A 72,089-nucleotide genomic window follows, 5' to 3' on the forward strand; every position below is an offset into this window, starting at 1 on the left:
TTTTTTTCGAAATATCTAGTAATCCATGAACTTTTTCAAAATCTGAAAGGCGCATATTTATGTCCCCACACAACTGCAATTTTTCCCCATTTAATCGACTCTTTGTAGTTTCTGAGATACCCATAGAGAATATCGTAGGAAACTCACCTGTATAGGGAAAACTTACTTAAAATGAAATCTTGGGAAACTCTACGTCTGCGCGCGTTGAGGGAAAACAAGGATGCTTAGAGATGAATTTTCCTCAAAGCATTCGATAGTCGTGGCTCAACGATAACCATTTAGTTGCACGGCGAGGTTGTCACATATGCTTTAGTATACAAATGAATGAATGATTTTATTCGAATAAAACCATTCTATAGTTGAAATCATTCATTCAGTAACCATTCGATAGTCTAATTCATTCGATAGTTCCCATCGCTAAAAAAAATTAACTACCTAAAAATAAGACTAATTACTAAAAATGAACTGACATTTACACAAATAATCGTGTTTTGTTCATAAAATGTTTAATTTTAAAGTCATTGCATATTATAATATAGTAAAATAATTAAAATTATATAAAGTTTTAAAAACCATGGCCTGCCTTTATGTATATCTAATCCCAAATTACTAAAAATTATATTTTATATTTCTATATATATCTTTCCCAGGAATATTTACTTGATTATTAACTCCAATTGGATAATAAATATCTTTTGACGTAAATTGACTTCAATTAGCTAAGAATGGTGGTACTTCTAAGCGTCTAGTTACGGTTAAGATGTTAAAAATAGCTTTTCAAATCAATTTTCTCTGCGGGACAAAAACGGTTTAGTATCTTTCTTTCCTCCCTGTATAGCCAGGAAATCTATGAGACTGTGATTGGTCTGGCTGGGAAATTGAGAAATGTATTTTCTCAGGCAGAGTTACCATGGATTATAAAATTATTAAAGTATCTTTAGATGTCTTCTTGAATTAACTAGATATAAAATAGTTAAACACATCCTTATCTTGATCAACTATCAGAGGGTTGGTAAAATGTTATACCCCGCTGGCAAGCGAACTTTTGGGTCGGTGTTTACATGTATAGGAGTGAGTCGTTATGGCGATCTAGTAAGTCGGAGTGAGCAAAAACACGAAGTATTTATTACATAACTACTTAATCTGACGCTAGATTCCATGCGCTTGGGAAAATACTCGCCTTCTGTCTTTATTCAGTACATCTTATTTTACTAAGCGTGTTGACCGTACTCTTCGTACACATGAAAACCGACACCCAAGCAGAGTTGTTAAACTACACGTAGTAATGAATAAACCACATTTACTACATGTTACAAGTAGTTTTTTAAATGTCGAGTAGTAAATGTGTAGTTTATGTAACTAATGTAGTTTTTTTAAATAACAGTGAAAACATAACTTAAAATCTTTGTTTGTTGATCAATTTAAAGAAATAAAAAACCTATATTTTGTGAATTTGTTCCTTATTATGTGATATTTTTGATACTTAGTAGTTAAAAATGGTTGGAAGACGTCGATGTCTCCATACCTTGCTCCATACCTTCTGGGAAGAGGGAAATTATGAAGTTGTGCCTTTAGATGTAAAAAATCATATATTCTCCTGGAGAATGTCTATGGAGAATTTCTCCATAAGAATTTATAGTTTATTTTGTGTTCAATGTTACTTCATATTTCATAGAAAATACACTTTTGTTGAAAAAAAATTTGTCTTTTACTGATGTTGTTTAACTTATACAAATATATAACTTCATCCTTCCATGATAAGAATTTGGCTTGATTCTTGTTTAAAGTCTAAATTGTTTATGTTTTACTATATATTTGTAGGTAGTTTTTAAGGTAGTTTTTGAAGGTAGTTTTTAAAATTTTAAAACGTAGTTAATACAAAAAACTACGCGTTGTTTTTGGCGTAGTTTTTTGCTTCATAAACTACTTAACAACCCTGGTCACCCAAGACCAGAAATGCCGACCCTTATAATAAACGAGGTGCAAGAAATTTTGATGATTTCTATCCAATAGTTTGTGTGTTTTATGTCTAGTTTCGTGTTAATGGTTAACATATTCTAGAGATATTTTCCCCTGATAGATAAATTTTATGACATCTAATAAGTGATACAGCTGACGCATATCCGGTAGATTGCGCCTGCTTAATGAAAATGTTTGAAGAGAATGTTTTGAATTTTAAAAATCGCCAAATCTATAACTATAAACTAAATCTAAACCTTTATAAACATCGTCCGTTCAAAGTAACTACCTATATCTTTGAATTTAAACAATATAATTATATTTTTATACCTACATCGTATGACCAAGAGTTTGTGTATTTATTATTCGGAATATTTCCAGAAATACGGCCTTGTATGTTTACCTTTAGACTAGCCGACAATGTTTACAGAGTTTATCTGTAGAAATTTTAATCACAACAAACATCTTCACTTGAACGAAACTGATACAGAATTAAATTAAGATTTTTATTAAATTCTTAACAGATTTAATGCCACAAACAATCGAGAGAAAAAAAAGCGGCGTCATAGTTGGCTTGGAAATAAATATCTTAGCCTTTTTTGTAATTTCCAAGCCAATTCGACGCAGTTTTTTTTAATGAAAGAAAAAAAATGCAATGATTTATTGTAATTGCTTGGGGTTTTCAAGGGTTTATCGATAGAAGTTTCTTAAAGTATTAAAAAAATTGTAGTGGATTTAGTTGAATAAGGACAGAAAAGTAGTTTAAATTAAAAAAAAAATTAATCTATTACTGTAAAAATATACAATTCTGATGGTGTTAAGGTTGGGAATTAAAAAATCTTCAAGTCTAATGAAGTTTAAACTGATTTTTATTTTAATAAAGTTGAATTTTGATATTTCTTCTTATACTCGCTTACAATCTGAATCACATATTGTTTTTCATCTTCACTTCTAGATAAAATATTAATATATTCTTCTGACAATTTAACAGCTCTTTCTGCAGTATCATTAACTACTCCCCAATTTTTACAATTTCTAAGCCTCTCATATATCCAGGATCCTTTAACCATTCCGTACTGTCTAACTGCAGGAAACTTGTATCAATATTAAACCGTGTAAAAAATTGTAACGAATTTGAATTTATGAAATAATCAATGTTTTTGTTTATAAACCATTTAAAATCATTTTTATTAAAAATAAAGCGTTTAGAAATATCGAAAAAAAAATGATTAAATTTTTCAAAAATAATCATAATTTTGTCAAAAAAATTTAGGAATTTAACGAGTGAATAACTTTTGAAGGAGTATGTATAGGAATAACTTTTTAGGAGTAGGTTTATCGAAAAATTGTAAGAGACCTTTTTTGTAGAGCTTTCAATTCTGTACAAGAATATGTGATTGTTATGGCTGCGAGAGAACAAGATCGAGAGAAAAAAATTATTTACAAAAAGTGGCAAATTTCCATGTAATTGAAATGGGAAATGAATCGTCTTTGGGGCAAGGTTTATTGTGAATACTAAGGGTTTACAATAGTCTGTTATTTTTTTTAGACAATAAACGAAAAATTTAGAGGGCGTCGTGAGAGAAATGATCAACTTTGTAAATATAACGGACACCCTAATAAATATGGAAAGAATTTTTTTAAATTGGACTTATATCACTTTCACCAATAACAGCTCAATTTATTCCAGTAATTTCGACGTTCTGAACGAAGATTTGGCGTTAAATAAAAACAAAGACGGAAGATATACACAATGGAAAAAAAGAAGAAAGCAACAAAGGTAATTGAATTAGCTGTTTTCTTTCATTTCAATTGTCGTATATGATTTGAAAATAGAATGGCAGACTCGTTTAATAATAATTGTCTTGGTAATCGTTCGTTTATTTATGTCCCGACCTCCTCAGAGAAGCGTGCTGGTGTAGTTGTTCACTTCACAAAATTTTACCGGCTAAACTTTACACCTAACTGAAGTAAGTGATTTTAATTATATCTTTTTTAAATGTAGAACACCAAACATTTATTTTATCAACTCTTCAGTATTCTTAAGTACTATAATGCTCCAGTTAATTATAAATTAAACAGATTTAAAAACGATTTATAACATATTTAACGCAGTATTATATTTTTCAAAATCTATTATAAAAATAAGATAATTTTAGTTTATATTTTTGTATCTATTTTTTAAGTTTTTTATTTTTGTTTTACTCTGGTTTAATTTTGTTACGTTTTGTTTTAAATTCTTTTGTTTGAATTTTATAAGAGGATTCGTTAATTTATTTTCATGAAAAACTATATTAAATTTAAAGAAAAAAAACACCTTTTTAGAAATTACACATTTTAATAACACGAAATTTGTGTATTAGTTGTCACACCCCTATAACTTTTTTTATTTTTTCAGATAAAAAAAAACAAGATTTGGTATGTTAGTATGGGACACAAATTAGGATTGATTGACGTATTCAATTCTTTTCGGCCACTTTTTGTTTCACCGGAAATGACTACAACTTTTGATTTTCAAATGGCGCTCTCGGTATTTTTTTACTTTATTCGATAGAAAATGACATTCTTTTTTTTTTCCATTTTCAAATGGAACGAGGGTAGCTCATTAGAATTTTTGGAAAAAACATTTTTTTACGAATAATTTGATACCACACACTTGGTATTTCGAGTCAAATTTTCGTTACGAACCACAAGTTATAATTTCAAATAAACCATATGCGAAAATGTCAAAAGTTGACATATGATGTGTCATTCAGTTCAGAGTGTTATTTTCTATCGAATAGAGTAAAAAAATACCGAGGGTGCCATTTAAAAATCAAAAGTTGTAGTCATTTCCGGTGAAACAGGAAGTGACCGAAAACAATTGAATACGTCAATCAATCCTAATTTATGTCATATACTAACATACCAAATCTCGTTTTTCAAAATGAAAAAATAAAAGAGTTATAGGGGGTGAGCCACTTTTGAGACGCACCCGGTATAGAGGGTGTTTCTTAATGACATGCTAATATTTAAGAAGGTGATTTTTGGACCAAGTAAATTTTTTTTTGAAAAAATTTCCACCCTGTATCTCAGAAATTAAGATGTTTAGGACATACAATTCATATGAAGTTTTTCTCTTAGAATATGTCCAAGAATCACGCCCTTAAATATTAGCATGTCATTAAGGAATACCCTGTATATTATTCATCTATGTAAATATAAAATAAGTTTTTAACTATGTTATTGCATTTTTATCGCTAGATCTATCTCTATCAAAATGGTGGACGCATTTTTGGGAAAAAAATATAAACTGGAATCCAGTGAAAACTTCGATGAATTTATGAAAGAGTTAGGTATGGTATTAACATATATTCTTAAATTAAATCTAAATTATAAAACAGGGCAAGTATCATACGATGGAAGAAAAAAAACGGCGTCAAAGACGGCTGTGAATGACAATCGATAATAATTTTACCGAGGTCAAGCCCTAGCGAGGTACTCTTTTTTATTTTTAATCGCGCTTACAACCAGTCTCGGCCCTAAGAAGGTCGTAATTTACTTTTATAGCGAGTAAAAATGATTTTTAATATATACAGAGATTGACCTCGTCAAAATTTTTATCGATCGTCATTCCCCAGACGTCTTTGACGCCGTTTTTCGGTAATACGATATTTCCAAAGCATAATGTTTGTATTTTGCAATCCTATATGCCAAAGTACTCAAGTTTTTCATTCTGAACATTATAAACGTTTTTAAAAGTATTTTAATATTATTTAAATTATTTTTTATCTCAATATTATTACCTTGTATTATATCTTTGATAATTTCGTTATTTTAATGTTCCTTTGCATATTAGTACTAAATTAAGTGAAGTTCATTTATCTGTCAATAAAAAGAAGACTAATTGATAGAATTTTTTGGAAATAATGACTTTTTTTTATAAATAATATCTTTTTTAACCAGTTTTTAGTCATACAAGTAATGGATAATTTTAAGTGATAAAAAAAACAATTATCTAATAGTATTAACATTTTATTCAAATTATTAATCTATGATAATTAAGACATAATTTCATTATGTAAGCTCAAAAAAAAAAAATTAAGAACTATCATGAGATGGGTTACATTTTATTATTAAAAAAATAGTTGATCTTTTTTCTATCCTGTACAGTTTAATGGACATTTTTTTCATAAATTTACGTCAACCTTATTAAAAAATTAACTGTTTTATATACAGATTTGTAATATATAATTAGAATTACTTGTTGAATATACAGGGTGTCCCTATATTCCGTGAACATAGAACTATTACATATTTTTGGAATCAAAGTCCATTGGACACGATTTACGTCTAGATAAAAGTGCCCCCTTTGTCCGTTAGAGGGCATGTCAAACTTTAAAAAAATAATCACATTTTTTCAGATATTTTAAGAAGCGTTACAAAGAAGAAGTATTACAAATTTTTATTTGACAATAAGCTTCATAAAAACTTGAAAAAATTAATAACTTCTAAATTAATTAACGTTCGTTAACGGTCGTGTTTGTTTTTGATATAAAGGTAAATTCTGTGCAATTAATTTATTTTGATTCAGAATATACGTAGTTCTTCTATGTCCACAAAATATTGGAAGTCCTTGTATGTTTTGTAGGTCTGCTTTGGAAAAATAAATTCCCCAAATTTTTTTCTCAAAAACTATACGATGTGGCGTTTTTTACAATAAATAAAAAATGTAGTAAGCACCCAAGTAGCATTTTCACGACTTGCGACCACATGTTTACTAAACACAACGTTGGATTAGTTACAAAAAATAGTTAGCTCCCTACCTTGGGTATTAAAATAAATTTAAACGTTTTTATAACGTTGTGCCGACGTTGGACTAGTACTATAGCAAAGTAGAAGCTTCTGCGACGTCGAATATACGTTGTCTTGTAACCTTTTTTGCTTAAGTAATCTTTAGGTGATTCGGACAACGTAGTTACAACGTTGGACAATATAGAGTTTTCCGACGTCAGTTTCAGGACCTATTCCAACGTTATGCAAACGTCGTCTGTTTTACTAATTCCAACGTTGTTTAGATTTCCTTGTTCTTACGTTGGTAGGACGTCGAGTCACTACCTTTTTGCAACTGTATTGAACCATAACCTTAAATCTTAAATTTTCACTTCATTGTTCTGTTCAGTCAGACAGTTCAGTGCTGTTTTTGTTTTTATAAAAAAAAATTAATTAAAATGGGACATAAGAAAGGTACATAAAAAACTAAATTTAAATATATATCGACATATATTACCGATAGTTTATCCACTCCCTCGTTTATTTAGATTATAGAGGGCGGCACAAGCTAGATTCTAGGATGACTAAATTAGGCAATCTTGCGACTAGTATACTACCTGTTAAGGCCGAACTGCGACTTTATTAGTCCAGTATGCGACTACTCGAACTACTCCATCTTAATCTCCAAAACAACAAAGTGAAAACCGCCATGTTGTTAAATAAGAAAATATTTCGTTCCTAAAATAGCAATTCCTGCTTTTTGAATCCATTAACTTGAAATATTTGACCCTAAAAAACACGCGGAAACAATTTTTTCGACTGCGAATAAATTATTTTCATTTTACTAAAAAAAAATTCAAGAAAATTTTTAAAACTTCTTTAATTTTAAGGCCCATTAGTATTTTTCAAAGTAGAAACAATACATTTATCAATAAAGTTGTTGGCGTTTAACTTTTTTGCCTTGGGTATCGAGTTACAGAGTCGGTTAAAGTGTTCCACTAATTATGATCTTCAAACATCCTCCATACTTAAATATTTTTCTTTTGTTTTCCTTCACTGTCATCTGACATATGTCTTCTAACTAAATCATAAAAATAATATTTTTACTATAATTATCCCAATTTATTATAAAACGCGACTTAGACGCCATATTAGTTTTGTATTTCTGTGAATTAGGATTTTAAACAACGTTGCAGTTTGTACTAAATTAGGCTTCTAGCCAACGTCGGTATCCAACGTCGTTTCGACCCAAAAATTATTCTCCAAACTAGTGCAGACTAGGGTTGGCACGAGGTTGTGCCGACGTTGCGCCCCGACGTTTGGTCGCGTGACACAACGTTGTCCCGACGTCCAAATGCTGCTTGGGTACTAGAAAGAAACATTTTACGAAAAGAAAATTGGTCGTCGGTTGATTTGGAAAATATTTATGTAAGATTTATGTAAGGGTGGGGGTGGTTTTCACAAGATTCTGTATTTTTTCTTGATTTTTGTGAATGTCAAATGTTAAAGCACTTATCAAAACATAAATACCCAAAATCTCATTCAAATCGGAAAAATGGTTCTTAAAATATCTGAGAAAATGTGTTTATTTTTTTAAACTTTGATGCACTCTATCGGACAAAGGAAGCACTTTTGTATAGAGGTAAAATGTGTCGTATGAACGTAGTAGTCCACGGAATATTGGGACACCCTGTATATTATCGACCTCTAGGTATTTTTGCACATTGACTGACTGTTGGACACTTGACAAAAGTAAATATTTTTCACAGTATTTGTGATAAAAGTCTTAAAGTCCATGGTTATTTTAGATATAGATAAATATCGTTAAGCAGAAACTGATAGATTTTTTTTTTTCATTTTTAACACCTCATAGTCCGTTTTATTGTATTTTATCTGTTTATAATTTTATTAGTGGTATTTAATTTATTATTTTATTATCGGGTCATTTATTAGCCATAAAAGATGCGTTTCTATAGGAGCAGCGCAATTACCTTTATTTTAATCGTAGAAACTAAAAATGTAATAATATACAGGGTGTTCCATTTAAAAAAATACAACTTTGATATTTTTTATTTATTTGGGACACTCTGTATCTTGTAAAAATATTTTTAAATTGCAGCTCTAATAGTCCTTCAACGAACCCCAAACTTACAATTTGTAAAAATCTAATCGTTTAGCTACAATACTCCGTGTCGTATGTGGTGAACAACCCTGTATGTTTCATGGAGAGCTATAATAAAAATGTTTAACTCGAAAAACGGTTTATTTGTCATGCTTTGAAGGTTTTTTGTAATAGAATACTAGCTATATTTTCTGCACGGATGACTCTATGATAGATTTAAGAACTTTTTATTACTAAAATTATTGATATCTTATTCCTAATGACTCATGCAATTATTTGAAAAGTCAAAACTATGGACAGCTCAGTCAAGATAGAAAATTATTAGTCATTCGTTTATAAATTAGTGCTAATTAATTCAACCGATACTTTTAGTAGCGAGTATTTATCTTATTAAGCATAGTTATCAACCAATAAGTAGCCAACTATTAAGTTTTTAAGAAGTTTATTTTGAATAAATGCACATATATTTTTTATCCTTATAGTTAATTTTTTTTAAACATTTTAAATCAATACAAGACATATTCTGAAAGAATATAAAATTCTACATACGACAAGTATAGTAGTAGTTGTTTAAGACCTTTGTTAATATTTTTTTTAAACAGCATTTATAAGAAATCAGAAAGTCTAGTCACATTTGTGAAAAGATTGTTGAAAACTCGTCTACACTCAAAGTTAAAAATATTTTCTTTCAGTACTATACATATTCTAAAAGTACATTAAATTTTATATATCCTCTGTAAAATTAATTTATTTTCAACTATTATTAATATTTTTTTAAAGCTAAATACAAATTCGTATTTTTTCCACAGATTTAGACATAATTCTCGGAAATAGGGTTGTCTCTCCCTAGAACTGCCTTAAAATTACTAACATTTCATATTAATGCAAGGCATATCCTAAAAGAATATAAAATTCTACACACGATAAATATAGTTTCAGTTGTTTCAGACCTTTATCAATATTTTTTAAACGGTATTTATAAGAAATCAGAAAGTCTAGTCAGATTTGTGAACGATTGTCGAAAACTCGGCCTACACTCGAAGTTTACAAACTTTTCTCTCAGTACTATACATATCCTAAAAGAACATTAAATTTTATATATCTCCTGTAAAATTAATGTATTTTGAACCATTATTAATATTTTTTTTAAGCTAAATACAAACTCATATTTTTTTCACAGATTTAGACAAAATTCCCGGAAATAGGGTTGTCTCTCCCTAGAACAACTTTTAAATTACTAACATTTCAGATCAATGCAAGACACATTCTAAAAGAATATAAAATTCTGCATACGACAAGTATAGTTTGAGTTGTTTCACACTTTTATTAATATTTTTTAAACGGTTTATATTTAAGAAATTAGAATGTCCAGTCAGATTTGTGAAAAGGTTGTTGAAAACTCGTCCTACACTCAAAATTAAAAATATTTTTTTTCCGTACTATAGATATTCTAAAAGTACATGAAATTTTATATATCTTCTGTAAAATTCATTTATTTTGAACCATTACTTGTATATTTTTTAAATCTAAATACAAACTTGTGTTTTTTCAACAGATTTAGACAAAATTCCCGAAATAGGGTTGTCTCTCCCTACAACTACCTTAAAATTACTAACATTTCAGATCAGTGCAAGACATATCCTGAAAGAATATAAAATTCTACATACGACAAGTATAGTTTGAGTTGTTTCATACCTTTGTTAATATTTTTTTAAACGGTATTTATAAGAAATTAAAAAGTCTAGTCAGTTTTCAGATTTCTGAAAAAATGTTGCAAACTTCTCATAGTTTATAATGTTTTTTCTTTTATTTTAAGTTTAAATATACCTTCATTAAACAGACATTGCAAATGTCCAATAAGATATCTTGGGAGTTTATTAAAAAAACCGTTAGTAGTACCTGTTTTTAACTAGTCCCAAAGATATTTTATAAATATAATTACCCATAAATATCTGAACTATTTTATAAAATATTTTATGCATCTAGGTATCTATATATCTGGATTTTTTCGCAAATAACTTAAACATTATTAATGCATTCTGTTTTGTATCATTTAAAAAAAATGTGCGAAAGTTCAAAGTTCAATTCCCTAGATACGTCGACTTATTGATTTAGCTATAACCGACGTGCCTAGTATATGCTGTCTCTTTCTTTCGCACGGGGAACCAAAAACAACACTAGCCAAACTGATATCAGTGATTTAACCAAACTAATTAACGAATATATAAGAAGTCCAAAAGCAAGACTTTGAACTGGTACAACAGCGTGAATTATTTGAAAAATAGCCGGCAAGAAAACAGTGTCGATTAGGCGTTGACTTGCTTTAGTAACAGGTCCCTTAGAGAGTGCATTTAAAGAAAAATAAAAACATGAGTTTCGAGAGCATTTTTGGCAAGAAATACAAGCTAACGACCAGTGAAAGGTTTGATGAATATATGAAGGCTTTAGGTAAATGACCTTATTGTTTTTAATTTGAATTTTAAATAGTTTTCAGTCTTTAATATACAGTACATTGTCCATATTGACTTATGTGTTTTTTATAATATTAACAAGTTCAAAGTTTCTTCGAAGTAGAGGGGTTATTTTGAACCAAAATAGTTAAAAAATGGAAGAAAAATAACGGAAATGAAAATCATTGTTAAATATAATTTATTTTCCTCAAGGTGTGGGTCTGGTAACTCGCAAAGTGGGCAACGCAGTCTCCCCAGTAGTGGAATTGAACAAAGATGGTGAAGACTACGTTTTAACATCAAACTCTACCTTCAAAAATGTGGTCTTGAAGTTCAAACCTGGTGTGGAGTTCGACCAGGAGACTCCAGATGGTAGAAAAGTTAAGGCTACCATCACAGTCGATGGTAACACACTGAAAGAGGTACAAAAAGGAGCCGATGGTAAACTCACCACCATTGACCGGACCTTCAGCGACGATGAAATCAAGATGGTAGGTCCTTAAGATAGTTTTTGTTTATTTGAAATGCTGACTGATCAAAAACTGGATCGAAGGTGGCTTGGGAATGAAGATCAGTGACATTTGGCTCGTAATTTTGAAAATAAAATGTCACTGATTGTAATTTCTAAGGTATTTTGACGCGGTTTTTTTTCTGTCATACTGTATTTACTCTTTTTTGACAGATAATATTTTGATATTGAATTAAATTGAAAAAGCAGCATCAAAGATGGCTTGGAAATGAAGATCAACGACATTACCATATAATTTTACATGTAAAATGTCACTAATCATGATTTCTAAGGTATTTTGACGCCGTTTTTTTTTGCGGTCGTAGTTTTGGATATTTAGTATCTTAGGGTTGGAGTACATTAAAAATTATGGGTGGCTAGTATTACCAATATGCATTTTATTTTGATTTTAACATCAAAATCAATGTTTTTTCTATCATAATTTCATGTACACAGTGTACCAGATAAAAATACACTTTACAGGGGTTATAATTAGAGAAAAGCTGCACATTGCTCAACCTTAAAAAGGTTTGATTACTTTTGAATATTTTTTTGGAAAAAAGTTAAAATTTCCCAATGATTTTGTTTTGTTTTTATTTTTTTAGACTATTTGAAAAGATATAAAAATACAAATTTCATATTCCTATAGCTATTTTTCCTGCTCTACAACACGGTTTAGATTTGAAATGTGACGTTTCCTTTCGGAGATACCCACCATCATCAACTTTATTTCTGCTTAAATAGAGAAAAAGATTTTTTAATTACTAGTATTAAAATAAAATAAAAAATAATCTGAGCTCAAGAGTTTATAGACATTTTTGAACAAAAGATATGTGATTTTTGCAGTGTTTTATCAAAGTACATGCTGATAATTTCTGTTTTTTTATTTCAATGAGTGCTTCAATAATTTAAACGTAAATAACTTTTAATTAAGCAGATAGATTCACATATTGTTTAGTAAATAGTAAACAAGGTGATAAAAATGTATGCTGAACACCATTTAAACAAACATAATGACTATTATTACTGTTTATTTTAGCTGATTTTATTTTTATTTTTCAGATAATGACAGTAGGAGACATTACTGCCACAAGAATCTACAAACTCCAAGCGTAAAAAAGATGTTGTGTTTATTCTAAATAATATTTGAAGCTGTTATATTATTTTTCTATTTTTTTTATTAGTTATTTAACGTTAAAAACGTACTGATTTTATATGCATTCAAAGTATATAACTAAGTGAGAAAAAATGATAATTTTGTACTCGCTAGATTAGAAGAGTTATGGAGATTTTTTTTTGTAATTTGAAATATTAATAAATTTCGTTCATTTTGTCTAGTTGTTTGATTATTTCCATGTTATTTATTTTTTTCAGGGATGTAATAACCAAATATTTTTGTACGATATTTAGTACATTTTTGATTATGAAAATACATGTTTCAAAAAACGTATGCGATTACCTAACATTTTTGTACCATATTTAGTACATTTTTAATAAAAGCCAATTGCGCCAAAATAAAACCACAGAAAATTATATAAAAAAGAATTTATTTAGAGTTAATATAAACACACACGGACACACTCAATATAATAGATACATATACATTAATTTTACTAAAAAACATCGAAAATAAAACGCGACGAATTATTTTTTTTATGATACACGAAGATACGTTTAAAAAATAATAAATATTTATTTAAACATCTTCATTAACAAGAAATAAAAAATGTTGTTTATCGTTTTAATAATATACACTGTATACATTAAGATATAAAATAACAAGGCTTATACCGTAAAATTCGAAGAAAAAAAAACGCTGTCATGGTAGGCATCGATCGGTCGTCGTTTCCAAGCTTACTTGACGCCGTTTTTTTTCATCGATCCTACAGTATGAAATGAAAAGTTTATTTCAATAAATTTGATATTGAAAAACGAAAAAAAAGTACTTTGGATAGAAAAAATTCGATAGATCTGTCGTTGATTATAGTAAAAAGTTTTTGAGCTGCCTGCAATAAGAACGTTACGTAAAGTACATCAATCACGCATACAGAGAGAGATCTTTTAATAAATTATTATTTTTTTAGAATTATTATTCCCTAATTATAGTTTCGAAATTATCTCCGCTCGGGCTGCTGCTTACTACGATGGTGTTTTTTGGATTCACCCTGTCCATTCTGTCTAACGAATCGAGATTTCTGCTGCCCTTGTGCCTCCTGTCCCTTCGCCCTTCCAAGCTAATGTTTGTGCTTTGCGTTGTATTGCCTAAACTAAAAAAAACTTTTTTAATAAAAAAATATACAGGGTGGTCCGAACTGTATTCCTGAAACTTCGGGCTAAAAATAAGCAAAAAAGTTCGTATAAATGTATGTCCTAAAATGCTTAGTTTCGGAGATACAGGGTGTAGAAGTTTAGTTAGTCTAAGCATTTTAGGACATACTAGTAGATATAAACTTTTTTACTTATTTTTATCTGCAGAATATGCTGCCGAAGTTTCCGGAATACAGTTTCGATCACCCTGTATATACGATACTTATAATTAACTGAATTACTAGAAAGAAATAATAATAAAAAAACTAATTATTATTCAATTAAAATTACCTTGATGATCTGCCTGACGTCAAACTACTTTGGCTGTCATGTAATCTGCTAGAAGATGGTTTGTGCCTATCACTTTCCCACGTCAAAGACGACATCTAAAAAATTATTGACCAACTGTTAATTTAAGGATGTGATTAAACAAGATTTTTGTACTATATTAGTTCGTTTTTAATACAAAAGATTAGTGCTACATTGGTATATTTCCAGATGACTGTTAGAAGTAAAATTGAATACAAATGGATAGTTTTACAATAGTATATTTCAGGTAGTTTGACAAAAAAAGTTCGCACAAGGGATGTTATTACCTAAAAATTTTGTACGATATTTAGTACATTTTACCTGATTTTCTATTGGCGCACATAACGTCTGAGAATCGGAGGCGTGGCTAGATTTTGAGCTGTTTAACATATTATGTCGTTGCGGAGTAGGTTGGCACGATGGAGGCACTGATTTAAAGTACGCACCTGTAACATAACAATGTAAGTACAATAATACTAGAAACATTTGACGAAGAAACTTCCTCCAAAGGATGTTATTGCCAAAAAAAATTGTACGAAATTTAGTACATTTTTGAAAAAGTGTATATAATATGTTACATTACCATTGGTACATCCGCTCTGCTTCCACATCTTTAACCTATCGCTAATCTCCTTAAAATTAGGCCTCCTATTGGCCTGTTCCGCCCAACACTCCACCATTAAGGAATAACAATAACTGGGACAGGCGTCGGGACAGGGCAGCAATTTTCTCGACCTAATCATATTAATCACCTCCTGATTGTTGTATCCGTAATAGGGCTGTGAAAAATGTTCGGTTATGTACAAAAAATCGTACATTTTTATATGAAACAATTACCTGTAATCCATAACTGTAAATCTCCCATAGTACTACACCGTAACTCCAGACGTCAGATTCGGTAGTGAATTTTCCGTATAGAATGGATTCTGGAGGCATCCATCTTACTGGGAGTAAAGATTTTGACTGCACCCTGTATATAAAAAAAAGATGCGTTAAAAAAACGTTAAATATGTGGACCATCATCACAAGACACTGTCTCTAGAATTTCAGTGATAGAATTAATTCTACGCCTACCCTGACACTATTTTTTTTCTATCACAAAATACGTTTTTAAAAATATATATTTTACCTGTAATAATCACAAGAATACATGTCTCTACTCAAGCCAAAGTCGCTGATTTTTACTTCCATGTCCTTTGACACTAGGCAATTTCTAGCTGCCAGATCTCTATGTACGTAATGGTTATCTGACAGATACTCCATACCTGTTAATATTGAATTTAAAAGAAAATAACATACGATCGAAAAAAAAACGGTGTCAAAGAAGGCTGGAGAACGACAATCGACGATGATTTTGGCGAGGTCAAGCCCTAGACGACATTTACTTGATCCTTGTACTCTTATTTATCTTTTAATAGTGCTTACTGCCTTAAGTTGGCTTTAAGAAGGTTGTAATTTATTTTTATACTGAGTAAAAATGATTTTTAAATGGTGTAAAAAATAATTTTTTAGAAATAGATTTGTGTCTTCTATCCTTTTTAATCTTTCTATTGTTAATTTTTAACAAGTTTTATGATTGACCGTGCCAAAACTATCATCGATTACAGCCCCCAGCCGTCTTTGACGCCGTTTTTTTCTATCATACTTTCTTCTCTTGAAAGAACTGTTTTTTTTTCTATGTAAATTTTTACCTACCTTGTGCGATTTGTATGGCTACATCTAAAAATTGATCGTGAGTTAAACATTTTCCATTTTCTGGTGAATTGGCTATTAAAAATTCATGTAGGTCTCCCTAAAATGGATACAAATAATTCAATTAAAAAAAAACGGCGTCAGAGATTGCTTCGAAATGAAGTTCGCTGTCATTTTTTATGTAAAATTATATAGGAAGTGTCATCGATCGTCTAAGCCACCTGAACGCTTTTTTTTCGATCATAACGTAGTAAAATTAATAGTAAAACGATCAACGTCGCAAGTCAAAATAACTAAATACAGGATATGTAAAAAATACAGTTCATTTCACGAGAGATAACGATTCAAGATCAACCTGTACCTTCAATAAGTCTCTCTGTAACTGTTTCACTCCTGTTTTTCATGAAACGCAACAATTAACTCAAGGGATGTGCTTACCAAAAAAAATGTACGAAATTTAGTACATTTCTTAAAACGAAGAGGAGTAAATATTAGATAATGATTCAAGATCAACCAGTACTTTCAATAAGTCACTCTGTAATTGTCTCACTTCTGTTTTTCATGAACCGAAATAATTAACTCAAGGCATCACCAAAAAGATTGTACGAAAGACTTACAAAAAAAATTGTACGAAATTTAGTACATTTCTTAAAACGAAAAGGAGTAGATATTAGATAATTCCAGATCAACCAGTACCTTCAAAAAGTCACTCTGTAACTGCCTCACTTCTGTTTTTCATGAAACTTGACAATTAACTCAAGGGATGTGCTTACTAAAAAAGTTGTACGAAATTTAGTACATTTCATAAAACGAAGAGTAGATATTAGATAATGATTCAAGATCAACCAGTACCTTCATGAAGTATCTCTGTAATTGTCTCACTTCTGTTTTTCATGAAACGCGACAATTAACTCAAGGGATGTGCTTACAAAAAAAATTGTACGAAATTTAGTACATTTCTTAAAACGAAAAGGTGTAGATATTAGATAATTCCAGATCAACCAGTACCTTCAAAAAGTCACTCTGTAACTGCCTCACTTCTGTTTTTCATGAAACTTGACAATTAACTCAAGGGATGTGCTTACTAAAAAAATGTACGAAATTTAGTACATTTCATAAAACGAAGAGTAGATATTAGATGATTCAAGATCAATCAGTAACTTCATGAAGTATCCTGTAGTTGTCTCACTTCTGTTTCTCATGAAACGCGACAATTAACTCAAGGGACGTGCTTACCAAAAAAATTGTACGAAATTTAGTACATTTCTTAAAACGAAGAGAAGTAGATATTAGATAATTCAAGATCAATCAGTACCTTCAATAAGTCACTCTGTAACTGATTCACTTCTGTTTTTCATGAAATGTGACAATTAACTCAAAGGATGTGCTTATCAAAAATATTGTACGAAATTTAGTACATTTCTTAAAACGAAGAGGAGTGGATATTAGATAATGATTCAAGATCCACCAGCACCTTCAATAACTCTGTAATTGTCTCACTTCTGCTTTTCATGAAACGTGACAATTAACTCAAGGGATGTGCTTAACAAAAAAATGTACAAAATTTCGTACATTTCGTAAAACGAAGAGGAGTAGATATTATTGAATTTGAATCGTCATCTTTAGTGAAATAGACTGGTACCTCGTAAGTTAAATAAATTCTATACAAAAAAATTTCGGAAAAAAAACAAACCAATCTAAAAAAATTATTATGAATTAATATAAAATATCTTTACCTCTGACATATATTCAAATAACATACACATAGGTTCTTGCTTTGTTACTACGCCCAACAGACATATAATATTCGGGTGTTTAAGCTCAGAAATCAGCTCAATCTCCCTCTGAAAATCGGCCTGAGTCTTTGCTGACGCGTTTTCTTTCAAAGATTTCACAGCCACAAAAACCTTACCGGTCTTAGTTTTCAATTCACCCTGGTATACCTTACCTAAAATTTAATAAAAAAATATAACAAATATAACACTTATTAGAGGGCGTGAGTGAGATTACGTGAGTGAATCAAGGTGAGGAGGAGACCGAGAATTTCACTATGGATGGAGGGAAATGCCATGTCATTTTTTTCGGCCAAAAAATAGCGTAAAAATGTGCATTTAATAAAAAGCTCAAAAACAAAGGTTCAAAAAATTATTTTTCTCACAAAACCAAGAAACATAAGCTTTCAAACGTGTACATATTCTGAATCTACATAAAATTTGCTACGAATACTGATATTTTCATAATTTAGTAACAACTTTTACTATTTTTCTAAGACCTTTGAAAATGTGTAAAAAAATGTTCAAAAATTGGGCATTTAATAGTCGACACACCATTGACGTATGTTTGGTTGCATACCCATTAGAAAAACAGATCAATCGACATTATAACTAATAGAAAATATATTTTTTAACATAATTAACTAATGTAACTAAAATTATTAAATATACCGATATCTCTCGACCAGTAGGGAGATGGGAGGTCAAAAAAAAACTCAAAAACCCTCACGTAATATATAGACACCTCCTTAATAAAACAGAACTCACCAAAAGCTCCTTCTCCTAGTTCTTTGACAAACCTCACCTCTTTGTAAGTGTACTGAGGTAAGCTCTGATATCCTAACTTACTATGGTTATGGTTTCTTTGGTTTGTCGATTGCATATGAGGGGGCAAAAGACTGTTTAGTTCTATAGGACTGGATGGACCGGGGTTACCATAGATGTTTTTGTTGACTTGGGGTATATCCTTCTGGACGAAAGTTTTTGTAAGATTAGTAAAAAATCGTGAGGTCGATATTAAGATTTCATGTTGTTTTTTTTTATCGAAAAATTACGAAGAACAATCGAATTTTTCTGGTTAAAATGAAAGTAATATATGTTTTATTTAATAAAAATAAATACAGGTTGGGAAATACCTTTTGTAATTTTCTCTGTTGCTTAGTTATAACGAGTGTATCGCTTTTTTACCTCTATCGAAAACAAGGGTTCAAGAAAAATAATTTTCTCACAAAATCACGGTACCTAAGCCTTCAAAGGTGTAAATATTCTGAAACTACATAAAATTTGCTACAAATACTGATCTTTTCATAATTTAGTAATTATGTTTACTATTTTTTTAAAGCCTTTGAAAATTTGTAAAAAAATATTTAACCATTGGGCATTTAATAAATAGTTGAAAAACAAGGGTCTAAAAAATTAATTTTCTCGCAAAACCAAAATACCCAAGCCTTAAAAGCTGTACATATTCTGAATCTACATAAAATTTGCTACAAATACTGATATTTTCATAATTTTAAGACTATGTTTACTATTTTTTCAAGGCCTTTGAAAATGTGAGCTCAAAAACAAGAGTTCAAAAAACTAATTTTCTCTCAAAATCAAACTACCTAAAACTTCAAAGGTGTACAAATTCTGATTCTACATAAAATTTGCTACAAATATTGCTATTTTCATAATTTAGTAACTATGTTTACTATCTTTCTAAGGCCTTTGAAAATGTGTAAAAAATTGGGCATTTAATAGATAACAAAGAGATATATGTTTGGTTGCATATACATTAGAAAAATAAATAATTGACGTTATAACTAATAGACTCTATATTTTATTAACATAATAATTAACTAATTTAACTTAAATTATTAAATATACCTTTAAAAATACGTAATAATCAATTTTAAATAGTATTTTTTAATAATACTATTTAAAATTTATTACTAGAAATATATACTTAAAAATTTAAATATACCTATATGTTAATATAATTATACAGTCATTTCATAAAATTTCATACAAACCAACAATTAAGCGACAGAGAAAGTTACAAACATACTTCAACAATTTCCAGCCTAATATAAATATGTAAGTAGATTAAATTAACTTTAAAAATAGCAGGATATTATAATACAAAATCTTAATATGCCACTCACATGTTGTAAGTTCCTGGCTACCTTGTTTTTCCTTCTACAGTAACAATAGGTCGCCATCAATCCAACCAAAAGCGATATTATCACCAAGATCGCGGCCACGTAGGTACCAAAAACCAGTACTAAAAAAGGGATTAGAAAATCAGGAATGTTTAATACCGTACGACCGGAAAAAACGCCGTCCGAGATGGCTGGGAATCAGAGAAAAGCTAACTAGACGCCGTTTTTAATAACTTACCACATCGAGAAACACCACAAACTTCTTTTTTATTGTGCGCAACATAACAAAATGGTTCTGTATCTGTATCTCCTGGATTTCTGAAAAAAAAAACAATGTTTCTTACGTATTGCAATACTCGACAATTTTTAATAAATAATAATATAAAATAATTGTAAATAATTAATATAAAATATCTCAATACCTGCAGTAGTTATGGCCAGCCAATTCAGGATACTCTGAAGGAAGTAAATGAAATTGGTGAGACCATTTTATACAGGGTTCGCCATAAACAGTAACGTTTTGGACACCCCTGTACAGTTTTCCGGTATCCCAGTAGCACTGCTCCTCTGTTATTATAAATAAAAATAAAATCTTCAATAATTTCCAGCGAAAATTAACACAATGGATGTGATTACCTAGTATTTTTGTACGAAATTTAGTACATTTTTAATACAAAAAAAATTACCACTGAAAATTTCAAGCAAAAATTAACACAATGGATGTGATTGCCTAGTATTTTTGTACGAAGTTTACTACATTTTTTATACAAAAAATAATATTGCCACTGTAAATTTCAAGCAAAAATTATCACAATGGATGTGATTACCTAGTATTTTTGTACGAAATTTAATACATTTTTTATACAAAAAAATTATATTACCACTGTAAATTTCAAGCAAAAAATAACACAATGGATGTGATTACCTAGTATTTTTGTACGAAGTTTAGTACATTTTTAATACGAAAAATAATATTACCACTGTAAATTTCAAGCAAAAATTAACACAATGGATGTGATTACCTAGTATTTTTGTAAGAAATTTAGTACATTTTTAATACGAAAAATAATATTACCACTGTAAATTTCAAGCAAAAATTAACACAATAGATGTGATTACCTAGTATTTTTATACGAAGTTTAGTACATTTTTATTACGAAAAATAATATTACCTCTGTAATTTCAAGCAAAAATTAACATAATGGATGTGATTACCTAATATTTTTGTAAGATATTTAGTACAAACCTTTATTTCCTTTAAAATCACCCACCCCAAGCGGCAAACAATGGCTTGAACTCGGATCCATTTCGACAGGAAGACTTTCACACACTTCCAACTCCATTATTTGACCTAAAAACACATTTTTGTACACAAAATTAAAGAAAAATATTTTAAAATTACCAATAACAGGATGCCTTTTTGCAATTGAGTATTCCTTACTACAAAGTTCGTTCTCTAGTAACATACACTCATCTCTGCAGATTCTTCTTAATTTATTCGTCAGTCTTTTCCTGATATTTTGAAACTTAGTTTTAGTTTCGTTGCTCAATAATCTGAATTCACTCTTGTGCTCTTTTTGGAAATTGTTCACTTCTTTGTGATTCAAGCACAAAGGAAATGCAGAAAAACAGATACTAGGACGAGCAAATTTGTTGCAGCTTTGTGATATGTCACTATAAAAAAATACAGTTATATTAAAAAAAAATAAGAGTGTATAAGCCCTCACTTTGATCGGAGAATCACGGCAAATGCGTTAAATAATTTATTTTCGATGTCTTCCATGGTGTAGGGGGGTTGGACAAAAACATATTGGCCAGCCAAGAAGTTTTTACATACTTGACCCCTAAAAAAATCAAATAAAAAATTATATATATTTTTTTAAATTTTTATATCTTTATTTTATTTTCGTTACTAACCTGTATAGTTGACAGAAGGGTTCAGAACCGTTATATATGACGGTCCTGTCCACTTCGACGGTACTGTCACTGTCCACCACTTTGCCGGTACTATCCAGGTCGTACGTAATGGAGGTGGAGAATGTCTTTGTCTTGTGAGGTAGAGTAGACAAGGGGTCTGTATGTTGGTCACCGTTGTTGGATATTGCGCTGGGTAGGAACGTGGTGATGTCAGAACTGTCAAAAAATAAAAAAAGGTTATATGCATGAGTATAGTAGATATGTAAAAAGAATGATAGGAATAATCCTTAGTACTACGACGGAATAAAGGAATTATAAAGGAAACCAACTGTTTTATTTGAAAAATAAATACTGAATTCTGACATCAGAAGTGGGATCGACCTACTAAAAATAGCACAAATGTTTTAAAACGTGTCAATACGTCATGTTGTGTGTGAATCCATAAGCCTAACAGTGTTAGTGAATAAAAAAGATGGCAGTACCTACAGGAAAATGTGTACACCTGTAAATCCCCAAAATATATAAGAAATTTTTCGAAAAGTTTGAGTTATGTTTGGTTACCCCTAAATTTCAGTCAAAAATAAAGAAATTCGCCTTATAGAGATAAAAATACATAAGTCCAGAATGTAAAAACCAAATTACTTGCAAAAAATATTCGATTTAGAGAATATTTTGAGTTAAGAAAACTTGACTGTATATCGACATTTTGATAAATTCGATACATGTTAACATCCCTACTCAAAAAAAAACGTTTATACCTACCTTTCATTAAAAATGAGCAGAAATAATCATGCACAATTATGTTCTAGTGTAATTCATGTTATTTGTAATAATAATTAAAACAAAATGACATAAAATATAGGTACTCACTTGTCACTATCTGATCCACCAAAATTCAGTGCATTTGCTGCTGTACTACCTGCAAACAAAGATTAAAAAATACTATACACGTTTAAATAAATTTAAAAAAAAATTACCGAACATTTGGGATTCAGGATTCACTATTAGGGTGCATTCAGAACGTATTTTATCCACTCCGTTGTTCGCTATACATTCCACAAAACCTTTATCGAAAAATTTCAGTTTTTTAATGCTCAAAACTGACCTCCACTTGTTTTCTTTCTCCTGCAACACGAATTATTATTTGTAAAAAAATCTTAAAAATGAAAAATTCAAATATTCTACCTGCAAACTCTTGACTTTGATCCTATTATCTGTGGGTAAAGGCATCCGATTGATTTTCCAATGAAAATTCACCTTGGAATTGTTAGAGTGCAAGTTCTGGACTTGGCACACAAATTTAGCACTCTTTCCTGGATCCTTTGTAGTGTTTGACAGACTGGTTAATAAAATCAACGTACCTGAAAAAGAAAAACAGTTTTTTTTACCACTGCAAATTTCAAGCAAACATTAACACAATGGATGTGATTACCTAGTATTTTTGTACAAAGTTTAGTACATTTTTAATAGGAAAAATAATATTAGCACTGTAAATTTCAAGCAAAAATTAACACAATGGATGTGATTACCTAGTATTTTTGTACGAAGTTTAGTACATTTTTAATACGAAAAATAATATTACCACTGTAAATTTCAAGCAAAAATTAACACAATGGATGTGATTACCTAGTATTTTTGCACAAAGTTTAGTACATTTTTAATACGAAAAATAATATTACCACTGTAAATTTCAAGCAAAAATTAACAAAATGGATGTGATTACCTAGTACTTTTGTACGAAGTTTAGTACATTTTTAATACGAAAAATAATATTACCACTGTAAATTTCAAGCAAAAATTAACACAATGGATGTGATTACCTAGTATTTTTGTACGAAGTTTAGTACATTTTTAATACGAAAAATAATATTACCACTGTAAATTTCAAACAGAAATTAACACAATGGATGTGATTACCTAGTATTTTGAAAAACTGAAAAAGAAAAACAGTTTTTTTCAGGTCCAAAACTCAAAAACAACTGTGATTTTATATTTGTTCACCCTGTATACCAGTTATTTAGCAAGACATTCATCCAGAGACCTAAGTTACAGTGTTTTGGCCATGATATTGATGGAAAAAAACTGTACATCAACAAAAATCTATTAAATATTATCTTACTGTTTGCTGTTGAGGTAGAGTTGAATGTATCTTCGTCATAATCTTCGTTGTCTGCATAGTCTTCGTCTTCAAGAACTGCCAAAACTGAAAAAAAAAACAATTTCAGTAATGATTAAGATGATTTTTTCCAAATACTTTTACGGCATATTTTAAAGCTAAAAAAGTGTCGAGGACCAGGGACGTGCATATGGGTTATCACTGGAATATTTTTCTAAAAAAGCATGTACGCCACTGACTTTTTTTCTCTTGTTAGTGTAAGCAGTTTAATGCCTATTAAAAGTTGTCTGTTGATATTTTGTTGATTTCGACTGTTGAATATCATTAACTTGCGAAAGTTTTAAATAAGTACTCTAAAAAGTTCCTATAAATATTCATTCAAACTTTCATTCGAATCACTAAAAGTACTTGGAAGAAAATTATAATAAATCGAAAGATTATAAAGATATTAACACCCTGTAGCTACGAAACAAAGCAGAATCGGACCTATGTTGATATGAAAAAGGAATTTTATTTTTACGTGAAGAATCTCTCTACGAGAGATGGCACATATTTTTTGAAACACCCTGTATAAAAAATCAAATAGTTTTCAACGATTTACAATGATAGTAAACCGCCGACAACCTAATGTAAAATTTAACGATTTAAAAATACTATCTGTGCCAAAAAAATATTTATTTAATTTAAAGAAAAATAATTCGAACGAATAATTCGAACCGCTCGCTCATACAATCTACAAATTAAATTAATGTACAGTGTACTTTTCAAATCGCCCCCGTAGTAAGAAATAAACGTACTGTGAGCTCGGAAATATAGTTCACTCTCTATATCTGAAAATAAATCTGGTTAATTTTAGATTTTCAGATCTCGAAAGATTTCGTATGTTTATATTAACACCAGCGAAGTGTTTTCAGTCTGAATTTTTACGCGAGATCAATATCATCGTGTCCAGTTCGAAAAGAATCGATCAGTGTCGAATTTCCACAGAGAAAAATCCGAAAAAACATCCGGAAAACCCTAGAAACATCCAGTGTTGTTGAAAATCTTCAGTAAACCTCCAAAAAATTTTATTATCCTTTGAAGTAAAGCAAGTTTCTTTAGAACAAAATTAGGTTAATGTGTAGTAAAGTGATTTTTGAACGAAAATGACACAGAAATTCCCTGTAATCATAAAACAAACATCTTTACTAGGGATTCCAAACTAAAATCATCTGCTTTAGATAGTTCCATTTCCTGTATTTAATTGGGATCTCAATAAAACCTCTTTTTATGGCTCACAAACATTGACAGTTAATTTATAAGGTAACGTTTTGCTATTATTAGGCTTCTATGACAGGCTGTTTTTTCCTCCTCCTCATAAATCGAATTTTTGGTAAAAACAAAAATATAAAATGAACATTTTAGAACTAACTGAGCTTATTGAAAGGTTTCGTTTGTTTATAACAATAAAGGAACGCACGTTTCGCCATTATTAGGTTTCTATGACGGGCTGTTTTTTCCTCCTCCTCATAAATCGAATTTTTGGTAAAAACAAAAATATAAAATGAACATTTTAGAATTAACTGAGCTCATTGAAAGGCTTCGTTTGTTTATAACAATAAAGGAACGCACGTTTCGCCATTATTAGGTTTCTATGACGGGCTGTTTTTTTCATCTTCCCCATAAATGAAATTTTTGGTAAAAACAAAATATAAAATGAACATTTTAGAACTAACTGAGCTCATTGAAAGGCTTCGTTTGTTTATAAAAATAAAGGAACGCACGTTTTGCTATTATTAGGTTTCTATGACGGGCTGTTTTTCCTCCTCCTCATAAATCGAATTTTTGTTAAAAACAAAAATATAAAACGAAAATTTTAGAATTAACTGAGCTCATTGAAGGGCTTCGTTTGTTTATAACAGTAAAGGAACGCACGTTTTGCTATTATTAGGTTTCTATGACGGGCTGTTTTTTCCTCCTCCTCATAAATCGAATTTTTGGTAAAAACAAAAATATAAAATGAACATTTTAGAACTAACTGAGCTTATTGAAAGGTTTCGTTTGTTTATAACAATAAAGGAACGCAAGTTTTGTTATTATTAGGATTCTATGACGGGCTGTTTTTTCATCTTCCCCATAAATCGAATTTTTGGTAAAAACAAAAATATAAAATGAACATTTTAGAACTAACTGAGCTCATTGAAAGGCTTCGTTTGTTTATAACAATAAAGGAACGCACGTTTCGCTATTATTAGGTTTCTATGACGGGCTGTTTTTTCCTCTTTCTCATAAATCCAGTTTTTTGGTAAAAATAAAACATTTTAGCGTGAACTGAGGTGAATTGAAAAGCTTGGTTTGTTTATAACAATTAAGAAACAGGTTAACATAAATAAATAGACTGAAAAAATATGTTAAGTGCTGTCTACACGTAACGGTTTACCTGTTCAGTCAAAACGTATCAGGAAAATTTTGCGTGTAGCAGACCGTTAAAAAATACTCCATGCATTAGAGATCCTGAGCCTTGTATTAGTTGTCCCAAGTATGTATATATATTTTTCTACTATTTTCAGTGCTATTTATTAGAATGTCTTGTCTTTCTACCGTACTTTAGTTTTTGCTAAATTCATTTTGAGACCCACTCTATTGCTGGCTGTATTTAGTTCGTCAATTTGTGCTTATGTAGTTCTTCAGGACTATTGGCAATTAGAACTATGTCATCAGCGAATCTTAGGTGGTTAAAAAATTCTCCATATATTTTTAATTCTTTGTTGGTCCAGTCCATAGACAAACTAACAAAAGCAAGACGCGTCAACGCTGTACTGCAAAACGGCAACAAGTTTGATAAGAGTTTATTACCGCGCTTGCGTCAACTGGCCTTTTTAGACGAGGACGGTTTACTTATGGATTGTGTATTTTGTAGTAGTCTTTTAGATGAGGATGTTTTACTTATGGATTGGGTATTTTGTAAAAAGGATGTTTAATTAATAAGCGTTTATTAAAATCAAATACATTTATTTCCATTTCCATCGGTAAAATAAACAATAATTTCTGGACGTAACAGATATAAAAACAAAAAAGTCAAATAACGAAAACGTATTCCTCTTTAATAAGAGGAATACGTTTTCGTTTATTTTACTTTTTTTCGTTTATTTTAATAAATAACAAAAAAGATGATAAAAAAACAACAGTTATATGGCAAACGAAATAAAAGCATTATTCTTCAAAAGGTACAAAAAATAATTATATATACAGTAATACCCCGACTTACGCTACCTCGACTTACGCGAATTCGGAGTTACGCGATTTAATTTTCTCGTCTATTCGTTTTTTGTTTGAACGCCGTGCAGTCAAGGTCAAGCGGCGGCGTTTGTTTCTGACTCCCCCCGCCCGCATTATTATTCGTTCAGTTTACAACAAGCACATACGTGTAGTGCGGAATCGGCGCGTAGGTACATAAGTTACGATTTTGTGTTTTTTTGTGCGTTGTGCGACGACCTGAGATATTTACTAAGTACTATGGCATCCAAACGAAGTAGAACCGACTCTTTTGCTTTAAACAAGAAGAGAAAAACATTATCTTTGGAGTGTAAACTTAACATTATTAAAGACTACGATGCAAAAATAAAAATTTGTGATTTAGCGAAGAAGTATGAACTTCCGGAATCGACAGTCAGATCAATTACGAAAAGTAAAGAAAAAATTCTCGAAGCTGTGAAAAATGCTCAGTCTTTGAATTCAAGCATCATTCGTAAACGGCATGGTATTATCGCTGAAATGGAAACATTGTTAAAATTATGGTGTGATAATCAAGTAAGTGTGAAAAATTGTCCTATTGATCAGAACACGGTGTGCTTTCAAGCTAAACAAATTTTTGAGAAATTAAAAGAAGAAGCTGGGGAGATGGCTAAAGATGAAACGTTTAAAGCCAGTAACGGTTGGTTCAGCCGGTTCAAAAGTCGCTGTAACTGGCATAGCATTGCAGAAAGTGGAGAGGCGGCAAGTGCAGATAAAGAGGCAGCATCTCTCTATCCAGAGAAACTCAAAGCTATGATAAATGAAGGTGGCTATACCAGCCAAACCATATTCAACGTAGATGAAACTGGCCTATTTTGGAAGAAGATGCCTAAAAGAACTTTTATTGCGCGTGAAGAGAAAACTTTTCCAGGTTTTAAGGCCGCCAAAGATCGATTGACAGTGATGCTTGGCGCGAATGCAGCTGGTGACTTTAAATTAAAACCTCTCTTAGTTTATCGCTCGGAAAATCCAAGAGCATTGAAAAACAAATCTAAAGCTGGTTTGCCCGTGATTTGGAAGTCGAATCGTAAAGCTTGGGTGACGGCCTCCCTTTTTGAAGACTGGTTTGGTCATCACTTCATACCTGAAGTCGAACGTTATTGCCAGTCTAAACAAATCCCGTTTAAAGTGATGCTATTAATCGACAACGCGCCAGGTCATCCTCCTGCTACTTTAACTAGTTTCGACCCACGTGTGAAAGTTGAATTTTTGCCACCAAATACAACCAGCTTGCTTCAACCGATGGACCAGGGCGTTATCAAAACATTCAAAGCTTATTACACGAGACGATCGTTTGCACATCTGCATGAAGCTATGAGACAAAACAACGAGCTCTCTGTTAAAGAATTTTGGAAACAATTCAACGTTTTAGAAGCAGTGAGAATCATTGGAGAATCTTGGAATGAAATTTCACAAAAAACTTTAAATGGCGTCTGGAAAAAACTCTGTCCATTTTTTTTCTCCACTATGACTCAGGCGGAATTAGTGTCAGGGCCTGATGAAATTTGCAATGTGATCAAAGACGTTGTCGAACTTGGTAGACAAATAAATTTAGAAGTGGATAGTGATGATGTTCAAGAGCTGTTGGATTCACACAATGAGGAGCTTACAATTGATGAGCTCATAACAATGCGTGAACAAGAGGAAGAAATTGATAATCATGATTCTTTGGATCCAGTTCAATTAGAAGATCAAATGACAGTTGGAAACTTGACAGAAGCCCTCAGTTCGATTGAAAAAGGGTTAACAATTTTGGAAAGCATAGACTCCAATGAAGAGCGCAGTTTTGTTACAAAACATGGAATAAAAAAATTACTAGGATGCTACGAGGAGATATTACGGGAGAAGAAAAAATCATTGACTCGTCAGACGACTTTGTTACAATTTATGAAACCTTCTACATCAAAATAACTTCGGATTGTGTTTATACACTCTATTAATATAGTTTGTATATTGTATTGTCATATTATTTAGAATTAGATACTAATTATTTCCTAAATTATTGTTTTATTTAGTCTCCAGTCCCAATTAAACATACTTTGTATGTCTTTATATGCAAAATTGTACCCCGACTTACGCGAATTCGACTTACGCGGATAGCGCTCAGTCCCACCTATCGCGTAGTCCGGGGTATTACTGTATTATAATATTAATAATAGGAACAACAAGAAACATCTTAAAAATATACAACTTTTTCAAATATAAAACAAAAACATAAACTTCACATTTCCACAAGAATTTAAAAAATATTAACATTTAGAGTCTATTATAAAATATAAAGCACGAAAATTCAAATCATAAAAAGATTTAAAAGATAAAGATTCTTATAACTTACAGTCAATTTGTAGGACCTTCGGTTTGTGTACGTTAGCGATGTAATCACAATAATATGTATAATCACAGTAATTATTATGCTCTTCATAAGTGTAAAATGTATTACATTACTTGTTTTCGTTTTGTACGCTAATAAAATAATAGTAATAACCAATCAAAACGCAAAATCAGGAATTCAACGTTCGGTGAAGGTTTTAAAGTCACCTTTTCTGCAAATCAAGCTAAGTAGATAGGCGCAAATTTGAGATGTGGCAATGTCGCGTTCTCTATTTCAGTTGGTTTTTACAGTACGTAGTCAACCTCCGATTGTTTGATCGGGTTAAAATGCACAATGTGATATCTGTTCTTCCTAAATCTATGGTTGGTCCAGTCCAGTTGACGGAAGATTTCTTCTAGTGTTGCTGTAAACACCTTTGGGAATATAGCGTCTCCCTGTCTAATTCCTTTGTCAACTGGAAATTCTAGAGTTGTTTTATATATAAAAATATATAGGGCGTTTAAAAAACAAATACAAAAAATTGTAAAGGGTTATTCCTTGTTTTTTTGAGCAACGTCAGTCAAAATAGTAATGCATCGACCTTCGCACCTTAAAATTGAAGGTTCTGATAAACATTTAGTTAAAGAAAATACTCGGAAACAACATAAATTGGATTTAGATAGTTTATTTTTCAAGTAAATTGTTTATATGGTCTTTGTTTCAATGGATAACAAACGTAAATTCTAGTTGTAAAAAGCGTATATGTTTACTAGACCTGATGTTAAACAGAGGTTACGCGTTGAAGTTACATTGACTTTTTTTTAAATATACCCTACACGGAACAGAAAATAATAGAGAAACAGTCATTATTCACCAAAAAACAGTCATTTATATACTTTTATACAGGGTCTCCCAATATTCCGTGGACATAGAACTACTAAACGTATTTTTAAAATCGAAATAAGTTAATCAGATACAATTTCTGTTATAATAAACACCTTTTTTAAAATATTTCAAGAACCGATATTCCGTTTTAAACGATATGTATGCAGTGGCGTAGCAAGGCGGTGGCGGAGGGGGCGGTCCGCCCGGGGCGGCGACCATTCAAGTACCTGCGGGGCGACAAAAAATTGTTATAAAGGCGGCGGACGGAATCTGTAGGGGCGACAAACAGCTCTCCTAGAGGCTCTCTGCCTCGGGCGCCCCTAACCCACGCTACGCCACTGTATGTATGTATTGAACTGTTCATACCAAAAAAACTTTTAATCACGTTATTAAGCTTGGCAGGCACAGCGTTGCCCAATTTTCTTTTAATCCAAATATTTTAGGAAACAAAAATAAATTAATTATAAATATACAGGGTGTCCCAGAAATGAGTGCAGATATTTTAAGGGGTGGTAGATCTGGTCAAAATAAACATATTTTCTCTTTACCATTTTTAAATTAAATTGAAAATAACCGAGTTATTTAACTTTGAAAATTTAAAAAAATAATCGCAACATTTTGAGAACCGCCGGCAGATATCGCCAACTACATCCAATTACCCGGATCAAGCCCGGATTTCAGTTAATTCGACGCACTGTGTTGCCATAGGGACAAGAAAGTATATGTTAAAAGTAAGTCATAAAATCACAACACACCTGAGAAGTTTGCAGAGATGCATTACATTTTTAAGATTGTGATATTATTACATAAAATAAATTAAAATTTTAAATGTTTAATAATGTGTTAAAAAATGTGTTAAAAAAGTTAAATTAAAAAACTTACCCAACATTAAAAAAGATACTTATGACAGATCGATGTAACTGTGACAGTTCTCTTTTTTGATATACACTTAACTAAAATACACTTCACTGTGCTGCTTTACTTGTACAGGCTGTAGTTATTATAATAACTACTAAAATAACAGTCCCCATTTTTAACACATTATTTTCATATAGGCCTCATCACAATTTGAACCACTGATTTACAAAACACCTTGAAAAGCACACATTACTTTGAATACCTTTCTGAATGAATAAATGTTGAGAATTATTGTCTCTTACCGCCACTTTCCGAACTACTTTCAATCTAAGAAAATACATGTTTCACTCAACAATTTTAAATACGTATTTTGTTTTTTCGCTATTTTTTCCATGTATTTCAACAATTCCATCGACAGCGCAACCGTCGCGTCGGCCGTCGGCCAAGAGAGCGGCGCATCACTGGTAACTGCTCCTTTGTCGCGCCGCCGTGTCGAGCTTGCGTCATGCGAGGTTGCCGTAGTTTCAACAATTTCAAATTCAAGACACTCGAAGCAATCAATTTCTTATTAAATTTTAAAAATAAAACAGAAAAACATGAAAGAAAACAATCAAAACACAAATGAATTGGTTATTGATAAGGTCACAAAAAATAAATTTCTAAAATGTTTATCGTAATTCAGAATTCAATACATCGAAAACAGCCCGACGAATAATCAATTCATTTTTGTTTTGTTTATTTCCTTTCATGTTTCTCTGTTTTATTTTTAAAATTTAATACGAATTTGATTGTTTCGAATGTCTTGAATTTGAAATTATTGTAACTACGGCAACGTTGCTTAACATCGTCGTCTGACGCAAGCCCGCCACGACGGCGCGGCTACCGGCGACCCAAAGGACCGGTTCACACGCGGCAGTTCTTGATTGACGGTTAGGCTGTCGATGGAATTGTCGAAATACATCGAAAAAATAGCGAAAAAACAAAATACGTTGTCAATAATTGTTGAGTGAAACATGTATTTTCTTAGATTGAAAGTAGTTCGTAAAGTGGCGATAAGAGACAATAATTCTCAACATTTATTCATTCAGAAAGGTATTCAAAGTAAAGTACGCTTTTCAATGCGTTTTGTAAAACAGTGGTTCAAATAAAACAGAGAAACATGAAAGAAAACAAACAAAACAAAAATGAACTGATTATTCGTTAGGCTGTTTTCTAAATTTCTTGAATTGAATTCTAAATTACGATAAACATTTTAGGAATTTCTTTTTGTGACCTGATGGTGAATAATATGAATCATTTTATTAAATTTATTCCAAAATAAAGTTATTTTGCAGCATAACAAAGATTTTCGTAAACGTCATAAACGTAATGTTTTAGTTAATTTTCGGTGGTTTTTGTATAAGTTTTCATTGAAAGGGTAAGTACTAAAAATAATTAATGTGTTTTTTTTCTTCTATAATTATTAATAATGAGCACTGATAAAAGATTAAATTTAACATTCCTAATTTTTTGAGTAGAAATTTGTCTATGAATTTATAAATGTAGAACTATGTTCCGCCGAACTATGTAGAATGTGGATAACATAAGGGGTTGCAACACTGCAAGGTTTAGATACACCGTAGGGAAATCTCAGGTGGCACAACAAGTGGCACTAAAAAGTTTTTTCAAATTTCCCGGAAAATGTCAAGAAAAATTTTAAATTTTCAACATTTTTTTTTCGCAAAAAAACCTCATAGGCGTGTTTCTGGGGTTGAACTATACTACCAGTTAAAATATTTGCACTTATTTCTGGGACACCCTGTATAAACAGTTATCATTTACATCAACAAGACTAGGGAATGCAATCCCGCACCAAAATCTCAATCCCGCAAACCCGCGGGATTAAAGCAGTCAATCCCGCGGATCCGCAAAATTGCGGGACTGTAAACAATAGTCATACATTTGGTCCCAAATGGTACAAAAGGCATTGTACATTTTGCATAGGCCTACAATATATTGATATAGCGTGTATCTTAAAATAGCTGTACAGAAATTTGGACCGATGTATAGAGGGTGTTCAAAAAATATATTTAATATTAAATAAACTAAAATTTTATTATAATTTATCTACTTATTTTATAAATAAAAATATTATTCTGACGTTGAAGTTTTTTTTAACTTGTGTTAGTTATCTGCTTTTAGATACACTCTATATCAATAATTTTTTGGCATATGCAGAATGTACAAAGCTTTTTGTACCATTTAGGACCATACGCATGACTAAAAATGCATATTTTTCAAAAAAACGTCGTATTTTCCTTAAAACAAAAAAAATTTATCAACAATAGATCCATCTAAAACCTGGTCCAAACCTCATCCCAAAATCTTTTTTATTTCAAGAGATACCTATTCAACTTTAAATTTACCCTAAAATTTTGCTTGTCCCGATAATTACATATGTCCGGCAGTTTATTTGACGAAATTGTCCACAAGTACTAGTTAAACGCCTTTCTTCACTTACGCACATACGCCAGAAAGAAATCTAAGAAGTAACCTGTTTGTTTCACTTATTTTTAATAGCCAAGCCGTAAGGGGAATCCCCCCGGGTTCCGACCGTCGACGAATCGGCCCGGAACAAAACGGTTTGACCCTGATCGAGATCGATTCGGTGGGGTCTCGATTCGGTTACCCAGTAGTAATGGGTCGATTCCGCGGATCCCGCGCGGTAAATCCAGCAACTTTGATCCCGCGGAATCTCCGCATTTGCGGGATTGCATTCTCTAAACAAGACTCACCTACTTAACAGCACTCAAGGGACAGAAAGGGCCATTACTACCGCTTTGCCGTTCAAAATATTCTAATAAAGTTGCCATGAGTTTTTTACGGCTATTAAACTATCTTGTATACTTCGCACCATAGACTTAAAATAAAATATAGACTGAGCATCCCATTCATAAATAGCTGGAACATGCGGTCAGACAATATCTTGTTATTGTTGTGTTATTGTTTTAGGTTATAACGAGTGCGACACGAGCGATAGATAGGTTGTCTCTGTCGTAACGGTCGTTCCCTGACGACTCTGCCGAGAAACACAACACTGTCTTTCGTTTCTCAAGTACACCTGAACTCTCCGTCTCATAGCCGGGTAATTTTTTTATTTTAATGAAGCTATAATTAAATTAAAAATATATCGTATTTAAACTTTTTTATATTTTATTAAGATTTAGGACAGGTTTTTTAAATAAAAGTTTAGAAAAAACGTCTTAGAGTCCAAAAAGGATAAAAATAATAAAATACACGTTATAGAAGAAATTTTATAATCGAAATTATGTAATTTTTGAAATTAATAATAAATTATTAATTTTAGTCAAACATTTACAACCCCTAATATTAATCAAAACAGGATCTATTCCACAGATATAATAGAATCGGCGACAGGGAGAGAAAAAAAAATATGATTGTTGTAATGTTTTTTCTGGTTAAGTGATGTCTTATGTAAATTAGAGAAAACATAAATCTGTTCCATTAAAGCAAGGAAGATGATAGGAAGTGGATAAAATGAATACTACATTTATTTAACTCGGTACTGTCTTTATTATACGGGTGCGTCCCAAAAAGTGGCTCATCCCCATAATTTTTATATTTTCAAATAAAAAACAAGATTTAGCATGTTAGTATATGACATAAATTAGGATTGATTGACGCATTCAATTGTTTTTGGTCACTTCCTGTTTCACCGGAAATGACTATAACTTTTAATTTTTAAACGGCACCCTCGGTATATTTCTACTTTATTCGATAGAAAATGACACTCTGAATAGAATGACAATTAATATGTCAACTTTTGACATTTTCGCATATGGTTTAATTGTAATTGTAACACGCGGTTCATAACGACAATTTGACTCGAAATACCAAGTGTGTGGTATCAATATATTCATAAAAAAATGCTTTTTCCAAATATGCTAATGAGTCACCCTTGTTCCATTTGAAAAAATTGACATATGTATGATTAAAAATACGATTTGTACATCTTTTAACTGGACTAGACAAGACACGAAACCTATTAGACGATCAAAACTATTTTTCCAAGGCTCCTTGATTAAAACTTAGTGTTTTTAACAACACCATGGCACCCTGGATTGAAATTTAAAATAGGATATATTTTTAAGCGACAATGTCAAAAGTTGATATATGATATGTCATTCTATTCAGAGTGTCATTTTTTATCGAATAAAGTAGCAATATACCGAGGGTGCCTTTAAAAATCAAAAGATGTAATCATTTCGGTGAAACAGGAAGAGACCAAAAACAATTGAATACGTCAATAAATCCTAATTTATGTCATATACCTACTAACATACAAATCTGTTTTTTTTTATCTGAAAAAATAAAAAAGTTATAGGGGTGAGCCACTTTTGAGACGACCCGGTATATTAAAAAATATTGTTTCATAACGTAATATCATTTTAAAATTCTTGTATGTTATTTTAGATTCTGAAGATAATTTTAGAATAAACCGGAATATATTTTTAATAAAAACATTATTAATTATTAACAGGGTTATAATTATGATTTTGTTACAATGTAAGTAAGTAAATAATGTAATGTAAAAGAAAAAATTCAGATTTTACATTTTACTAAAATATTATCTAAATAAGCGCCTTTTTACAACAACGCCACTGACTGCCAATGGGTAAATTGAGAGTTGCCTACCGGTCAAAAGTCGTTTCAAGACTTAAATGGATTATTTAAGTCAAATTTCTTGCAAATTTGGCACTGGCGAACCATATTTTATAGTTTTTGAACAGAAAAAGTCAATAAAATAAACACTTAAGGACTACAAGCTCAGAAAATGCGTTAATACAGCCGGGGAGATAACGGCAACAAAGCTTTACCGCACACGTGCGACACGTACTTCAAGGTAATAAATGAATGAATAGGCTCCCTCGCCTCTAATCGGTGTTGTCATATTGTAAAGAACTTATCCTATTAAACAGTATCCGACTTATAATTTAGTAGTATAAGGACTATTTAATACATCTATGGAATATTAAAACCTACTTTATTAAACTGTAGTATTAATATCTCAATATATGTGTATAACAAGAAAAAAAATATTGATAATATTAAAGACGTGACAACATAGGCTGGATGAGGAAGGCTCGGTCGGCTGTACCCAGAAGTAAACATGTGTACAAAAAAGGTTGTTTGTCCGCGTTGAGATGTAAATAGTGCAGTCTATATTTTATTTTTAAGTCTATGCTTCGCACTAAAAGAGGTTCTAAAAAGAACAATGTTCGACCGCAATGTCTGCTAGTAAACACTTTCAAACTTAAAGTATCACAACCCTATTTATATTTAAATCAAAAACTCGTAATAAAAAAACAAAAGTGTCAAAACGAATGACAATGTCAGGAAATAAATAAATAAAAATCGCGCCCACTATTACGTAACTAAAAGTTCTACGTTCACGGAACATTGAGACACCCTGTATGTCAAATAATTCCATTGTTTTTTACTCCATAATTTATACAACCAAAATAAACCACTGTCAAACTAACTAAAACTTAAGTTTTCACACTTAAAAACAAATCACCCTAACATTAACAAAAACGTGTTCTATTTACAGGGATATAGAAAAATGCAAGTTTAAATTAAACTAAATTAATCAAGTTATAGTGCATCTAGGAATAACAAAAGCTACGATAGAGTGACAGTGCTTTGTTTTAAAACTGTTAGAAGTGGCCCGAAATGTTTGTTATTTTACCTAATGTAACGGATAGTGTCCGTCCAAAAGCGCGGTGTGTTTAGGGGAAGAATATATCGAAAATGAACGAAGGAAAGTGGATACCATGACGACGTTTTTTTTTAAACAAACATGGATTTATATTTAACGACAAAGGTAAGTTGGTCTGTACTTCATTAGTCTTAATTAGCCAATGAATTATTTTTTTGGTACTTTTACCTTATAGGTACCGGGTGTGTTTGAAAAATGGCTCACCCCTATAAATTTGTAGGTAATTTTTTCAGATAAAAACGCGATTTGATATGTTAATATGACATTGATTGACGTATTCTATTAGTTTCGGTCACTATTTCTCTTTCACAATCAAAATGCCGATGAATTTTTTTTTTTGAAAAATAAAAATAAAAAAGGTACAGGGGTGAGACACTTTTGAAAAACACCCGGTATAATATGATCCTGATTAGTTAAAAGACAATTAAAAAGAATGGGTAATAAACCTTTTTAAACAGGGCGGTCCGAACTGTATTCCGGAAACTTCAGCTGCATATTCTGCATAAAAAAAAAATACGTAAAAAGTTCATATAAAGTGTCCTAAAAAGTTTCATTTTTATTTCGATTTTTTCCAAATAATTTATGAAATAACGTCAATATTTGGATGAAAATTGGTGTCTGGGAATTTTTTGACATGAGACATTTGATTTTGATGCCAATATGACTCCTATTTTTAAGGGGCGCCACCTACATGTGTTTTAACTGTTTTAAAGAGTGATAACTTTTCGTCCGTACCTGTATAAAATTACTGAGTGAAAAAATATACATTTTATATTACATTACGTTACTTAGTTATTTGACTGAAATAATAAATTTAGGAAATTTTTATTTTTTTAAATTAATCATAAGTTTTTCTGCGAAGAAATGACGATAAAACAGTTTTTGTTGGACTTTTGGTACAAAAACATTTCAAATTATGATTTCAGTCCAATAACTATTGGACTGAAATTATTAGGTATTGATAATTTCGATTTCAAATATCCCGAAAACCATTACTCGTAACGATTTTTACCAAGAGACCTTTTTTATGTAAAAAATGTCGTAAATGTATATTTTTTTACTCAGCAGTTTTATACAAGTGTGGATGAAAAGTTATTACACTTTAAAAGCAGTCTTAGGAAGGAGCATAATGCTATCCATGTATTTAAGCATGGTGGGCGGAAAAGCCACCATAAAAGCTCTCTAGGGTGGGGATCCTTGACAGTTCTGTTTGACGATTCATTTGACACATTTGAATTTGATTTGAAATTTTGTGGATTTGTCAGTCTTTACGGAGCTTATTTTATGTTATTTATTATTTATTCTACTACTGACAGTTGTATAAACGTAGTAAATCTAGATGGAAATTGTGGCAGAACTTAAATTAACAGTGACACTATCGCGATTTATCGAAAAAGACTCTAAAATAGTTGGTTGTGTAGCGGGCGGTAGATCTCGGCAAAAATTGAGTGAAATAATGGAACAACTTTTCGCTAGTAAGTGACTATATAATATACATACGTGTAGTAAACCGATCATTTACGAAATTCACTTAAATTAACTAAATTATATATTTTTTCTTGCATTTTAGCTTTTATTTATTACTTGTCAAAGATTAGATGTCAAAGAATTTAGATACGTTAATTTGACTTACCTGCTTCAGTAGCGTATCGGATGTTTGTGTTAATAAATACTTATTATAACTTATATATTTTTATTAGAATTATATATTTTTATAACAATTTTAATAACTACCAACATTTATTCACAACGTAAAATAAAACAACAAATTATTGAGTCTACCCCACGTCTACCCTACATCATAGTTTTACATTTTTTAAATAAAATTAGAACGACACTGATAAACCGGAATTTAAGTCGGCCATATTTGAGGCCCATCGCGGTGTACCTAAGATTTTTGATATGCTCCTTCTTTAGTCTTCTTATTCAAAGAAAGCAGTTAAATAATATGTAGGTGGTGCCCTCTATAATTAGGAGTCATATTGACATTAAAATCAAATTTTTCATTTCAAAAAACGCCCAGACACCAATTTCCATCCAAATATTGACGTTACTTCATAAATTATTTGGAAAAAATCGAAATAAAAATGAAACTTCTACACCCTGTATCTCCGAAACTAAGCATTTTAGGACATAGGTACTTTTATACGAACTTTTTTACTTATTTTTATCAGCAGAATATGGTACCGAAGTTTGCGGAATACACTTCGGACCACCCTGTATATTTATCGATTATGGCTTGTGGGAAATAAAAAAATTGTTGTAAAGTTATCAAAAAAAATTGCAAATAAAGCTAATATACTAATATACATGTAGTTCAACGCGATAAATAAAGATAAGAAAATAATAAATGGATAATAACTATGAATATAGTAAACCATTTTCATTGGTATTCGAGAAACCAAAACATAGTCGTTTAATCGCATTTTTATTAGGAATTATGACAGATAACATATGCCATATATATTATTTTTACCCTGAATTATCACAACTAATAAACACGCAGTATAAATAGGCATTAATACTAGGAAATATATTTTTATTACTCTACAGTTCTTCCTGTCGGCCTTACATAAAATTTCAGCTTCTCTTAAATCTCCCCTAAAGAGTAATATCAAAGAATATTATGGTTTTGTGGGTATTAAAAAATGTTCTTCTACCGTTCTAAATGTTCTTATTAAGTGTCTTTTCTGTCTTTGTACATTACTTTAGTTTTTGCTAAATTCATTCTGAGACCTAATCAATGTATTATTTTATAGATTTGATTTGGAGAACATCAATCCAATCATAAATACACTAGCCTATGTTGATTTGCGTCGAATATTTGAAAAAATATGCTAAGAACAAGAAGAAGAGATAATAACGTCAAGCCTAATAGAAGGTAAATCTAAAAAAAACGTCACGAAATCATTACTAATCTTCATTAGATAATACCTTCCTTTAAAGTCATATTAACAATAATAAAATTGTATTAATTATATACGCTTATAATTCTTCTTATAGATCTTCCGTTTTACCTGACCAGTAAAACTTGCAGGTAAAACGTTACGTGTAGACCCCACTTTACAATATTTAATTATGTTCAATATTATATAAAAAAAAATGCTGGATCAGTATACCTTAAACATACTTACTGATAATTAAAAAAAATATCGTATACCTACTTTAATGGCATATTCCTTAATAATTTCTGTACAACTTTTGTGCATGGTATATGTTACTTATAAAATGGCATTCAGTGATAAATATATAGTAATAATATTCGTGGTGAATCGTTAATAATTATGAACAGTTATCAGGTGGTTTTCGTCTGCGAAATATTTGAATTTACCGTTATGGTATGCAGCGAAACGCAAAAAGGTTTATTATACGGCGATTTGCATACATTTTGATACGAAAATATCTTGAGAAAGATTTTGATTGCAATCGCACATTTCTTCTAAATGCCTGTATTTAAGTTTTATACAGGGCGTACCATAAAAAATGTACACTAAGTTACGATGGGTCAAGTTTCAAAATCCGAAAAACCCCACTTAATTTGTAAACAGAAACCATTATATCACACGATCGAAAAAAAAACGGCGTCGCATGGGCTAGGGAATGAAAATCGATGATAATTTTGGAGAAGTCAATCGAAAATTTACATAAAACTTCTTAAAAATTAACACTAATAATTATAGAAAGATTAAATGCCGTTTAGGGCTCGACCTCGCTAAAATTATCATCGACTGTCATCCCCCGACCCATTTGACGCCTTTTTTTCCGATCATACGGTAACATCACCTGTTTAACTTCCTACTATCCCCAAATGCATCAGAACTTGATAACACAAAACCATATACACCTTCCCAAAGCATTTTTTGCACAAGTTAATTACTCTGCTTGCTATAATTTACCGAAATCCGTAATACCCCGTATATATCTAACTTTCTTAATTTTGCAGGGATTCCAGTTTTAAGTCTAGGTAAAAACAGAGTTGGCTTGGCAAAAAAATATGGCGCTTATTGCTCAGTTATCAGTTGAGTAGTCAGAAACTTTGATGAAAACTATAAATACTTTTTTTTTCGAATAAAAAAATAAAATTTTTAATGATTTATTTTTTGTTCTCTGTCTACGCTACTGAGCTCCGCAACTTTGCACTAATCTAGTAACATCACGATCACTGTCAAAATATCGTATGATCGAAAAAAAACGGCGTCCAGTTGGCTTGGAAATGACGATCGATAACAGTCCCATATAATTTTACATACAAAATGACAGCGATCTTCATTTCGTAGCTATCGCTGACGCCGTTTTTCTAATCGATCATACTGTATAAGCAGCATGCGCTTCTATGGCAAAGTTTAGTTTCACCAGAGTTTTTCTTTATTAGAGTTCTCCTATGTATGGGAAAAAGTTGAAAAAATGCACATTTTTGGCTATTTTTTACACATTTTCAAAGGTCTGAGAAAAAATACTAAACATAGTTATAAAATTATGAAAATGTCAGCATTTGTAGGAAATTATATGTAGATTCAGAATATATACACCTTTGAAGGTGTAGATTGGTTGTTTTTGTGAGAAAATAAATTTTTTGAATCCTTGTTTTTGAGCTGTTTATTAAATGTCCAATTTTTGAATATTTTTTTACACATTTTCAAAGACCTTAGAAAAATAGTAAGCATAGTCATAAAATTATGAAAATGTCAGTATTTGTAGAAAATGTTATGTAGATTCCGAATATGTACACCTTTGAAAACTTAGGTATCTTGGTTTTGTGAGAAAATTCATTTTTTGAACACTTGTTTTTGAGCTATTTATTAAATGCCCAATTTTTGAACATTTTATTTTCAAAGGCATTAGAAAAATAGTAAGCATAGTCAAAAAATTATGAAAATATCAGTATTTGTAGTAAATTTTATGTAGATTCAGAATATACACACCACTGAAGGCTCAGATACGTTGGTTTTGTGATACAATTAATTTTTTGGACCCTTGAACCAAAAACTACTTGAACATTGATTAGAGCTGTCCAACAAAAATGAAATAACGATTTTTTTGCAAAAAATAACACGCATGCTAAGAGATATGACCGACAAGACTGGAATTTCTGCTTGGTAGTTTTTTTTGAATTTTTTTCAGTGAAGCAAAATTGAATTAACATTAACAATACTAACCAAAAAAAAATTTTTTTGGTAAAGTATAATAAAATTTAAAGTCCCTGACATTGCGTTGGTATGATATTTTTTTTAGGTTGGACAGAAAGTCTTCCAGAGGTATGTTGTACGAAAATGAAGAACTGAGGCTCAAAACTATTAATATCAATGCTGAAATCGAAAGAGGTAAGACCCTAGAATGTTATTAAAAATATTAATTAAAAGTTTAATTTGAACAACATAGAATTTCCTATATGTCCTTTTCTCTATAAATCATCTAAAAAATTAATTTTTCTCTTGAAAAATCAAACGATACGTCCAAGTTCCGATCGTGTCGCTTTTGTCACAGTTAACAAATTAAGTGACAAATTATCACACCAGTGTTTTGACTACCTATCAGATTTATAGATTTTTTATATTTTCGCTAATAGTGATCTCGGATTTGGATGCGATCCAACTGAGTTTTTCGGTCAAGGTTTGTACGATCGGAACCATCAGGGTTGGGTAGATACAAAAATTTAACATAATCTACTGTATTTTCTACAGATAAAAAAAAATTTTGGGCCCTGTATTTTCTACTAATAATTTTAGGTCAATCAGATATTAAGAAACTAAAAAGGGAAAATGAGATGCTCAAAAAAGAAATATGGTGCTTGAGAGACGAGTACGACAAGCTGGACAAACTTTTAAAAGACAAAAAAATGGATTTTTCATCGTCCTCAACCACGTATAGTAGTACCAGTGATTCTGTAAATAGTAGAACGACTTTCGACATGAAATTCCCTGTATATCTAGAACAATTAATTTTCAGGAGAGTTGCTCAAGTTGTACCGAGGAATCCGAAGAGGTGGAAACATCGCAGAACATTCAAAACGTACAAAAAACTAATCTTAAGAATCTTAGGAACCAATTCGATCATCTATCTATAGTTACAGAGGAAACTTCTTGTGAAAATTCTGACAGGAATTCTGTAAACACTAGGTATTCAATATAATAAAGTATCCACGCTCATATGAAGCGTTTAAAGTAATATTTTTTCCACTATAATATACCGGGTTTGTCTCAAAACTGGCTCACCCCTATAATTTTTGTATTTTTTTCAGATAAAAAAACGAGATTTGGCGTGTTAGTGTATGACATAAATTAGGATTGATTGGCGTATTCAGTTGTTTTCGGTCACTTCCTGTTTCACCGTAAATGACTACAATCGGTATTTTTTACTTTATTCGGCAGAAAATGACACTCTGAATAGAATGACATATCATATGTCAACTTTTGACAGTCTCGTTTAAAACAATGTTTTTTAACTTTCAATCTAGAGTGTTAAAAACACTAGTCTTTAATCAAGGAGCCTTGGAAAAATAGATTTGATCGTCTAATGTTTTTAGTGTCTTGTCCTGGTCGGTTAAAAGATGCTCAAATCGTATTTTGAATCATATCTCAATTTTTTCAAATGGAACGAGGCTGGCTCATTAGCATATTCGGAAAAAGTATTTTTTTACGAATAATTTGGTACCAAACACTTGATATTTCGTCAAATTATCGTTATGAACCGCATGTTACAATTTCAAATAAACCATATGCGAAAATATCAACTGTTGACATATGATATGTCATTCTATTCAGAGTGTCGTTTTCTATCGAATAAAGTGAGAGCCACTTTTGAGACGTACCCAATATAGTGAGATAAAATACTTTATTATATTTATTTCCTATATTGAGCATAGTTTTTTAATGATTCAAAACTTAGTCAGGGTGTCTAAAATGCAATTCTCTAGGCAGTCGGTGAATAACGATCACACCGACAACTTGATGTGGAACTACAACGACAAGGAAGCCATTAAACCTGATCAAAGTTACCCAGTTTACGGCTTGGTTACCCAGAATCGATCTCAAACGTTACCCAACCAAGCCAACTTGAACTATTTCTCACCTATTCAGCACTCGAAGAGCTTCGATGACAACCACTTCAATCAGGTAAAGGTAAACCGTAATAACAAAAATAAAATACAATAAAAAAAAATAATAAAGTACAATAAAGTAACAATATTTTTCTGCCCATACGTAACATATTTTTTCAGGCCCATCATGAACCGATATACCCCGAAGAATATTACAATCCAACCCTGTCATGTCAGACTAATATACCTTCACAAACACCACCTATAGCTATAAGTCCAAGCCCACCACCCCATTACGAGAACCAACAGGTGGTGTATACAGGGCCAGAGAAAGACAGTTTTTTAAGGTAAAAAAAATTGTTTACACTCACTAATTCCAGAATTTTTCAATAAACTTTTTTTTAGCAAAAAAATCGTACAAACCAACGCAAGTAATTTCTATCAAAATATGGTTTTGGTACCGAAAAATCATCGGAAATCGCCCGTTGAAATTAAAGGATTGGAAAAGAAAGCTACAGACTTGATAGTGAAAATAGATAATCAGAATTTTAGTAAAAACCTCACATATAGCAATACAACACCCAGTACAACGTTTTCTAATGGAGGAAATCTAGAGGAGTTATTACATGACATCGAGTCGATATCACAGGTGAGTTGGAGCATGTACACGGTGTCCCAAACAACCCTCATAACAACCATACAATTCAGAATCCCATTTTCACCTACATTATAGGATATACTGAAGCTAACGCATTTGCAGAGAGGCATCCAACAGTGTACCATGCCAACGATCCAAGAACCCATCCTAGAGAACCCGTTCTATGGTACTCAAGGCCAAGGACACGACCTGCCGTACCCCTCAGATTCTATTCTGAATCGGTTGATGAATGAGAGCATCAACAGCGAGATTCAACAGATGACCGCCAGTCAGGAGAGACTACATAAGAGCGAGTTGAATGTAGTGTTGATGCCCAAGGCAATGCCCTTGATTGGATTTGACAAATACAAAAATATTCATAGGTAAGAACATTATTATCTAACTTAGGTCTATACCGGCTGCGTCTCAAAAGTGGCTCACCCTTAAACTTTCTTATTTTTTCAGATAAAAAAACGAGATTTGGTATGTTAATATATGACATAAATTAGGATTGATTGACGCATTCAATTGTTTTTGGTCACTTCCTGTTTCGCCGGAAATGACTACAACTTTTGATTTTTAAATGACACTCTCGATATTTTTTACTTAATTCCATAGAAACTGACACTCTGAATAGAATAACATATCATATGTCAACTTTTGACATTTTCGCATATGGTTTATTTGAAATTATAACTTGTGATTCGTAACGAAAATTTGACTCGAAATACAAAGTGTGTGGTATTAAAAAAATTTTTCGTAAAAAATGTTTTATCCAAAAAAATATGTTAATGAGCCACCCTCGTTCCATTTGAAAAAATGGAGTTATTATGATTAAAAATACGATTTGGGCATCTTTTAGCAGGCCAGGACATGACACTAAAAACATTAGACGATCAAATCTATTTTTCCAAGGCTCCTTGATTAAAAATTAGTTTTTTAACACAGCCAGGGCACTCTAGATTAAATTTAAAATAAGATTTTTTAAGCGAAAATGTCAAAAATTGACGTATGCGATGTCATTCTATTCGGAGTGTCATTTTCTATCGAATAAGTAGAAATATACCGAGGGCGCCATTTAAAAATCTAAAGTCGTAGCCATTTCCGGTGAAACAAGAAGTGACCGAAAACAATTGAATGCGTCAATCAATCCTAATTTATGTCATATACTACCATACCAAATCTCGTTTTTTTATCTAAAAAAATAAAAAAGTTATAGGGGTGTATGTTAAAAAAGTTATAGGGATATATGTATGTTGCCATATTATCAAGAAATTATGTTTTTTAACTAAAAACTAAAAAAAACCTAAGGATTTTTCCCAAAAAAATTTTTGCGATAAAAACCTCATCTCATAGGCGTGTTTCTGGGGTTGAACTATACTACCAGTTACAATACTTGCACTTATTTCTGGGACACCTTGTATACACTACACAATAACTCTTCATTTCAGAAGCCTGGATAGCTTAGACTCTAAACAACTTGAAAACATGTCCGCATCCCAACAAAACTTGTGTCTAATCCCCCCACCGCCTGAACCTGTTGAATCTGACAGTCCCCATCCAGTTCTCCACGTTAATTTACCGGTACCGCCCACGCCGTACCCCGTGACAAGCAGCCCAAACTATAGTACAAGCAAAATGGAGAACCAGGAGCACAACCCTTTTTTCTTCGGCAATCTCAACGATAACTATGTCAATTCGGATTATTTTAACAGACGGTACAACCCGGATAATTTTATACACAAGACAACACCGGAAACTGCCGTTCCGGTCGTTCTAACTCCATTAAATGAAGGTAATATACAGAGTCTTAAATAAGCCCAAATAATTGCATCAAAAAAATCTGCTTTATATTTTGGTGTAGAAAATTAATTTTCTACGTATAAAAAATATAAAATTTTCTACCTACTCAACCCTGCTCTGATTGTATATTTATAATGTCTGCTGTATATTTATATGTGCCTTTTTTTAAAACAGCCCGACAAGACAAATCTTCAGTAGTTCAACACTCTGATCACGTGGTTGAAAATGAGGAGAACATTAAATTAAAAACGTCCAAACCCGAAACTAGGGATAAAGAAAAGAGAGACAACGTTGTCAGCAGCAGCAGCGAGAAGAAAAAGGATAACGGCAAGTCTCCCAAGCTCAGCATTACTAGGAAGGTATCCATTCACTTCAAAGGGAAAAAAGAAAAGGAAAAATTGAAGAAATTGGCAATGGAGAATAGCAGTCCGGAGACTAAAAGTAGCAGTTCCAAAACGATACAGGACGGGAAAAAATTGTCGTTATTTGATTTCAGGTATAGAACAAGCAAAACAAGTAATATCTATATCGTCATCATCATTTTCATCTTATTCAACCAGTTCCATTTATAGTGTAATTTCTCTCACATATTTAGATAATATCTAATATCCCAGTAAAGGTTGATTCTCACTATACCTTCCGTTTCCATTCCATATTCATTCCATATCCGTTCCGTATTTTGTATTGTACTGACGCTATACGTAAGCTTCCGTTCCGTATCAGTTCCATACTTTTATTATACAGGGCGGTCAAAGTTGGTCTGTTTTAACAGAGAAAACCTATTTCCTGACTAGATAGAGCAAAAAAGACCTAGATGTCATGGGCTCGATTTCTGAGACACGTTTAATGGCGTAAATTGCCTGTTGATATTTTCACTGCCAACTCAGATACGGGGTCTTTTTGAATTTTTTACCATTTGGAAAATTGCCCATAACTTTTGTATTTGGCGGAATAATAAAATTCTGTAAAAACGTTCTTAAGGCACTTTTTAAGCACAATCCAGTGGCGTGGTCAGTTTTTTTTCTATACATGCTCTTTTTGTCAGAAATAATAAAAAACATAATTTTTTAAATCGAACAAGTATTCAACAAGGATGTGCTCAATTTGAACATCTTTGATTTTTTTAGAAAACTATATTCGTCACTCAAAAAATACGTTTTTTTAGTTTTGTTCTTTGTTTATTGTATCGATTTCAGTTGTAATTACTAATGCTAATAATTACTATTACTAATATTAATAGAATGTTAATTTACCTTTTCGAAAGTCTTTAATTATGCAGATAAATAATAATATAGAATATTAAATTGTGATAAAAAATAATTAAGCAAATAGGTCAACTCAAAATCAAAGCCCGCTTCGATATAAAGATAAAAACCCTAATATTTATCTCATTCTTAGAAATAGATACCCATAACTTTATATCATTGGAAAGGGTTAAACGCCAGCATTTTTTTTAAGTTCGTAGCCAACTACGATTTCCATTTAAAAAATAATATTTTTTAATATTTCTGACAAAATGAGCAAGCATAGAAAAAAACTGACTACTCCACTGGATTGTGCTTAAAAAGTGCCTCAAGGACGTTTTTACAGAATTTTATTATTCCGCGAAATAAAAAAGTTATGGGCAATTTTCAAAATGGTAAAAAATTCAAAAAGACCCCGTATCTCAGTTGGCAGTGAAAATATCAACAGGCGGTTTATGCTATTAAACGTGTCTCAGAAATCGAGCCCATGACATCTATGTCGGTTTTGCTCTATCTAGTCAGGAAATAGGTTTTCTCTGTTAAAACAGACTAATTTCGACCACCCTGTACAATTTATATCATTACGAAAGTTTTATTTTAAAAATTTGTATCTTTTGAAAAAGGTAATAGATTTAATTAAGATGTGAAAGATAAAGAAATATCAGCAAAATTTTAACAAAGCTGGTACAAATGTAAGAACTTGACAACGCTGTTTCCGATACGCTTCAGTCCGCCCGCCAAAAAAATGTATGGAATGAAAGAATATGGAACGGAAGGGAAATTGAACGGATAGTGTGCATTGTCCTATTCATTTACATGATATAATGTTTTATGTAAACGGAAGGGAGCTGATATGGAAATAGTAAGAATCAACCTATAAGTATCCAGATTTTTCATGCATAGATCATATTAGGGAATACAATCCCGCAAAGGCTGGATCCCGCAAATGCGGGATCCCTCTGAGATAGTGATGGGCAAAACTGTTATTTTTAGATAACAGTTGAAACTGTTATTGTTATTTATAAAAAACAGCTTAAAATAACAGCTTAAAAATAACAGGTTTCTTTATTTTATTGCTAAATATCTGAAAGAATATGAGGCGGTCACCGCCAGGCGTATTAACACAGTTGCAACAATGACGTGCTCGGTGGTAGTATTTCCAGGGTGTCATAACATTTCTAAATATCGATTGTTATCTAAAATACCTCTCTAAAAACGGGGGTTGTTTACAAATAAGCGCTGTTTACAAATTGCGATATAAAAAAGCCAAAATGCCGCCACTCGTCTATATCTATAAATTCCGATTTTGGGATGCGGTTTGGACCAGGTTTTAGATGCATCTATTGTGGTTTTCGAAGATGCTATGTGGTTTTCGAAAATATATTTAACGAATTTTCGTATACCGGGTGTTTTATAAGAGAGTGAAAATTTGGTTCAGAATCTTTTTTACCGCAAATTTACGAGTTTTAAAAAATCGAAATTTTTAAAGTACGACTAGTCTGTATTGAAATATATAAATTTTTAGTCATACGTATGGTCCTAAGTGGTACAAAAAGCTTTGTACATTCTGCATATGCCAAAAAATTATTGATCTTGAATTATATCTAAAAGCAGATAACTAACACAAGTTAAAAAAACTTCAACATCAGAATAATATTTTTATTTATAAAATAAGTAGATAAATTATAATAAAATTTAAGTTTATTTAATATTAAATATATTTTTTGAACACCCTGTATAAATCGGTCCAATTGATGCAATTTCTGTACAGCTAGTTTAAGATACACGCTATATCAATATATTGTGGGCCTATGCAAAATGTACAATGCCTTTTGTACCATTTAGGACCAAATGTATGACGATTGTTTACAGTCCCGCAATTTTGCGGATCCGCGGGATTGATTGCTTTAATCCCGCTGGTTTGCGGGATTGAGATTTTGGTGCGGGATTGCATTTCCTAGGTCATATATACACCTATAACTCGACTTAGAGTAATTTTATCACTTCTTACGTTGACTATAGTGATTATTGAAGTTGTTGTAGAGTGAACAACGACACATCCAAGGAAAAATTAGAATCCAAGGATCCAACAACCCCCAAACCAAGCAAACACAACGAAAAACCATCGAAACTCTTCCACCAAAAAACACCTAGTATAGAATCTCGTAAATCCACGACGGAAACATCAAATTTCGACCCAAAAACACCCAATTCCACGACAGATAGTGATAGGAAAAATGCAGAAAAACGAGAAAAAGATGCAGTGAGCAAGAAAGAAGACAAAAAAGGGAGGAAAAGTGTGTCTGTTAGTCCGGACAGGATAAAACATGTCCATTTAATGCACGAAGGTAATGAACTTAAATAAAAGACTCAATAGAAACTACTTCAAGGGTGTATTCCGTTGCTTACCTTGGTTATGGTTTTATGTTCCGTTTCTGTCGGTTTCCTGAAAGTTTTCTTATTACGGAACACGGTTCCTGAAAAATTCGGATATAACTGTCACATGACTGTCACCAAACTAACCAGCGCGAGAAGGCAGGTTTTTCTGGTTTTGTTTGTCAATCAATGTCATTTATGTGACAGAAATCAAGCAAATATTGAAAGTTCGAGTGAAATTCTCATTTAATTTCTAAAATTCGTTATAATATTTTGTATTTACATCCAAAAGCAATGGAGGTAGGCAGTAAAAGTAAATAAATTTCATTAAGAATTACTTTTTAGGACCATTTAAACTTATCATGCAGCCATTGTTTCTTAAAATCAGAAACATTTAAAGAAAACATGAAAAACAAGACAACAAGTAATCGTGAATGTTTTGTAAACTATAAAAATATAAATATTAATTAGATTTGGCTATATTTTATTGATCTGTTTTAATATTGGACTTGCAAATCTTCACTTGAGCTGTCTTAGGAATTTGACAGTTTATTAATAAAGTATTTTTCAATATTAAACACCATTGAAAAGAAGAAGCAAACGTAAAAGCAGAGAATCTTCTTCTTCTTCTTTTTCAGCCTGGTTCCATCCAGTGCCATCCAGTGTTGGATATAGGCCTCTTCTAGGTTTTTCCATGCTTCGCGATCTCTAGCCAATCTTATCCATTGTCTTCCCGCCACTGCCCTGACGTCATCGACCCATCTCTCTTTTGGTCGGCCCACACTTCTTGTTGTTCCCCTAGGTCTCCATAGGATTGCTTTTTGGGGCCATCGGTCTGGATCCTGTCTTGCCACATGTCCTATCCATTGCCACTTCAGACTTGCCACTCTTTTAACCACATCTATTAATTTTGTTTTTTGACGTATGTGGGTATTCCGTATTTTTTCCCTAATGGTGACTCCCAACATGATTCTTTCCATGGCTCTTTGTGCTACTCGTAGTTGTTCTGCTGTTTTTCGGGTAATTGCCATAGTCTCTAAGCCATACGTAAGCCCAGGTAGAATTTTTCTGTTTTGAGGTCATCATCTAATTTAACTTGGAAGGTTGCACTAGCATAGATATTTTTAATAATGGAATAATATCTGGAATCAATTCTCGCTGGAAAGCAGAGAATAGGTACATTAAAAATGCATAAAAGATAAATTTTATAATAGGGGTATTCAAATTTAGGAAACTCCAACATTTGACGTTTCCAGTATTTTACCAAACCGTTCCGTATCAAACCGATGTTGTTCAGGAACCGCTCTTTACCATAGTTTACCGATCTGGTTCGCCTGGTTTTGCAACGGAATACAGCCCAACAAAGTTAGAAAAAATAAAATGTTAGAAAAACTATCTACTCAACATGTCTATTTTTTTGTCAGTAATGACAGGTATCACTGAATGACAGGTAACAAACTTCCACGCTAACTGAAACCACTAATTTCGATGTTGTTCCGAATGAAATTTACTTTCTTTTGCAGGTTCCGGCATGAAAAAGCACAAAAAACACCGAAGAGAACGATCTGGAGCATCCAGAACGCATCGTGCCTCTATAGATCCCAGGTTTCGGGAACGATCGTACTCAATCTGCACCGACAGATCCCTCGTGGGACCTGCGGGACTTGGTCTGGGCTACGGGAGTTTCCTTTATGACGAATACAGTGACAGGGAACGCACCAACAGCGGGTCTTCCTGTGAATCCCAGCAACACGACCACCACAGGAAAATGTCGAGCATTTCGAACGTACCAGTGAATGGGAAAGTACCGTGGTGCGGGTGTTGGGGAAATGGGTGCCTGTGACTGATAATATAGACTCCGATTTTATATCACGAAAGATTATAACAATTACGTCAATAATTTTAGAATATAGTTCAATTTACAGTATTTGAAAAAGAACCAATATATTTTAAGAAAAATAGAAATAATAGTTAACATTTTTTCTATGTTTTTTAGATATACTTGCAGGGTGTAAAAATAAATGGTGTACCAAACTTAAGCGTCTGATTCTAAGGGTAGATAAACAAATTATATTTTTCTTATTTTTAAAAACCGTTTTTCTTGAAACTGGCTGTTCTTATACAGATTTTAATGGCCAAAGCGAATAGCGATGACGTAAAAATCTGCAACAGTTCTGAAAGGGTACTGTTTCCATTAGGGCTGTAACCCATACGAACCATTTCTGTTATTTTAATTTTGGTGCACTATTTATTATAAGTAGACAATAGTCTCAACTTCTATAAGATTAAATATCACTCAAACCAAAAGATAGCTTTAAACTTTTAAATTACCTAAAAAAAATTAAAAAAATTGTATGTGCACAATGTGCGCATATTTGATCTAGTCAGGGATTCTTCTGAGAATAGACCTATTATCAAACTTCAAACTGGTCCAACTGCCAAGCGCGGGCCTTTATATACCCTACTGATTGTTTCTCGAACCTTCTGTAATTTTCGATGCTTTTCCGCCATCTACCAGTAAATTCTATTGTCTGATTCGCTTACTTGTCGACTTGATTAAGAGATGGCGCCTAAAAATGCCTTGGGGAATTCGCCATGTTTCTTGACACGTTGCGGCAATGTAGGCAACCAGCAATACAGTTTAGCGCCACATACAGCTTGACAATATAAAATCCTATCTTGATTTTCATGCGGCCGTTATCCGTTGATACGATGATCCGACGGCGCTCTGAATGGTCGGTAGCGTTTTCGCGCCACTTTTCATCCGTAAATGTTTTACTCCAGCCAGTCAACGGAGAAATATCGTACGATAACAGATGTTTTGACACTTTTTTGATACATTTAATCTAACCTTAATAAAAATATGTAAAATCGCTATTTTTGGGGCTTACTCAACCGGGTCTCACAATGCAAATTCACCTCAAATATCCATTTAGTTGGTCATTGGCAAGCACTCTCTCATTGTACATGAAAATAACAAAACAAACATTTACTGATCTGGATAAAATTGATAGTTAAATAGTAAGACTCACCCGGGGGTACTCCGCCCCCTAACCACTGACATCACTGACATTCTATTCAATATATCACATTCAATATCTTCCATCTAATTCAAATATTATTCGGATCTATTGGTTAATAATCTTCAACAACTAGCTAGTGTCACCTGAAATAGTATAGGGGCTTCCCCCGGACGCAATTCTGCCGCTAAACAGATTCGCATCCCAATCGAATAAACTAATTGGGTAGCTCACTATCCCAATGCCGCATCGTCAATCGAGAAGACATTATGGAGACCTCAAACTCTCAAGACCAACTCGAAGGCAGGACGTCACAAGAGGTTTTCTTCCTGTGGTCAAACGACCCCGTTGGCTTACAGTCAAACGACTTGCAACTATGTTAGTCAAAAGACTCGCAACCCCCATTTGTCAGCTCTGTGACGAAACACAACACTACACAGCCGGCCGGCCAATCAACTACTGACTGACCTGCCGCGCGCCGGCAAGCTAAGCCTCCTCTTACATCACAATTTTACCTGATCACAAATATTTACATCGCTTGCCAATGAATCATACTATTTTCTCTAATCGACTTTCAAATAGAGTGTTTTAGCATTACTAGATAAATAGAGAGTTTCTGAAGGAAAGCATATTCTTTATTAGAATAGTGAATAAATAAAAGAATTATTATAACAAAGTTATTTTCCAATAGCACAAGAGCTAGTAACGTCGGGAAAACGAGAGTTTTAAGAAAGCTGCTTTTTTAATGTATCTTTAGCTATGCTCTCCTGATCAAAGTACGGAACGTCTGGCTGCTGGTAGACTACTGCGGTTCACTGCTGCGCATCACATCTGTACAGGGTATTCCATTTTCCTGTGGTTTATGGGATTTCTCGTTTATGAGTAGAGATACAATGATGCGATTTTCACATTACTTTGCTACTTTTTTTATGAAAGTAAAAATGCTAAACATAATATGTTTGTCATATATGTTTGTCCTAGCCTCTTCGGTTCCTGAAATACTGGGCGAATTTGTGATGCGCAGTAGTGAACAAACGTTGAATACAGATATGATGCGCAGTAGTGAACGCAACGTCCACCGGTAGCCAAACAATCCACACTCTGTTCGGGAGAGCATAGCAAAATATATATTAACTGTATATAATTGAACAGAGGCATGAAAATGCAATAAATGTAAAAACTGCGTAATTTTCTAACCAATCGTAGTCTTTAAATTCAACCAATAAAATTAATATCGTATCATCGTATCGTCGGATAACGGATGCATGAAAATCAAGCTTTAGTCACACCCTGCTGAAGATGTAAACGAGGGGCGTTTTTCGAGCCCCATCTACATTCCGAGTTTCGATCGTAACCACTTTTCCTGACGCGTCTCGTGTGTCACGGCCTTCAATTTTTACTCCCTTCGCGCGTAAAGAAGTTTCACTTGAAAAACTAAAAATGAAGGTATCTGTGTTTTTTTTTAGTTAAAAAGTTTAATTTTGTCTAATGATTTTGGTATATTTCTATAAGTTAAACTAAATTTCTAACAATATTTTTATTACATTAGATAGGAATACATTTATTAGACTATTAAATATTATTATATTAAAAAAAATGTATTATTTCTAAAAAATTAATACCTCCTTCCTATACACATACAGGGTGTTTCAAAAAACATGTGCCATCTCTCGTGGGGAGATTCCTCACGTAAAAATATGATTTATTTTTCATTTTCATATCAACATAGGCCCGATTCTGCTTTTATTTTCGTAGCTACAGGGTGTTAAAATCTTTCGTGCAAGTTAATAACATTAACATTTTTTAAAGGTTGCTATTATACTTGGATCCAGGCAAATTAATAAAATTAATTGAATTCGACAAAATATCAAGAGACAACTTTTAATCCGCATTAAACTACTTGCACTATTTCGCTAACAAGAGAAAAAAGTCAGTGGTGTACATGTTTTTTTTTAAATATTCCAGGGACGTCACGTCCCTGGTGAACATGTCGACACTTTTTTAGCTATAAAATATGTCGCTTTTATTTTCAAAATTTCATTCGAAACGCTAAAAGTATTTGAAAGAAAATTTTAATAAATCGAAAAAATATTAAGATTTTAACACCCTATAGCTAGGAGACAAAGCAGAATCGGACCTACGTTGATATGAAAAATAAATCTTATTTTTACGAATCTCCCCACGAGGGATGGCACATGTTTTTTAAACCACCCTGTATACCACAAAACTTTTGTAACTCCCATATAAAAATTCCAAATGATGTTTGAAAACAAAAAAAATCAATAATTATCGTACTGAACGATGTGTTGGAGAAAAAAAAAATTATTAGTGACATACTGCTGAAATGCTTTGAGCAAATCCAATCAAAAATCTAATTTCGCCATTTTATTGCCGAATCCAAACGATTGTTTGAAAACGAAAAAAAGTCAATAATTATCGTACTGAACGATGTGTTGGAGAAAAAAATATTTATTAGCGACATACTGCTGAAATGCTTTGAGCAAATCCAATCAAAAATCTAATTTGGCCATTTTATTGCCGAATCCAAACGATTGTTTGAAAACGAAAAAAAGTCAATAATTATCGTACTGAACGATGTGTTGGAGAAAAAAATATTTATTAGCGACGTACTGCTGAAATGCTTTGAGCAAATCCAATCAAAAATCTAATTTCGCCATTTTATTGCCGAATCAGAGAGTATATATTTGGAGAGATTTCCCTGCAGACTGGTGGCTTATTTTTCCAGATTTTATCAGTCGAACGGCTCTTCCGGATCGATGGCATGTAATTGAAACTGTCAAACGACTGTGGAACATTGGACTTGTCTGGCTAAAACTCTAGTCGTTTACGACTATAGGAGAAAATGGACTAGAATTATAATTCAACAGGGAATCTTTACTAATTTATTTTTATTTCTCCGAAATAATAGAACAGACAGAAAAACTTTTTATGATTTAATTACAAATGTATACTTTTCAGATTTTCCCTATACTTGTAGATAGTGGTGGACAAAACCGTTATTTTTAAAAAACAGTTGAAAGTGTTACTGTTATTTATATACAGGGTCGCTTTTATGTATGGAAACGGTCGATTATTAGGTAAAATATAGGAGGTACCGCAAAAAGTTAAATACAAAAGTTATAGGATTTTTAAATATCTATTAGCAAGTAATAAATTTAAGTATACAGGGTCGTTCATAAAGTCGTGGCACATTAAAGTTTCATTTATTTAAATAGAATCCCTGTATATTATTACATATTTCAATTACTCCTTCAATTCTAAGCAAAAATCGAAATACACACAATGTACTGCAAACCAACCGTATCCGAGTTATTGACTTATCACTTTAATAGTTATCGCGTTATCACTTAAACAATTCGATTTAATTAATTTGGATATGTTTGGTTTGATTTAATGATGCCCAGGGCCATGTAAGTGAAATATTAAAAATGGTTGCAGCAAACGTTTCTCAATTATGACGGGTGATGGCGCTGATCGTCAAAATTTTTGTACAGGGATTTTGCTTACCGACAATACGACGTGAGCTACGACCTGACCAGGACCGATCGGAATGATCAGTCTGGATTCTGGATCAGTCTTTCTTGGACATTTGCCGTGGAAGCGTGCGCTAATTTCTGTTGTGATAAGAGGGCGACGATTTGCAATCATTTTTGGGCAAAGTTGTCGCCTCACAAATAAATTGTCGTGTTTTTTGATTTTTTGAAAAAAATACCTCTGGCCATTGTTTATGAACGTTTTCGATGACAGCATTTTTTTATTTTAATAAAATTGAATTTAAAAATCTATTTTTATTTAAATTTCTTAGTATTGAGCCATCTATTTGCTAGGATGCCAAAGATACCAAACTCCAGCCTGTTACAGCTCGTCACTTGTTTCGATATTTAATTTTTATTAGCGCATCTATTCGCTAGATGTCAACTCATTTCTTACAGTTTACTTGTCTTGTTTATTAGCGCCATCTATTCGCTATATGCCAAACTTCCTTAATTGCATTTCACTTGTTCGAATCTCACCTCGCTGTGATTGCGATTTTCTGTTCTAATGATTTCGATCATATGTGTTATCACTTTTTCTCTCTCTTTTCTTTTTTTTCTGGGAATTTGGATCTGAAGAAGACGCGAGTTTCGGCGTCCGACAAATTTCTTCTTTTGCGAAAGCACTCTGCATCCACTTTCGATTTCGATTTCGATTGCAATCCAGAGTATAGATCGTATTTGTTTGGTTTCTTCTTGAATGATCACCGTAAGTTTATCTGCCATTTTATATAGCCCTATCTTAACTAAATTCTATTTCAGTTTCCGTTTGTTATTTCGTTTATTTGAGTATTTAATTACTGGTTTGATCGGCATTGCCATGGTTTCCAGAATATATTTATGTAAAAGCTGATTTTCAGACCGTAAGTTGTTTCTTTTATTGAGTATCTGTCCTGAGAATTTATTTATAGAGTAACTACCACATGGTACTCAGTAACTACCACATGTACCAGTAACTACCACATGGTACCAGTAATCACCACATGGTACTCAGTAACTGTATCACATGGTACTCAGTAATTACCACATGACCTTAAGACAATAAAAAGTTCCTGACATTACAATCGTTCTTTGCCTGATATCGAAGACTTCTCTTGCCATAGTCATCTGCATCCACTTCTGTTAGTCTAGAGAATACCTACCTACCTATTTACATCATAAAACCAAGTATTCAGATAAGTCTAAAGTTGATACATGTAAGGTACGCTTTTATTTTTATAATTTTTGAGACAACAGATTTAATAACCTGGTAAATTATCACTATTTATCCCACATATTGTAGTCAAAATTATTTTTTATTTAACGTTATAAGTTATAATTTGATTCGTACAGTACACTCTTACCTAGCTATGATATTTTATATGAAAATTATTAACACGTATTCATTTTAAAGGTTTTTGTACACGACATGTTTCGAAACATCATCGTATTGAGACACACATAAATTTCACCTGTTTTTTTATTAAGTAGCTTACTTAGTTCAAAGAATACAGTTACTAAATTCGAATCTAATTAAAATAACTTGCGGTTTTATTGGGATCATTGTGACTAATTGATGATACTTGTGTTCGTTTTCAATAAATGTTTAATGTAGGATAGTTATTTCTGACTTTTATTCCTGATAAACATAATAGACCCTTAATGCTGTTGATTACTTTATTTTAGCTATGTTGTAATATCATATTTTTCTTTTTGGTTTCTTACTTTACCACTCTTATAAACAAAGTAAGTGGCGCCCTTTTCACTGTCTTTGATCATACCTATTTGAATTCTTAACATCAATATTAAAATCTCTGCAGCCTATATATTATCATTTTTTATTTTAATATTTAACAACATTAGAAAGTCACTGTGAGTCAGAAGCCTTACTACGAACCCAGCTTTCCTCTCTAACCCCTGAGCAACGGATTTTTTTCTGGATTTTTTTGAAAATACCCTGGCCATTATGCCTTGCGGAACGTTTTCGATGGGCCACCTTTGTATATTTTTAAATGAAAACCAGTTGGCCATGACTTCATAAAAAGCGCCACTTTTAAGCTTTTTCAGCTATATGAGCTATAATATGTTTTTTTTTTTCGAAAAATTACTTGGTTATAGTCAATCTTCTCGAGATATCCATAGAGAACATCGTAGGAAACTCGACCTGTACGTAAAGAAGTCACAGCTCCATATATCCGTTCCATAAATAAAATACAGAGAGTCGAGAGTCTATCTTTGACCCAGAGTTGTAAAACTGTTACTATATCGTTTTTTCTTCGATTTAATGCCGGAACCGAAACCACGAAAATCTTTTTAATCTTCAGTAAATATTAAATACTATTTGAACCTGGCGCATCCGCCACGACATCAGGAAAAAATACTTTTATTTTTTTTAATTAAATGAAAAACAAAAACTGGCGACGACAGTTTTTAGAAGAGCCAATTTGAGAGCTATCTTTAGTAAAAAAAGCAACTTTCTAGGAGCAAGTCGTTACTTCCAGTAGAGACGACACAGGAACATTAGCATTTTATATATACCTGTGTCTGTAGATTATTGACCTTAAATAGTCATCTTTAGTGAAATAGACTGTATATTTGTATTAAAAAATTGATTAAACACTTTGAATAAGAAGACTAAGGAAGGAGCATATCAAAAATCTTAGGTACACCGCGATGGGCCTCAAATATGGCCGACTTAAATTCCGGTTTATCAGTGTCGTTCTAATTTTATTTAAAAAATGTAAAACTATGATGTAGGGTAGACGTGGGGTAGACTCAATAATTTGTTGTTTTATTTTATGTTGTGAATAAATGTTGGTAGTTATTAAAATTGTTATAAAAATATATAAGTTATAATAAGTATTTATTACCACAAACATCCGATACGCTACTGAAGCAGGTAAGTCAAATTAACGTATCTAAATTCTTTGACATCTAATCTATGACAAGTAATAAATAAAAGCTAAAATGCAAGAAAAATATATAATTTAGTTAATTTAAGTGAATTTCATAAATGATCGGTTTACTACACGTATGTATATTATATAGTCACTTACTAGCGAAAAGTTGTTCCATTATTTCACTCAATTTTTGCCGAGATCTACCGCACGCTACGCAACCAACTATTTTAGAGTCTTTTTCGATAAATCGATAGTGTCATACTGTTAATTTAAGTTCTGCCACAATTTCCATCTAGATTTACTACCTTTATACAACTATCAGTAGTAGAATAAATAATAAATAACATAAAATAAGTCTGTAAAGACTGACAAATCCAATAAAATTTCAAATCAAATTCAAATGTGTCAAATGAATCGTCAAACAGAACTGTCAAGGATCCCCACCCTAGAGAGCTTTTTATGGTGGTTTTTCCGTCCACCATGCATGAATACATGGATATCATTATGTCTCTTCCTTAGTCTTCTTATTCAAAGATTAAACATGATCTGTCTCTTTCTCTTCATTCTTTTCATTTTAATTTATCAAAATATCGATGTGAATCTGGAATAAGTCCAATATTTATCCAGCAAACCTTAACAACGTTTCTGTTATATATTATCCATCGTCCTCGATGACGAAGAGGATCGTCCAAAACAAACTTATTACGCTAAAACATGGTCGGGGGTGCCTGGCACGTGCGTTTTATTTGCTCACGACGTATTTTACTGTGTAGTTACCCCTACGTAGAAATACCAAGATAATATATACTATCCGAAAGTTTCGCAATAATAAACTTCCAACATTGTCTTCTTCTATATACAGGGTGTTCCAATATTCCGTGGACATAGAACTACTACGTATTTTTAAAATCAAAATAAGTTTATTCGACATAATTTACCTCAATATACAAGAATGCTTTGTTTGTTCGCTAGAGGACATCAGTCATAAAAATCGGGGGTCTTTGTTTACGGTTTTATCGTGTACTGAAAACTAGAAAATAAGCATATCACCAGGGTATTTTGAACTTCTAGTTCAGAAATATTTTAGTACTAGGCAGAATAGCTTTTAGGCATATTAGACTAAAATAAAAACGTGGGGCCCCTCTGAAATCCTACCTATGGCAAAGCATATCTTTATACTTTGGTAGATCATGAGCTCGGCGTTCGCTGGTGAAGCCGCCACGGCTGGTTATTGATTGTCAAAATCTCCAGTTACGATTATAGTAAGTCGATGCAATCCACACTTAGTATAGAAGAAAGTATTACAGCAATAGTTAATGGGCCCCACGTTTTTATTTTAGTCTAATATGCCTAAAAGCTATTCTGCCTAGTACTAAAATATTTCTGAACTAGAAGTTCAAAATACCTAATTGTTATTATTATTTTCTAGTTTTCAGTGCACATAAGATAAAACCGTTTAACTTAAAGTTTTTTATACCGATTTTTTATTTTCTAGTTTTAGTATTTAACGGAAATGCCTACCGAATATTCCTCATTCTATTTAATTCATTTAGTGCATCATTATTACATGGTTTTTACCTGATAATTTATTACAATCTGACGATCAGGTGTTTCTGACGCTAACAACTCTTCTCTGTCTGTCGCGTTCTTGATGCTAGCCTAGACTCATGACGCTCAGGTGTTTCTGACGCTAACAACTCTCTTTGTCTCTCTCGTTGTGATGCCAGCCTAGACTCATGACGCTCAGGTGTTTCTGCCGCTAACAACTCTCTGTCTGTCACGTTGTGATGCTAGCCTGACTCATGTTGCTCAGGTGTTTCTGTTGCTAACCGTTCTCTTCGTTTCTGTAGTCGACTATAGGTTTCATTTTCACTTTCTTGCACGTTTCTGTTCTATACTTTTCTTTCGCCTTTTTCGAGCCTCTTTCGTTGTGTAGCAGTTTGCTTTTATTTTTGTTTGTTTTTTTTATTTATTGTTTCCATGTTGTTCTTCACGAGTAATGGACATTTTAACGGTCGACCCCCCCAGAGAGGTCCAGTAGAGGGGCAAGCGCTATAATATCAACAACAAGAGGCGCCCAATCTTGAGGGGAAACGCTTGCAACATTACATTTTTAGCCACCCTAATGCCATACAGTCCTCAGCACGTTTCCAACCTATTACCTTAACTTGGGTGGTAAAGCTACCGCTAACTACGTAGGTACATCTAATCACCTATTTTTTTTATCTGTCCTTCTAACGTCACACAATCTTGGACACAACTGTTCTGGACACGACTACTCATGCCCTCACCTATCACGCCATTTTGTAACGACGTCCATCTTGTACTAGTGTAGCCCTTTCTTTCATTTGATACCCATATTGAGGGTTGTGGAAAAATATGAAATCCGCCATTTTGTACCGGCGGCCATCTTAGATTTACATAATGTTATTGATATTACTGTATTGTGTTGTCATCGGAACTAAAGGTGTGTACCAAATTTCAGATCAATCTGACAACAGGAAGGTACTTAAATTTCAATTTCTAATTTTGACCCAAATAAACAAACATATAAATAAATACCGTACGGGTCGAGCTAAATAAAACCGTTTAAAAAATACGCAAATCTAGTTTTGAGCAAGGAATATTTCCCAAACCCGAAAAACCAACTAACCAATGAATTAACACCCTCCAAATAACCACGCTAACCAACTCGCCAAACAACTAAACCAATCCAACCAAAAAGAGTGAAACCAATGCAATCAAATCACACTATAAGCAAAAAAAAATAATCGAATAAAATTAATTTTTCGGGCTTGCGAAATATTCCTTGCTCAAAATTAGATTTGCGTATTTTTCTCGGGCATTGCCCGAATTCGACTATTGAGCGTAATACCGTATGATCGAAAAAAAAATGGCGTCCAGTTGGCTTGGAAATGACGATCGATTACATTCCCCATATAATTTTACATGTAAAATGACAGTGATGTTCATTTCGTAGCCATCGCTGACGCCGTTTTTATTCGATCATACGGTATATCCAATGAACTTAATTTGATTCCAAAAATACGTAGCAGTTCTATGTCCATGGAACCTATGTTAAAAGGCTGGGTCTTGAGGGCGAACTTTAATGCTCTTCTTCTATTAAAGAGCTTGTAGAAACTGAGCCACAATAGGCCCTCGCGGCCTCAGTGGAGGGTCCCACCTGAGACTCACTCTTAGCAAAATACAAAAATACAAATGTAACTTGGAATATCGGGACACCCTGTATATTCTCCTACGAGTTTGTGTATATAATATGCAAAATAAAACACTAATTCACCACAATACATCAAAACACAAAACACTTTACTTTTGCACTGGACGCGAGTTTCGATAACAACGCAACGTTAGCATCATCAGCAGATGATTAAAACTCTTTTTTTTAATTTATAACACTTTGGACTTTTAAATTTTTATAATTGCCAGTACCCTAGAAAAACGTCCAAAAATATTTGCCAGACAGTCACATATCCCGTAAGCATTCCTTGTATTACTTTGAACAACGAGAAAAACTTTAAAAAGCTCGCAAAATATGCGAGCTATTCGCTGAGACGTGCAATATTCCAGCTTTTGATGTGGTTCTTTGCTTACTTGTCGCTTCATATTCGAGTTGAAAAAAGAAAACTACATTTCGTATTACCCTCTATGCTTGTCGACGAAAAACTGATTGCAACACGGCGAATAAAAGTCACGTATATTTATGAAAAACGATTCAAACCAAGTGATTCAGCGTCTGTGTAAAGAGGAAGATGACTTCCTTTTATAAAATCGTATGTTTTTCTCTTTTATTAACTATAAGTTGCCAAGAAACTAGTAGGACCTCGTAAATGAGCTTTGTTTTCTATATACAGGGTGTCCAATTAAAGGAGGCACACTCCACAAGTCCAGAGATTGATCACTATACCATGTTCAATTAAATTTCTGCTCTTAAGACCGTCTTTGCTGTTGTAGCTGCCAAAAAAAAAACAATAGTAATATGATTTTTCAATGGCAGCGAAATTAAAAAAAAACAACATAAGTGCGCTGATGAACACCAAAAGCAAGGGTTTGCTTTTAAAGCTGAAATGGTAGTTATTTAGATAACTACCTATAAAAAATTACCTCAAGGAATTTATTACGAGTAGAAAAAATATTGTGCTGGGTTGGCGTTGGTTTCTATCTACGAGGCATGTTTTTTAAGTAAGTACCGTTTTGCGATTCCGCCGCCGCAGCGCTACGGTCGGCGTTCCGCGCATGCGCGCTGGTTACCTACATCTCTTGTCTATGCACAGACGCCAGTACAGTCTGATTCTTCATTGTATACGTTGTTTATTGAGTGTTTAAGATGCCTCCGACAATCGTGAGCCCCGCCGATTGTGAAGTACGGGCAGACTGTCATACGATTTCTTAGTGCTAAAGGCGTAAAACCGATCAATATTCATCGTGAGATCTGTGAAGTTTACGGACAAAACATTATGAGTGATGGAATGGTAAGGAAATGGGTGAGAGCATTTAAAGATGGCCGCACAAATGTGCATGATGAAGAACGGAGTGGGCGTCCTTCGGTCGTTAATGAAGAAAAATCTCTTTTAAATGGGAAACTCTAGATCATCCTCCATACAGCCCTGATCTGGCGCCCAGTGACTACCATTTATTCCTGCACTTGAAGAAACACCTGGGCGGTCAGCGTCTTCAAGACGATAACGAAGTCAAAACAGTTGTGATACAGTGGTAAACCAGTCAGGCGGCAGAATTTTATGAGGAGGGTATTGAAAAACTGGTGCTACGTTATGACAAGTGCCTCAATATTCACGGAAATTATGTAGAAAAGTAGATTAAGGTACAGGCTTTCATGTAAAAATAAAATTATTGCGATATCTTTGCACGTTTTTTTTTAATTCCAAAACGGTACTTACTTAAAAAACATGCCTCGTAAATTGACAAATAAATAAAGCTGTCTCTTTAGCATAGCTCTTTAGTTGTCAGTTTTGAGTCAATATTCTTTAATTCTCTTTCGTGTCGATTGCTGATTGAATTGGAGCCAGAAATGGCTCGAAACGAAATAAGTAAATTACCAACAGATATTCAGGCGGAGGTGACAAACGCCATATCCAAACTTCTTCCATTTAAATCCCGAATAACTTATGAAAAGGAATACAAAAATTTTCAAAAATTGAAGCAATAATTAAAAAACGTCCGAGAAGAAATAAAGTTTTTAACCTATCCTCGCTGTTAAAATTATTATATTAATTAAATTTCTGGACTTAAAATCATCTCTTATCTAATACGTAGGAAATGGTTGGTATAGTCCGTAAAACGAATAACTTTGAATTTGACAGTTCCCGCGGGCTTTTCTAGTGTTAATTTTATTAGGTTAGCAACTTGCGGCCATGCTGACGCAATGACGTCTCTAATAGAACAGCCTCAGAGCGAGATTTATGACGTCACGCTAGTTAGATACTACGGATTAATAAATATGTTGTAGAATACATGGAAAACATAATTATTCCTCGTATTATTAATTTTGTATTTTAAAAAGAAATGAAATAGTTACATGAAATATACATAATATACAGTTAATAAATACAATATATATACCTATTTATAGTAATAAATACTTTGGCAAATAAACTATGAACCATACAAATGCAGCAAATGTTTTAAAATATGGCTGAAATCGTACTCCATAGTCAGTGTAGAAAGTTTTTGTGTTAAGAATAATAATTTTAAAAAATATGTGGTCATCTTTTGACAAATTTATATTAGTTTATTAATTGCAGTAAACATTATAATATATAAATAAATGTTGTGATTGCAAATAATAATACATCACTATTAGTAGATATTGAATGTTTTTTGTTAAATTTGATCGATTTTCAAACCCCAAAATTTAAAATATATTTTACATTTTACGCATTATCTTATGTACCACATTATTTGTATATTGTAAAACATTTGCTGCATCTGTATGGTTCATAGTTTATTTGCCAAAGTATTTATTACAATAAATAGGTATATATTATCTTCTTAATCTAAGTATATTATATTGTATTTATTAACTGTATATTATGTATATTTCATGTAAACTATATCATTTTTAAAATACAAACCAAAAATACGAGGAATAATTATTTTTTCCATGTATTCTACAACATATTTATTAATCCGTAGTATCTAACTAGCGTGACGTCATAAATCTCTCCCTGTGCTGTTCTATTAGAGACGGCATTGGTCTAATATTTAGAAGTGTCAAAAGCTGATGACATTTTACTTTTGTCAATTATGACATTTCGTGTTGATTTTTGCAAGAAGAGGAAGAACTGTCACTTGTTTTATTATTTTCCTTTTCTATTTCACGAAAGTAAAAAGAGTTACCTATCTGATTCGTCCAGGCACTCAATTTAAAGAATATCAGTAACTTTTTTGACAGAGGGATTTTATATTTGACATGTTGGTAAAAAATAACGGTCAAAATTCAAAGTTATTCATTTTATAGACTATAGCATTAATTTTGGGTATTCTCCCTTTTTAAAGGGTCATGTTGAGGCCTTACCGTTACCCACAGATCGGGGGTGAAAATCTGGGGATATAAAAATCGTAAAAGGGAATTACAAACGAATTTTCTTTTCAATCAATTTTCCTGGGACGATGATGGGGTTCCAAACGACGACGAGTTCGGAGAGTTAGAGAGAATGATGACCTATAATGACCTCAAAGGGACCTAATTCTGTCAATATTTAGTAGTCAAAATGAACAAAAATAGAACTAGCTATCATTTTTTACTTTGTATTGCACTAAAAAGAAAAAAATAGCCACGTCAGTTCAAGTAAAGTGGTGGTAGAAAGCCCAGGTGGCTCTTAAAGGAAGCTTTCAACCTCAACGAAGAAACTGAGAGGGTACTTTGCTTAAGTACGGTTAATAAGTAAAGCTAATATGTCTTCATTATTTCTAGTGTATGCATGAGTTTTTATCTTGCAACTTAAAAGGAAATAGGTTGCTAATTAAAGGGGTACACGAAGGAAGATTAAACTTGAGTGGGTTTAAATGTTAAAATAAATAGCCTTTGGTGCAAGTATTCTGTTTTTACATAAAAATATAAAAAAAATCTCGACTATACTGACAAGAATATTTAAAATAGTCGTTTCAAGGCAAAATCCCATCAAAATTATTTGTTTTAATGAACTGTTGTATGAATTTATTTTAATAAATCAAAAAACATATAAAGACTATAATAGTTTAAGTAGTATTAAAAATAAATTCTCATCTAAAAAGTATTAAAAATAAATTCTCATCTGGGACTGATGGGCTTACTCTCAAAATGTTCTCTGAACTTCCGGAATGCACATTAATCTATCTTACTACTTTAATAAATGAGTCATTCCAAAAAGGAGTTTTTCCAAACTGCCTTAAGTCAGCAATAATTATTCCTCTGCATAAAGGAGGAGATAAAGATCAAGCTTCGAACTATCGCCCAATTGCTCTCCTGCCCACATTATCTAAGATCATTGAAAGATTGGTTAAAAAAAGGCTTCTATCTTTTCTCCTTAAATATAAAGTACTTTCTACCCATCAATTTGATTTCTAAGTAACAGTTGCACAAATGATGCTATGTTCGACCTTTTAATAATGTATACCTAGCCTGAATAACCATCACCTCTACAGCTACAATTTTCTGTGATTTCTCTAAGGCTTTCGACTGTGTAAATCATAATATCTTAATTAACAAATTGCAATACTATGGATTCAGGGGAATGCCGCTCGAATGGCTTAAGTCGTATCTTGGCAACAGAAGGCAGCTTGTGAGGATTGATACGTCTATATCTTCTTGTAAGCCTATAGAATGTGGTGTCCATCAGGGTTCAGTACTTGGCCCTATTTTATTTCTGGTGCTTATCAACGACATTGCAAATCTAGGCATTAGCGGTAAAATCTGCCTCTTTGCGGACGATACTAGTTTCACTTGGAGCGGCCCAGATGTTACGGCACTATATAATACCAAAGATAATACTATATCCAGTGACTTACGCACCATTAAATCTTGGTGCGATTCTAATCTCCTATGCCTCAACCTTTCAAAAACTAAAGTTTTGTCATATAAAAGTACTATACAACCTTTTGTACTTAATAACACCACTATTGACGTCGTGGACTCTGTGAGATTCTTAGGACTTGTTAAAATGGAACTTGCACATCGAAGCCTTATCAAAGAAACTAAGCTCTGCCTGTTTTGCGCTAAGATCTGTTTCTAAGGAACTTAACTCATCAACCTCTAGAATGGTTTATTATGCCCTTTTTGAATCGCATCTTCGTTATGCCCTTCCATTCTGGGGTACTTGCTGCGCGACAAAATTTGATCGTATTTTCAAACTTCAAAAGAGAGCAGTTCGATACTTATTGGGACTAAACCGTAGAACTCACTGCCAGAATTTCTTTAAAAATTTCAAAATACTGACTCTTTCTTCCTTATTCATTTTTGAATCCGTTTGCTTAATCCGCAAGCACATATTCTCTATTCCGGAAAGGCCTTCTCACAACTATCCACTTAGGAATGCGGAGCACGATATTTATCTGCCAACCCCGAGCCAGAACTAGTTAAGGGCTCAATACTGTACAATGCCAAGAAAAATGTACAATCATTTGCCTTCGAATATCAAGTCACTTTCATTCTTTTCCCGCATTTCGCAAAGCCCTGAAATCATACTTACTGGAGAGAGCCCTATATGCGGTAAACGACCTTTTGTTGATGTTTAATCATGAACAATTTAGAATATTAATTTTGAATATTTTGATCATCTCACACACTGGTTAAAGGTCTAGTATTTAATATTTTATAACTCTTGATTTTATGTTATTATAACATGATTTTATCCATTTACAGTTTTCCTTTTGCAAAATTTTCTAGATACGCCTGTGTTCTGCAATGTCTTTTGTGTTCTGCAAATCTTTTCGGTATAAAAAGATCAACCTCTAGTTGTGCCTCTAGACTTACATCTATCTCTATATAGTGCTATCTCTATTTCATTAGATACCCTGTATATAGAAAATAAAGCTCATTTACCAAGCCATATTAGTTTCTTTGCAATTTATAGCTAATAAAAGAAAAAAATATAGAATTTTATAAAAGGAAGTCATCTTCCTCTTTACACCAGACGCTGAATCACTTGGTTTGAATCGTTTTTCATCAACGTACGTGACTTTTATGCGCCGTGTTGCAATCAGTTTTTTCGTCGACAAGCACAGAGGGTAACAGAAAATGTAGTTTTCTTCTTTCAACTTAAATATGAGGCGACGAATAAGCAGAGAACCGCATCAAAAGCTAAAATATTGCACTGCTCAGCGTATTGCTCGCATATTTTACTCTAAAAATCTCAAGTTTCTCTCGTTGTTTGAAATGAGTAAGACAAGAAATGCTTACTGGATAATATGACTGAAAAAAAATAAAAAGAAAAAAACTTACAACATGTAGGTGTGATGTAGGTACTTAGATTTTGTAAATACAGGGTCGCTGTTATGAATGGAAACGCTGGATTATTAGGTAAAATATAGGAGGTACCGCAAAAAGTTAAATATAAAAGTTATAGGGTTTATAAATATCTATTAGCGGGTAATAAATTTAAGTATACAGGGTCGGTCATAAAGTCGTGGCACATCAAAGTTTCATCTTTTTAAACGTAATCCCCTTAATATTATTGCATATTTCGGTTCTTCCTAGCGATGGGAACTATCGAATGAATTAGACTATCGAATGGTTAATGAATGAATGATTTCAACTATCGAATGGTTTTATTCGAATAAAATCATTCATTCATTTGTATACTAAAGCATATGTGACAACCTCGCCGTGCGACTAAATGGTTATCGTTGAGCCACGACTATCGAATGCTTTTTGATAAATGAAGTTTAGTCAGAGAAATGTTCAGAATTTAGTATTCGTTTGATTTTTGTATGCGTCGGTGCCATTATTAGTTCTTCCAAATTTTTATAACTTCGCCGTATAAATACTGTGCTATTTTTGCGTTTATTAAAATAGTTAAAATACTAAAATAGTAGTTATTTTTTAATTTTATTTATTGACGATTGTGTGCATGTGCAGGTGGTCAAAATTTTTCCGAAAATTTGTGTGGTTTTCCGTAGTCCGATCTTTCAATTATTTAATTTTATATGGTATATGGTCTATTTTTTAATGGGAAATTTTGAGAAGTAGCAATTTTTAAGAGAGATGAGATGAACTTACAATTAATTTTAAAAATACATATTTGTATTTTAGATGTTTTAATAATATGAATTAGTTGAACTTAATAATCATATTTAAGTAATGCGGTTGTATAATCATATTTAAGTAAATGGTTATCGAACTCAAACTATGGGGTGAGAAAATTAAAATGAAAGTTTTACACGTGCCAATTTAAAAAAAAAAGTTAACAATGTTTATATTTTGTTTATGCTAATTCTTTTACATGTAGTTTTTTGCGAAGAAAAAATATTTCATTTATTTTTTAAAGTAAATGCCAGTAAAAGTAAATATAATTTTTAAATAGTAATATAAAGCACCTAATATAAATAATTTTGATTTCTAATTTTTTATTTATATTTTCCTTACATTACACTGCATGCTTAGAAAATTAATAAATGTTTATATTTCATGATTTTAAAATTTGTTGTTAATATAACAAATTAGTTCTGTAATTATTATTATTTAATAAACCACCGTTGCCAAAAAATTTAGAGACTATATTATTTTTAAATAGGATCTAATATAAATAATTTTGACATCTAATTTGTTGTTTATATTTTGCTACTACTTAAAAGAAAATATTTATATTAAATGATTTTAAATTTTGTTGTTAATAGGTATAACAAATTATTATTGTTATTATTATTTATTAAACCAGTCTTTGCTAAAAAACATTAAAAATAATTTTCCTACATCCAAAATAACAAGTATTATTGCAGTGTAACAACAGAATATTAATAAAAAAAATGCAGAATAGATAGTATGTCTTTATATTCCCTAATTAACTAAAGCCAAACAATAATATTCTTTGCTAATATCAACTAATACCAAAATATGGCAACAGCGCCTTTCATAATGTATTTTCTGTGTAAATACTAGCACCTCAATAAAAAAATAATGTGTCCTTATCTATATCTGACTCCGCAAAAATCAAAGATGCCGGCTTCTTTCATAGCATTGCCACCGACCGCTGTCGGGTTTCTCGGAAAGAAACCTACGACGCCGGGCGACAACTAAAATTCAGTTAATATTTTATTATAATCGATCCTGACGAATGAATGAATTTCATAAATGAATGAATTTTATAAATGAATGGTTTTTGCTGCCGAATTACTAGAATACAATATTTCAAGGCAGATGACGGATCTATTCGATAATTTTTATTCGAATAGTTTTCAACGAATGTTTTCTTACTAACTATCGAATTATTCGAACGAATTGCAACTATCGAATGTTTCGATAGTATACATTCGATAGTTCCCTCTACTAGTTCTTCCTTCAATTCTAAGCAAAAATCGAAATACATACAATGTACCTCAAACCAACCGTTTCCCAGTTATTGACCTTTGAAAATATCACTTAAACAATTTCATTTAATTAATTTCGATATGTTCAGTTTCATTTAACGATGCCATTCTGCCGAAACTGATGTAATACTTAATAATATTTGACACATTTAGTTCTCAACTTATCAAGTAAAATGAGAGTATATTTATCATCAAGTCTGAAAATTACAAAATCTTCGTTTAATTCTTCAATTTATGTACATTGTGCATTAGGATTATTGCTTAAAATTGACAGAAGAATTGAAATATACAATAATATACAGGGGGTTTCATTTAAAAAAAAATGGCGCCGGGCGGCACGTATAGCCGCCCATACTAAAATATGTTAATATCTCAAAAACTGCGACTTTGACTGATTTTGATGTTATTACAAATTTTGTTGCAAATATTATTCCTAATCTTAATTTGAAAACCGCGTTTCGCTAGCTACTGTAATTTTAGAGTTACGATTTTAAAATTTTTAACCCCTTCCCATACCCCCTTACCAACCCCCCACCCCCACCAAAAACTAATGGCCAGATTCTGGGGTGCCACAGGATTTTTGTGCCAAATTTGGTTAAAATAGGTTCTGCGGTTTTCGAGTTATCGTGTGACAAACAGACGGACAGACAGACAGACAGACACCATGAAAATATTTTGTATTTAGGTCTGGGTGAAATTAAAAAAACTTTTTTTGTCGATCTTAATAGCCTACCATACCAGTTCCTTTGGTATGGTCGGCTAAAAAAAAAATAAAGTTTGATGTGACACAACTTTATGACCGACCCTGTATATTTAAATTTACAGTAGCTAATAGGAATTTATAA

General features: G+C 32.1%; 4 protein-coding genes across 16 annotated transcripts; 3 read left to right on the forward strand and 1 right to left on the reverse strand.

Annotated features, from left to right (window-relative positions):
* The first annotated feature begins 3,780 nt into the window (after nt 1-3,780).
* Nucleotides 3,781-13,124, forward strand: LOC115885472 (fatty acid-binding protein, adipocyte). Of its 2 annotated transcripts, XM_030904415.1 has the most exons (4): nt 3,781-3,929; nt 5,203-5,294; nt 11,497-11,774; nt 12,854-13,124. In XM_030904415.1, exons 2-4 carry the CDS (start codon nt 5,219-5,221, stop codon nt 12,905-12,907), a joined length of 408 nt encoding a protein of 135 aa, XP_030760275.1. In that variant the 5' UTR covers nt 3,781-3,929; nt 5,203-5,218; the 3' UTR covers nt 12,908-13,124. The 2 variants fall into 2 exon arrangements, with proteins under 2 accessions (XP_030760275.1, XP_030760274.1); XM_030904414.1 differs by lacking the exons at nt 3,781-3,929; nt 5,203-5,294 and adding an exon at nt 11,042-11,281.
* A 197-nt stretch (nt 13,125-13,321) lies between these two features.
* On the reverse strand, nt 13,322-24,134 carry LOC115885470 (tyrosine-protein kinase transmembrane receptor Ror). Of its 5 annotated transcripts, none has more exons than XM_030904403.1 (20): nt 24,052-24,134; nt 23,118-23,293; nt 22,910-23,057; nt 22,803-22,851; nt 21,933-22,148; nt 21,743-21,859; nt 21,418-21,689; nt 21,262-21,366; nt 20,438-20,582; nt 20,254-20,333; nt 20,040-20,137; nt 18,640-18,838; nt 17,836-18,047; nt 16,103-16,199; nt 15,537-15,672; nt 15,245-15,377; nt 14,991-15,186; nt 14,729-14,853; nt 14,390-14,484; nt 13,322-14,058 (listed from the first exon to the last, which is right to left on the reverse strand). In XM_030904403.1, exons 2-20 carry the CDS (start codon nt 23,160-23,162, stop codon nt 13,881-13,883), a joined length of 2,646 nt encoding a protein of 881 aa, XP_030760263.1. In that variant the 5' UTR covers nt 23,163-23,293; nt 24,052-24,134; the 3' UTR covers nt 13,322-13,880. The 5 variants fall into 5 exon arrangements, with proteins under 5 accessions (XP_030760263.1, XP_030760262.1, XP_030760261.1 ...); XM_030904402.1 differs by having other exon boundaries at nt 18,640-18,841; XM_030904401.1 differs by having other exon boundaries at nt 20,019-20,137.
* An 848-nt stretch (nt 24,135-24,982) lies between these two features.
* LOC115885471 lies at nt 24,983-53,163 on the forward strand. Of its 8 annotated transcripts, none has more exons than XM_030904405.1 (15): nt 24,983-25,350; nt 36,987-37,259; nt 39,914-40,035; nt 41,098-41,118; nt 42,387-42,475; nt 42,881-43,038; nt 43,101-43,270; nt 44,068-44,266; nt 44,371-44,537; nt 44,596-44,839; nt 44,924-45,210; nt 46,279-46,622; nt 46,805-47,126; nt 49,909-50,222; nt 51,774-53,163. In XM_030904405.1, exons 3-15 carry the CDS (start codon nt 39,989-39,991, stop codon nt 52,091-52,093), a joined length of 2,682 nt encoding a protein of 893 aa, XP_030760265.1. In that variant the 5' UTR covers nt 24,983-25,350; nt 36,987-37,259; nt 39,914-39,988; the 3' UTR covers nt 52,094-53,163. The 8 variants fall into 8 exon arrangements, with proteins under 8 accessions (XP_030760265.1, XP_030760269.1, XP_030760271.1 ...); XM_030904409.1 differs by having other exon boundaries at nt 49,918-50,222; XM_030904411.1 differs by having other exon boundaries at nt 44,951-45,210.
* On the forward strand, nt 27,544-29,232 carry LOC115885475 (tigger transposable element-derived protein 1-like). Its single transcript, XM_030904419.1, has one exon. It carries the CDS (start codon nt 27,544-27,546, stop codon nt 29,230-29,232), a length of 1,689 nt encoding a protein of 562 aa, XP_030760279.1.
* Nucleotides 53,164-72,089: the final 18,926 nt, after the last annotated feature.

This window comes from Sitophilus oryzae, unplaced genomic scaffold (genome assembly GCF_002938485.1).
Source record: "Sitophilus oryzae breed Bouriz unplaced genomic scaffold, Soryzae_2.0 scaffold_385_pilon_pilon, whole genome shotgun sequence".
NCBI lineage: Eukaryota > Metazoa > Arthropoda > Insecta > Coleoptera > Curculionidae > Sitophilus > Sitophilus oryzae.

Coding starts and splice junctions, on each gene's coding strand:
- LOC115885470 (XM_030904400.1), bottom strand. CDS start 23,162: ATGCCTTTACCCACAGATAATAGGATCAAAGTCAAGAGTTTGCAG. Junction 15,673..16,102: donor AGCCATACAAATCGCACAAG/GTAGGTAAAAAT, acceptor CAATATTAACAG/GTATGGAGTATCTGTCAGAT. Junction 14,059..14,389: donor ACGTCAGGCAGATCATCAAG/GTAATTTTAATT, acceptor AGTTTTTTTTAG/TTTAGGCAATACAACGCAAA.
- LOC115885471 (XM_030904405.1), top strand. CDS start 39,989: ATGCTAAGAACAAGAAGAAGAGATAATAACGTCAAGCCTAATAGAAG. Junction 43,039..43,100: donor ATAGTAGTACCAGTGATTCT/GTAAATAGTAGA, acceptor ATTAATTTTCAG/GAGAGTTGCTCAAGTTGTAC. Junction 45,211..46,278: donor AAATACAAAAATATTCATAG/GTAAGAACATTA, acceptor TCTTCATTTCAG/AAGCCTGGATAGCTTAGACT.
- LOC115885475 (XM_030904419.1), top strand. CDS start 27,544: ATGGCATCCAAACGAAGTAGAACCGACTCTTTTGCTTTAAACAAGAAG.
- LOC115885472 (XM_030904414.1), top strand. CDS start 11,203: ATGAGTTTCGAGAGCATTTTTGGCAAGAAATACAAGCTAACGACCAGT. Junction 11,282..11,496: donor TGAATATATGAAGGCTTTAG/GTAAATGACCTT, acceptor ATTTTCCTCAAG/GTGTGGGTCTGGTAACTCGC. Junction 11,775..12,853: donor GCGACGATGAAATCAAGATG/GTAGGTCCTTAA, acceptor TTTATTTTTCAG/ATAATGACAGTAGGAGACAT.